The sequence below is a fragment of the Euprymna scolopes genome, chromosome 3 (genome assembly GCF_053919585.1).
Source record: "Euprymna scolopes isolate OS-2025 chromosome 3, ASM5391958v1, whole genome shotgun sequence".
In the NCBI taxonomy this organism is placed as follows: domain Eukaryota; kingdom Metazoa; phylum Mollusca; class Cephalopoda; order Sepiida; family Sepiolidae; genus Euprymna; species Euprymna scolopes.
Window position 1 is genome coordinate 45193532 of NC_136484.1, and position 72089 is coordinate 45265620.

The window sequence follows — 72089 nt, forward strand, 5'->3', positions numbered from 1 at the left end:
ATATATATATATATATATATATATATATATATATATATATATATATATATATATATATATATATATATATATATATATATATATATATATATATATATATATATATATATATATATATATATATATATATATATATATATATATATATATATATATATATATATATAAGTTTTGCGTTTTAACGTAGTCAGGGGGTAGGACTGCCGACTGTCATCACGACGGTTCTACGTTCGATCCTCGGCTTGGGAGAGGTGTTAGTCTAGCGGCACTGATGAGTTGTGAAACAACGAAACAGGTCTGTATGTCGATGACTAAAATATATTTTATATATATATAAGTTTTGCGTTTTATTTATATATATATATATGGAGTGAAAAAAGTGTAACGAGCACGTTGAAGCAGTTTATGTTTAAAAAAAAAATAAACTAAAAATAAATAAAAAATAAAATTCAGTTATTTATAAAGCTAAATTTGTCCGTCCATAGCGCCTTCGTAAGGATAGAAATCGTTTTTTACGACGGCGCTGTGAACACCGGAAAGTAAATTTATAAACAACTAAATGCTCATTAAAAAATAAAACTGCGTTTAATTAACGTATTAAGCCTACTTTTTGTATTTAAATATAAACACGGTTTTATCACTTTATCATGGAGAAAAAGACTTTTCATGTGTGTGTGTGTGTGTGTGTGTGTGTGTGTGTGTGTGTGTGTGTGATCTATATACGCATTTGTTTTATGCAAGTATGTTGGCTCCTGTATGGATATTAATACCACTTTCATTTGTTAAGAAATCAAATATTATTTACGTAATGTTATTTCTAGGTCTGATGTGTTTGTATATATAAATGTGTTCTTGTATATATATATATATATATATATATATATATATATATATATATATATGTGTGTGTGTGTGTGTGTGTGTGTGTATATATATATGCACATATATATATGTGTGTGTGTGTGTGCGTGTGTGTGTGTGCGTGTGTACATATTAAATATGTATATATAGCGACGTTGTTCTGAAAAGCTTATAACTCACCCAATATTTTGTTCCTCAACAATCTATCAGAACATGTCATAATTCAATACATTTCCATGCGCAAACCCATTTACAAATGAATTACACCAAAGCCTCTTGTGGGCCATTACACCTTGATGTATTTATAGGTCTTGCGGGTCTTTTTACTTGATATTTCCTTTCATGAATCTTAACTAAATCAATAAATATGGAAGAACTGTCGCTGTCGTAGCGATGGGGACGGAAGTTGGTAACATACGACTTTGCAGTCGCGTGTGCGCATGCTCGCGTTAGCGCCTGCTTCCGCTCAAGAAGGAGAAAAGTAGAAAAATCACAAAAATCCCTATTCATATCCTCGCCTCGCAGCGTGATAAGATGCCCGGCTGATAATTGCTGTTCGGTGGTGAGGTCGGGAGAGAAAGGCAAGTGCGTGGTTTAACATCTACACTATAGATCCTCTAGTAAAAGATTCCTTTCTTTGTTGCCCGAGTCGAAAAATCTATACACATCGTTTATGCATGGAAAAAGAAAAAAGGTCCAACACGCGTCATGTCAACCTCTCTCAATTACTCACGTAGTAATTATGTAATGTACATGTTCAACAATATAAAAGGATTCTGTATTTAAAGTACGTAGAGATATATTGAGAAAACTTTTTTCTCGTATCAGGTAAAGAACAAAATATATTTTAGCTTTCTGAAAAGGAAGGCATACGAGCAAAAATGTTCATTTATGCATATCATTCCATTTGCAAGATGCTGCGTAAGATAATTGAAAACTAAACACATAGACATAGTTGATATATAGGGAAAACATATATAGGTATACATTTCATTGCCCTTAACCTGTATCCGCCTGTTGAGCTAGGGTTAAAGTGTACTATTTGGTCTGAGATGGTTAGAGTACATAGCAAAAATATATATATATAGTGTACCTATTTACAATGCCTCCCCACAGGACAGAGTTAGACACCAGGGTCGTTTGTTTAACCTGGAAAACGTGGTACAAAAATAAAAATTGTCTCAGTCGTGAAGGATTTATCCTCCACTGAAAGAGAACGAAAAATGGAAGTGCCGCATCTGAAGAACAGATGGTATTTATTTGCTCCTCCAGCGAGCAAATTAGGCACAAGGCCGATTTTTAATGTGAGGAGTGAAGGGGAAATGGGGACCAACTCCCCGGGGAGTACGGGAGCTGGATAGTGACAATTGGTATGAAGGATTGCCCCTACATTGACCAAGGTCTTATATGTGGGGTCGCCCCCACATATGGTATTTGCTTGCAGCATCTGCCGGAACAGATGGTATTTATCTGCTCCCCCACCGAGCAAATTAGGCACAAGGCCAATTTTTAATGTGAGGAGTGAAAGGAGGGGGAAGGGAAAAAGGGGACCAGCTCCCGAGAGGTGGGAAATAGGAGCTGGTTAAAGGTCAGGTATGTGGGGTTGCCCCCACATCTGGTCTTTGCTTGCAGTATCTGCCGGAACAGATGGTATTTATTTGCTCCCCCACCGAGCAAATTAGGCACAAGGCCGATTTTTAAAGTGAGGAGTGAAGGGGAAATGGGGACCAACTCCCCAGGGAGTAGGGGAGCTGGATAGTGACAATTGGTATGAAGGGTTTCCCCTACATTGACCAAGGTCTTATATGTGGAGTTGCCCCCACATATGGTCTTTGCTTGCAGTATCTGCCGGAACAGATGGTATTTATTTGCTCCCCCACCGAGCAAATTAGGCACAAGGCCGATTTTTAATGTGAGGAGTAAAGGGAGGGGGGAGGGAAAAAGGGGACCAGCTCCCGAGAGGTGGGAAATGGGAGCTGGTTAATGGTCAGGCATGTGGGGTTGCCCCCACATCTGGTCTTTGCTAGTCATCGCTAGTCATAGCTTGCAGTATCTGCCGGAACAGATGGTATTTATTTGCTCCCCCACCAAGCAAATTAGGCACAAGGCCGATTTTTAATGTGAGGAGTGAAGGGAAGGGGAAGGGAAAAAGGGGGACCAGCTCCCGAGAGGTGGGAAATGGGAGCTGGTTAAAGGTCAGGCATGTGGGGTTGCCCCCACATCTGGTCTTTGCTTGCAGTATCTGCCGGAACAGATGGTATTTATTTGCTCCCCCACCGAGCAAATTAGGCACAAGGCCGATTTTTAAAGTGAGGAGTGAAGGGGAAATGGGGACCAACTCCCCAGGGAGTAGGGGAGCTGGATAGTGACAATTGGTATGAAGGGTTGCCCCTACATTGACCAAGGTCTTATATGTGGAGTTGCCCCCACATATGGTCTTTGCTTGCAGTATCTGCCGGAACAGATGGTATTTATTTGCTCCCCCACCGAGCAAATTAGGCACAAGGCCGATTTTTAATGTGAGGAGTAAAGGGAGGGGGGAGGGAAAAAGGGGACCAGCTCCCGAGAGGTGGGAAATGGGAGCTGGTTAATGGTCAGGCATGTGGGGTTGCCCCCACATCTGGTCTTTGCTAGTCATCGCTAGTCATAGCTTGCAGTATCTGCCGGAACAGATGGTATTTATTTGCTCCCCCACCAAGCAAATTAGGCACAAGGCCGATTTTTAATGTGAGGAGTGAAGGGAAGGGGAAGGGAAAAAGGGGGACCAGCTCCCGAGAGGTGGGAAATGGGAGCTGGTTAAAGGTCAGGCATGTGGGGTTGCCCCCACATCTGGTCTTTGCTAGTCATAGCTTGCAGTATCTGCCGGAACAGATACTACACTTTGATCTTGGCCAAAATATATAGTGTAGCCGCTAAACGAAAGTTAGGAAGTACAGTGATACGTTTCAAGTAGAGAAAGAAGCTTATTTTCAGTCGTATCTGGGAAACAAAACGGATATATTTCAAACAGTTCGCTTGTCTACGGGTTTATATTGTTATATCACATAAATATACTACGAAATTACCATTAAGTTTAGAAACAGCAATGACAAGAAAAAGAGAGAAAGACGACCTCTTAACTCACTGTTATTGCAAACGTCACATTAGTTAGACATAGATTACAGTCTATAGCTAAACAACATGCGAAGATTCATCTGCAATGATTGAGTTAACTGAAAGTATTTCTTCAGTTTTTTATTTAAGAAAAGCATTTTTTACTCGAATTATTTACTAAAATTTTAAGCTTTAAATTATTTATCACTTTTTTTTTTAGTTAAATATCATACATTAATTATCATAAGATTTTATCTTATATAAATATTTTTTTTCCGTTCGTCAGTCACAATATTTTAAACTTAATATATATACATCGCAGAATTTGTCTCATTTCCAAATATCAGAGTTCTTTACTAATTTGTGAACTGGAAAATATAACGTCAATAGTAAATAATTAATTTATAACAAACAAACCATATGACATGACTGGAAATCAAGATCGAAATCTTGACATCTGGACGGGGAAATCATACCAACCGAACTATTAGAACATTTTTATAAATACTCCCTAAAGCAAATACTTAATGAAATAAGTAAAGCTTTCGTGTGACATGATAGATGTATGATTTACGACGTGCTTCAAGGCATGAATCCAAACATAAGTAATAATCAAATTAATAAGAAAACATTATTAAAAGCGTTGAATTTTTTTTAATAGTTCAAAATAGTTTATTTTGCTTCAACTACGTTTTTCGCGCTAAAAATAATACAATATGTAATACATAATAGAATCTAGTACAAAAACGAAAGGTGCATAATTATAGTTATTTAAAATTTTATAGATAATGCTTATGCGTATATGCACGTATGTGGTTTCTCAGAAACTTATAGGTAAAAAGCGAGGTTGAATAAATATATATCCATACGTAAGATAAGCCGTTTGTGAATAATGTCAATTTTCGCTTTGAAATTTATATTTTAATAATTATTTCATAATAAATCTACAATAAATCTATAGCAATTTAATGTTTAATGTTTATACTGAGTCTCACCCTCCACCATCGTTTTAATCGAACAGCATGATCGCTGAACAGACAATGTATAAGCCAAGATATATACCTTCCATATAATAATTTGATTGCAGAAATTCCCCTCTGGACAAAATTACGATAGGTTTGCAATGACAGAGGCCATATAGCAATTAATTTCGTCTAAACGTTTACCCAACATCTTATGTAACGTGTGAACGCTGTTACAGAACCATTTATTAGTTATAATAAAAACTTATCTTATTTCCTAGAAGCGACATCACGACCTAATGACAAATAGCTCATATTTCCCTCTCTACCTGAAAAGTCCTCCCACTCTCCTAAATAGGACGGGGTACTTCTTAAACTAATAACTAGATTGCATACTCATACACTTACAACTACCAGTACACTTCGTTATTAAAAAATACTAAGTTCTCCCCCATAACAGTCCGCCTACTGTCATTGGCTGCAACGATGGCATTCTATTATTCTGGATTATACACAAACATACTAAAAACGAACACCGCAGCCCTAATTTACTATGGCAGTTCAATCGCCATACATTGTTATACATCATTTATTCTATTTAAACTTACACATAATATCACGCATTGCTATGAATCATTTAATCACTTTAAAGTTACACAGGCGTTTTCCCATTACTTGCATTACCGTTATTTATATAGTGGTGCATTTAATACAATTACATAGCAGCTTTGTATACATCATATCCGGTTTTAGCGTCCTATATTTACCTCAATTTCATTTTTGCCAACTAAAAGACATTTAAAAAATAATTAGCAACACATAAAATATACTTTACATTTCTTGTATTTTTCGTTTCGCCTTCTTCTTTCATGTGAGAGGTAAACTTCAATATTTATAAATGTACGCTCACGTGTTTATCCTTTTTTTTTTAGTTTATAAAACTTTCCAGTTCTGATTAAAATATTTACATTTGTTTTTTGTTTTTTTGTTATTTTTTTTTGAGGGGTGCTATTTACTTTTTATTATTATTTTTTTGTATTAAATAAAAACGAAAAACCTTCATTGGGTTTTCGTTTTTTAATTTTTCATTTGGGTGGGTTATTTTATAGATTGTTAGATTTAAACAATTACGTCGCAGAATTTTGTTTTACATCATATCCGGTTTTACCGTCCTATATTTAGCTCAATTACATTTAAACTAACGGGAAAACTTTTAAAAATACTTAACAAGACAAAATATATAATCCCTATTTCTTTTTTTGAGGAGGGGAAGATGGGGTTAAATATTTATAAGTATACGCTAACGTGTTTTCCTTTTTCTCGCTTTCAAAAACACAGCGAAGTCAACAAGGGTCGCAAAAAGTTTTTCTTGATTTGATTTAAATAGTAAAATTACACGAAATTATATCAAGTTCGTCACTGCGAAAAAAGAGCAGAATCGGACTATAAGGGGTTTCAGTTTCATTTGGTTTTGGGGTGATTTTTGTGTGTTTATAGGGTGTTTTAATTTTTAATTTTTTTTTGTTGGTTTTACTTTTTATGCAGATTCGCGCCAATATAACGTACTTTTTTCTTTTCTTTTTGTGTGAAAAAAGTTTTAACACTGAAAAAAGTGTATTTATGTGATTTTTTACGTCCTACATTTTACTATTTCTTATCAAAATGGAACGAACAACCTTCATTTGGTTTTGGGATGTTTTCTTTGTATATATGTGTGTGTGTGTGTGTTTTTTTTTTACATTTTTGTGATTACGGTGATAAATGAAATTATTGCAGTAATAAAAAAAAAAAATCAAAGATAAATATAAGTCAGAAGTTTGGTTTCATTCCATTAGGATAGGATTATATATTTTACATTTAAATAAAATTTCTGCTTTTTTAATAAAACTTTGAGACCAACTCTTTTTAAGCGCAGAGGCCTGTAATTAACCAGTCAACATTACATCATTGTGTCAACCACTAAATGGATTTTCCCCTCTCTCCACCCGGCATGCCTACTGCGTCAATTTTTTTCATTTTCCCCTCGCTGCTATATTTTTTTATTTTTTTACGGCTGGGGTTGATCAACACTCTATCCATCCGTTCTTGACATTCAGATAGCATTTCTTACCGTATGTTGAGAGTGTTTATTCCGACAGCCGTTCGCAACATGAGGAGTTTAAAGGTCGGGCAGGAGCAACAACAACAACAGTAATTTAGCTTGGGGGGGTACTGCTAGTATATATATATATATACATATATATATATATATATACTGCTAGTATATATATATATATATATATATGTATATATATATATATATATATATATATATATATATATATATATATATATATACCCGTTCACATACACATTTCCCGATAAAGCTAGAACCCAGAATTAGATAGATGGCGTTGTCCGTTGTCGATGCAATTTCTCGATTCTATCTAATTCTGGGTTCTAGCTTTATCGTGAAAGGTGTATGTGAACGGATGTTTATATATCTATCTATAATCTCCTCTTACTGTCTAATATGTGTAGAAAAGCGGGTCATCCTTCGTAGGGACGTGATGTCTCCCAACAAATAGGTTGTTCCGAAATCGTGTTTGGGGAGTCGGCTAATTTCAGTTAATGTTTGTAGATGTAATATCTACCGCCTGCATACCAACAGTAACTATCTTAGTTGTATAGGACGCGTTGCTTGCGTTGGTTCGCGCCTATGTCGGAGCACGTCACTGACGAGATGCAGCACATCGAAACCCACTTTGGGTCTGGCATTGTCCGTTGTCGATGCAATTGCTCGATTCTATCTAATTCTGGGTTCTAGCTTTATCGTGAAAGGTGTATGTGAACGGGTATTTATATATCTATCTATAATCTCCTCTTAATATCTAATATACACACACACACACACACACACACACACACACATATATATATATATATATATATATATATATATATATATATATATATACCAACACGCTATCCGAAGTTTCCCGGTCAGAAAATACGCTTAAATATGATATTTTAACGCATGCAGATTTCGTATATATTATTACAGAGCCAATTTTTTTATTGATTATTATACAGTACCCAGTATATAGTAGTAATTTCAAAAGTTAAAAATATGGCGGCTACAATCAGCTAGAATCAAAATCAAAGCATACAGCTCTCCAATGCTATTCATTACAATCTTAACACAGTGTATATCCATAGAATTTTTTTTTAAATAACGTAGTTAAACGTATAACTATATATGTCCGCATGAGTCTTCGATACAAGTCCTATGTGATGAAGAGAGGTCAGTTTATGTCTGAGACCTCGAAAGTAAATCGTTTAGATTCAAGAGATATTTAAACAAACTGATACATCCTACTGAACAAGAAATATTTTGTTTTTGTTTTGTTTTTTGTTTTCTCAGATAAAAAAAAAACTCTGACCAGGACCAAGAGGTAAACAGAAGGAATGACGGATGGCTATGTGCTAGCCCCTCCGAAGACGTAAGAGTCATACACTAAAATTTTCTAACAACTGTTATGGTTTGGGGGTTGTTAGCGATGAAGGATATGTGATGCCGCCACATTTCTTTCATAAGGACTAAGAGTCAATTTTGCTGATTACATTGATGTCCTGGGTTACGTTATTAAGCAATGAATCGATAGAGTAAGAAATGGAAGACCCTACATTTTTAACTTAATTCTGAACTATCATATAAGACTCAAACCACTCAAGAATAGTTAGCGAAACATTTTTATGATCACATAACCCCTAAATATTGGCCACTTATTTCTCCAAACCTTGGATTATTACGTGTGGGGCGTTGTCGAGAAAGATCTTAATAGACGGCCTTACAACATCAAAGATTCTGTTAAAGCATCCATAATCAGAGTAATTGACAAGATAGACCAGAACCATCTTATACGCGCTTACTAAAGTTTTAGGTCTCGAAAAGAAGCTGCCATTGAAGGTAAGGACATTACAAATGCTATCAGGAGAATCACCAGAGAATATTTACAGGCAGTTAACGTCTCCAGAAATGTATAGATCTCAACGAGGAGCAGTTTCGGTATCTTTTATAACACCAGAGGTAACTTAAACAATGCTACAGGTAATTTAAACAATAAAAGAATGCCCTTCCTTTCTACTATATTTCCTGGATGTTTTTTTTTTTAAGTGGGCAAACCCTATATATATATATATATATATATATATATATATATATATATATATATATATAAAGAGAGAGAGAGATAGATAGATAGATAGATAGATAGATGTATATATATATATATATATATATATATATATATCTATATAATACTAAAAGTCTATGGATCTTGTATGTTTGCAATCAGATTTCCGGTTTTCAACATCCGGTTGCGCATGCGTAAATAGCAACGTCTTCAACCCGTTATTCCAATTCCGGAATTTTTATATCGCTTTTAATACAAACAATTTCATTTAATTTGATCAAATAGTTATTTATATATACAAATAATACATAGATTCATAGATAATTATAATATATATTATAAAATCTATTTATCTATGAATCTATTAATAATATGAAATATTACCCTATACAATTTATGGAAAGAAAACACCTCTCACTTTCCCTCTAATAGATTTCAACACTCCTACTCCCTCTGTTTTCGTTACGTACGCGAGAAATAGTTACGTGTATGTGTAAGAGAGAGAAAAAGGGAACGATGTAAAACTGGATAGAGTTATCCCCCTTAACTAATGCAGACCTTTTTACTAGAGGGCGTTATTACAAAAAAATTTCTTTTTCTTCTTCCCATGTTTTTTAAAGTCGTCTGCTTACATTTCCAAACGGAAAGCTGAATCGGTAAATGCACACATTTCTATTACATTAAATAGTGTTTTCCTTTACACAATGGGTACTGAATGTTTGCTTAAATTAAATGAAAAAAGTTACATTTTATTTTCATTTTCTATTTAAAAAGCCATTATTAACATGTGGAGAGTGTTTTTTTTATTATTCTGTACTTTCAACTAACAATTTCATTTAAAAGATGATATATCAAAATTTGAATTTAACTATAATAAGGATTATGATACCTGTTCAGTGCATAAGTATGACCAACCACTTATAATTCAGTAACTGTAATTTAAAAAAAAAATAACAATTATAATAAACAGAACGACTCATAGAAATCTATCTATATTCTTTTTTCATTTTAATATACTTTCATAGAAATGCTTCTGTTATGTAAAAAAAAAACTATTTTCTTTATGCCACAAGTGTCACGCTCATACATGAATTCCATAGCTAATATAACGTACTGACCCAACGGGTCACGGGTGGTCTAGTATATATATATATATATATATATATATATATATGGTGGGTCAGAAAAAAACAGGTGGTTTTTAAAGTGCTATTACAGGGGTTGGATAAAATAATGGAAACACCTTGTAAATTTTGCATCAGTTAATAGTTGTTCTAAACCTATGAATATTACCCAAATTTTGGGTGTGTGTTTTCTGCAATGTACGAGTCTTTGTAGTCTCAGGAATGTCTACAGGGTTCTTGAGATTAAAATATGTACTGGTGCCCGATTTTTCTGTGTCCTTTCCCCCATTTCCAATACTATTTTTTCATTATTTGTACAATATATATATATTTTTGTATTTCATTATTTGTACAATATATATATATATATATATATATATATATATATATATATATATATATATAATTTGGCTGTTCTCTTAAGCGTGAAACTTGAACTAAAATTAATTTTAGGCTTTTTATGAAAATGTACTTTCTGTTCTGTGCAGTAACACATAGTAATAGCTATTCATTATCTCTTAATAGCAACAAAACATACCTTTTGCGGTTTCTTTAATTTTTAACGTGCTAAGTAAAATCTAGTTGAATAAGATTAGCTATTTTTATGTAATTACTATTTGTTTTATCTATTACTACATTTTTTTATCTTCACATGCAACATTTCACGTATACAACAACCTAATACTTTAATTATATATCAGTTATATCTAACGAGTAATGGTGTAGTCTTATTATCGCCTCAGTGGTCGTGCTATATTAAAGTTAATACAAGTTGTAGGGATAACATATGTTCGAGAGGGATGATACTGACTTGACTAGGGACCAGAAAGCTGTCGGTGGATCGTTGTGTAATCGTGTAACCTAGTAATAGCCTTTTTTGTCCCATTCTCACTTGGCGTCCTTCGAGTATATTTTATTTTTGACTTTTTTTTTATCAGCCTACGCCTGGAAACTGACAGCTTCCGGTTTTCTTGATTTCCACTGTTTTCTTGGCATTCAAAATGTTAACACGTACTTGGCTTCAATTGATCAGCCTGTCGTTTTATTGTTTTTAACTATCCCAGCTCATCTCTGCCAGTGGTTCTAGCTGTGGAAGAGTTGAAGGTCATTTCATAGTATCACAGCAGCTTGTGGGCATTGTTTCCTGTAAATAAAAAGCTAGGTTATCAATTTACATATCTGGAATGTATATAGTTTTAATCTTTGATTTCCGCATTTGTTGTGTGAGTTTTTCCTTTAAAAATCACATTTTTGCATGACGTACAGCAATAAACGATGTATAGCGAAAAAAAAATTGTGGGGTATATGGTTAGAAAAGAAGAAGAAAAAAAGAGAAAGGAGTCGTGAACATCTTCTCTTGAAAAGAATTTCGGATTGCTGACGTTCAGATTATGCGGTGTGACATTGGTGGCGAGAGGCCAGGTGTGGTCGATTGGAGAAGAAGAGGGCAGAAACGTGCTGTTATCGAGAGAGTGACTCACTCCTTCCCGAACCCCAGAACCGAATCCTGATTATAACCCTAGAAAAACAACAGTCAATAAATAAAAAAAGTCAACCCCTTCATACACCCGATCTGTTCTTAACTTTTTCTCAACATACCACACGATATTTTTTAGTAACTTATTTCTCATAGCGGTAAGAAGGTCTCTGAAACACGTCTGTTTCGTTCATCAGACAAAAGCTGAGATTTGCTATTATTTTGGCCACGCACCTAATTTCGACAATGTTTCTCTTCTCATTTTTGACGCGTTAATTCAATTGTGTAAACCTGATTGTCTTTATAATTTAATGTCTATTTACAATCTAGAACACAAGAATAGTTTTGCCTTCTCCCACTTTTCGCCACACTATTTTAGTCCATAATTAACCAAGTTCTAGTCTAAGCTTCTGGCCGACCAACAGTATGGATTTAGGCAAGCCCGTTCTACGGCAGATATCCTAACTGTAATATCTGAACGAATATACCATACACTAGATAAAGCAAGGGAGAGTAAAGTGATAGCTCTAGATATATCTAAGCCTTTTGACAGGATTTGACACGATCGTCTACTCAGGAAAATCAGACCATACGGTACGAATACTTAACATAATTAAATCCTTCTTAAATAAGAGAAGAATCCAGGTTGTCCTTGACGGTCGTACATCTAAACGATAAATGCGGGTGTACCTCAGGGCATATCCTTGGACCTTTATTATTTCCAATATTCATAAATTACCTTCCTGAAAAATTGTCTTTGAGATGGGTATATTTGCTGATGACACCACGCTCCATAACAAGCACAAGGGAAAAGCAAATGAACACATATCTAAGAAAATAGAAGAATCACAAGAGGAAGACCTAAAATCTGTAGTGAAATGGAAACAAAATGGATGGTCATTTTCAATGCTGCCAAGATTAAGCTTGTTTTCATCAATAGTTACAAGAAACTTTCTCAACCATCAATAGCTATGGCTAAAGATATATTATCTGAAAGGACTTCGTTCAACTCCTCGGCTTAACATTCACAGGGAACATGGGTTGGAACAGATACATTGAGAGCATTGCCATGGCCGCTGCAAAGAAGGTAGGCTCTCTCTACCGTGCTAGAAAGTTACTTACGCCTAAAAGTATCCTGTACTTCTACATTCCCCCATATATGGAGCATTGTTTTCGCATTTATGCTAGTGCATCTGCAACTAGTCTCTCGCTCTTGTACTGGGTTTACAAAAGGATTGCCAACCTGATAGGTCGTGAACTGTCATCTAGGTTTCAGCCTCTGTCCCATTGACAAAATGTTGCATCCTTCTGCCTGTGCTACAAGTATTTTAATGGCAAATGCTCCGACGAACTACAAGCCCTTGTATCCCCTCGACATTAATACCTTCGACAAACACGACAAACAGCAAAATCACACCTCTACACAGTAAAGATCCTTAGATTTATAAAAGCCTTCTACTATAATAGCATCTTCCCCAAAACTGCTAGACTCTGTAACACCCTCCGGGTTCCTGCTTTCCCCAACTGTTCTGACATGCAGACGTTCAAGTGTAATATGAACAGACATCTTGCTGCTCAACTCCCTGCATACCAGCAACTTATAGCCCAGATAGTAGCCCTATACACCAAAGTGCCACTGTGCGTTCTTTGGCATGAAAATTGAATAATAAAAAAGAAAATATCATTAGGTAGTCCTGTTTTGAGGACCACCAAGAAGACAGTCACGATGTCACAGATGTGTATTTCAGAAAAAGATCCTTCCAGATGTACATCGAAGCGTTGTAGAGAAGTGAAAGTCGACGTGTATGCGATTAATTTCAAGGGAACTATTTAGATGTTAGGAATTGAAACACAATTTTTGTGACACCAGTCCTGTTACTTTTCAGACAATAGTATGATAAAATAATTCTGTTATTTATTTCCATCCATCTTCACATTTTATAAACAAAAATCGATATTTTATGTGTAACAACCCAATATTACTAAATTATATAATTCCGCATTTTATTTAATCATACTTTTTTTTTTCATTCCGAAAGCAACCAAATACATTCGATATAACTACTTCCGTCTCGTTACGCAAGAACGCATACAAACCAAAACACGCATGCGCACGTAAAACCGGAACAAATAAATTGACACTTGTTTCTCGCGTTAGACGGCAGACATGTTTTAATCACCGGATCTGAAAGAAATACGATATGACGAATAATGGCCCACTAAATGAGATGCAGGACATCATACTAACACCATTAATAATAATTTACAACTAACACTATCATAAATCACGGTGGTGCTTTTAATGTCGGCTACGGCAACTTAATATTCGGAAATTAAATGAATACATAATGCCTTCATTGACAAAAACGATGCGCATTTTGGTGCGCAAACCTAGGGGTGCATATTGATTTTGTTTTGTAATCATTTAACGTCCCTTGTGTATGGCATTATTTATTCAATTTCATTTTAATCTGTTTCGGATAAAATTATACTGTTTAGCCATTACGTTTGGGGTATGTGTCTCTTAGCTATGTTAATAAATATTAGGAATATTAAATGTTATCTTATTATGTCGTCCTTAATATTGCACTACATAATATCATATTATTTAATTGGAATGCATTATTGAGATGAGTATTATAATTTTTTTTATTTTTATTTATTGTGGACTATCATCCTACATTTTTTTCTTAGTAGTTTCACGACGTTTCGGCCAACTATTCCTCTAGCCTTTGCCAGGTGGTAACCGGAGTGGCCTGTGCCGCAGTTGATAGAGACGTTGAATCTCTAGGGTTCCAGGTGAGAAGTGTCTGAAGATAGCGGTTTCAATCCTACCCAAAGCCGGCCAGAGTCTTACTTGGCAAAAACGTGGTGAGACGACAACAACTATGGATGGCAGTAATTGCTGAGAATTGCTGAGGAGATTTGGAGTTCCAATCCTATCGCGGTTAACCACCTGAAGAATGCCAGAGGAATAGTTGGCCGAAACGTCGTGAAAGAACTAAGAAAATATGAGGATAATAGTCCGCAATAAATAAAAAAACATGTACAATATAACGTTTAAAATTGGTTCTAATTTATGTTAAAAAAAACTTGGTTTTAAATTGGTTCTAAAATCATGCAATAGTTTCATTAAAACAGTCATGTGTGTAAAAGTAGCGGGTTTAAAATAGTTAAGTTGTTTTTGTTTAAATTACCGTAAAAAAGACATGTGATATAAGGTATATATTTAAGCGAACCTAAAAATACACTTGGGTGGGTGATCTATATCTTTTAATTTTGTTAGTAGCTCATAATACACAACTATTCGTCATTTTATCTTTAGTAGCAGTAATGGAAAAATAAGTTTAAAACAAAAACAAACCAAATAATAATTAACTCGCGGGACCTGTTTAAATTCCACAGAGAACGCTTTAATATGTAATATATTGATGTTGGCATTCTGTAGATGTTCAGTGTAAATGGAGACGCTCTGATATTTTTTTTTTTTACATGGGGGTCACCACTTATCAAGGCCCGAAGGCCATTCAGGGATAAACGTTATTGCGTGTACAGTAATCAATGAGATAGTATTGTAGTAATCATTACTATTGGGGGTTTCGATAGAGTGTCTTACTTAAGGGGGCGGTTTGTCAGGAGTTTGTTTATGTTGGACTTGAAGACGTCCAAGTTGTAGTCAGGTGAGAAACAGGCAAGCAGCAGAGAGTTCCACTGGCATGCAGTTCTAAGAAAGAAGATTTGCTCATGGAATCTACGTTTGGATTTAGGCACAGATAAAGAGTGGGGAAAATTATTATTGACAGTAGTTTCAGCAACACGGGTGTTTCTCGTGAAAGATTGGCGAGGGGAGACGAGGGATTGGAGCTCAGACGAGCACCTGCCATGTAAATAACGATTAAACAAAGACAGGCAAATTAGGGTCTTCTCTGGAGATATCCCTACCACATGGAAAGCCATCTTTGATGTATGCACATATTCCATGCCCATGGCGATCTTGGGGGTCAGATTTAGATGTTAGGTTGGAGTATCCTTTAATTATGAATTCGTCTAGAGAAGTAGTTGGCCCTATGCCAGTTTCCCTTAGAAAGAATATGTCCGGTTTCGTCTCCTGTAATTGTGTTTCAACCTCTGGAAGGTTGGAACGTAGAACCATGATTTTGGAGAAGGAGACCTGGTAGTAGGGGTCTACGTTGGGGGATGGGGTTCTAGGTTTATTCATGTTTCTGTTTTTGGAGATTTGTCATGATTGTTGAGGTTTGGGGGTTTGTGGAGCAGGTCGATAGACTTGGTTGGAGCAGGGCAGAGAGGGAAAATAAGAGAGAAAAAAGACAAGACTTTTTTGTTGTTGTTAAAACTGCAAACGTATTTACCTAAGCTAGCACAAACGCCTGGAAAGCCTGGTCGTAAAGCAAACTTAAATATGATATTTTAATTCTTGCAGATTTCGTATATATTATTATAGAGTTAATGTTCTATCGATTTTTATGTGTTATAAAGTTGGGATTGCAAAAAATAAAAAATATATATTCATATGACTTGGGCGCATTAACTTGAATCGAAACCGAAATAAAAATTTATGAAAAAAATATGTGCAAATATATAACTTGAGTTCCTTCAGCCATCCGAAACCAAAACTTATGAAGAATTCTTGATAAAATTATTTATAGAAAAAATAGATTACTGGAGTGATATTAGTTATAGTCGAAACCGAAAACAAAACTTATGAAGACTTTGATAAATTTTTTTTTTTTTAAATGATGACTTAAGTGCCATCAGCTATAATCGAAACCGAAACCAAAACTTATGAAGAATATTTGGTAAAATTATTTATGACAAGTAATGAAAGTACATAACAATTAAACGACCCGTATGTAAATGTGACACGGAAAATAACACACATGCTATCGTATTAACATATACAGGGTGGTCAAAAAGTCAGGTAACATCGCAATCTCCTCTTCAATAAATAACTTTAAAGACGCTATTGTATCAGGCTTCTTGCCATAAACGCTATCCTTTACATAGCCCCAAAGCCAGAAATCAGGAGGGGTAAGATCCCTATATAAGATTATAATGGATCATATTGTTTTTTCTACCTTTAACATGTTACCTGACTTTTTGACCACCCTGTAGATTACAAGAATCGTTTTTGGCATCGGAAAGTATACACAATTTTCTCCGATTCCAATACCTTAAAAATTTCCGATTTTCTCGATTCCCGATTCCGATTCAAATTAATCGTCCCAACACTAATGTTATTTGCTTGTCGATCCTGAGAGTTATTCTAATGGCGGATTTCAGCAAGTTACTTCCGTCATCCAAACGATATATTCTCGCTAATAGAGTAAAACGAATTAAAACGGGTTTCTAGATCAGAGGAAAGGGAACAATTGCATAGAACATATAAAGAAGAGACTGGATGCATTTTTAAAATAGGAATAGCGCATATTTGTGAACTACCAGATGTGATATTTGACATAATTTGATTTGCATAGGGATGTTGTTTTAATCCGCACAATGTTTATTCACCTGGTTAAATTTTATTAGGTAAATTTTAAATAATATTTCTAAAGAGACATAATAAAATATTTTCACATAATTATAAAACTATGTGGATCGTGCGCCCTTGTAAGAATCTTGTCTTCTAAAAATACATAACAAGTTAATCGAATGGGAAGTGAATGTTAGGATCGGACGTTGATTTTTTAAATCCAACGGGGAATAACTGTAATTTTCTGAAAAATGAAATAACATTTTTTTAAAACTTTTAATGATCTAAGGGAGATAACTTAAATTAGAAGCTAGTATATTTGTAATTATTTTAGGGATAAATTATTTAGTGATTGGGATGATAATAGTTATGATAATAAAAAATATAATACTATTAATGATATATAAAAATAAATGATCATTATAATAATAATAATAATAATAATAATAATAATAACAATAATAATAATAATAATAATAATAATAAAAGTAACTATAGCATTAATATTAGTAAATTAGTAAAATAATAATAATTATATTAATAATAATTATATGATTGATAATTATAAACAATAATGATGTTCAGATTAATAATATAAAAGAAATTTGGTTTAGGTTTTATGGCGATTATAAATCTAAAAACTTCATCCATTATTTATGAATGACCCCTGATAATATTTCATCTTTTCGGTTTAAACATGTTGACTTATTGTGATTTAATTTTAATATCGCACACTCAAGTTGATTTTTTTTTGTTTTTTTTTTCCTGTTAAAAATTATTCATAATTTATCATTATTAATCTTTATTATCAATATTAATATATATATATATATATATATATATATATACATATACATATATATAGTCTGTTTATTATACAAATAACATAATATTTATAATATTTTACAATACATGGCATATTATACAATGTGGATACATATGTCCATACATATTTCAGTGGAATCCCAGTTTATCAGACCAAGTAAGGGACAATATTGAAGCGATAGTCTAGATTCCATTCGTTTATTATAAAATATATTCGGGTGTAGTTTATGCACCGACAGAAAATGGGGTGTATAATTAGTGAATATAAGCAGTAGAGGTTTGGGAGGAAGATGTGGTGAAGAACGGTGGGGGGGTGAAGAAAGAGAGAAAGTATGATCCCGTGTGGTCAAGCAGCCGCAGCAGGGAATTATTGGTATTATTTTAACTTAGCGGTTGTTTATTGACCTAAGTTTTCGCTTTGATCTGAAGTAATATTATACCGTCATCGCTGTTACTTCCTTATCTTAGGACATTATGGTTGTTTTTTTTTCTTTTCTCGTGGTGAATTTATTAATCATCTATTTTATTGATAAGTTTTATTTATTTATTTATTTTATTCCTCGCTTTTTATATCTGTGCATTTGTTTTTCCTTTTAAAATTATATATTTATTTGTGTATTTAAAAAATAGATGTTCATATGGTAAATTAAACAATCAGTGAACAGATATACAAGCTTATTTATATGATTTAAATAAAGGTGGTATATTGGAGTTATATTTTCCACTCTACCGCGGTGTCTGAAGTAATTAAGCAGGCAAAGGTTTTCATATCTATATACAAACCTAATTTCGATGGTTGTCATTCTTCCATTTGGGTTGTTCATCTTTTCCCCAATATTAGAGTATGTATATATTTTAAAAGTTTTATAAGTTTATATGCTTCGTTATAGATATAGGTTTTCCAGACCATATACATGCAAACAGGTACATAATAGCATATCTCTGTCTATATTGGTGGAGCATTCCGTTCCTAAATCACTGTAGTTAGAGTACTTAGTTATCGTTTGGGATCAATTATGAGATTGATTTGCTTAGTAACTGCTACTTTACGATAATACTTCTCGTAGCTGCCGATTAGCGTAATGGTTTGAAGCCTTGACTGTCGTACGGGCGGTCGGGTTTCAATCCTGGCTTGAGGTAGTTGCCTGTCTAGCCGCACTGATGAGCTGTAATACAGCGAGACAGTACTGTATGTGGATGACTACATATATATATATATATATATATATATATATATATATGTTATAAGTTTATATGCTTCAGATTAAAGCGACAACTTGGGCCAATAAACAACCGCCAAGTTAAAATATTACTAACACCTCCTCGCTGCGACCACATAGGATCTTACTTCCCCCTCTTCCGTCATCTGCTCCTTTTCTTCACCACACCTCCCTCCATAAACCTTTATTGCTCACATTCACACAGTATACAACCCACTTTCTTTCTGAGTGTAAACCACACCCGAATATATTTTATGAAATTGAATATAAGCTTGACTTTGGTTTCAATGTCCCCCTTTTTGGGTGGGCTGATGAACTGCTCTCTTTGAATTGGAATTCCACTGAAACATGTATGCACATATGTAATCAATAATGTTTGTATAATATACGGACTATATACCACCTCTGTCCTCCATTGAACACTCTTTTATAATATCGCGAGTTCCATTGAATTTACACCTAGGTAACCAATCTATACAACCACTATACGCACACATACACACACATATATATACACATAGACACACACATAAATATATAGATATGTATGTGTGTGCGCGCGCACGCGCGTACTGACTTAGCATAGAGGCTAAGAATTGGGGGTGGCGAGTTGTACGTTTCGATTTTGATGCTAGTTGATGGCATATATATATATATATATATATATATATATATATATTTGTTTTTGATCTCAGTATTATATAGTAGGTTCAATATAATAGATTGAGAATTGTCTCTATAATAATAAATTCATTATCAATACGAATTTAAAGATATCATGTTTAAGCGTATTTTGCAACTGGGTAACGCCGGGCGGCCTGCTATTATCAGAATAAAAATAGTAGAAGAAAAGTGCAATAATCTGAGATTTCTCTCTCCTACCAGTAAATAATTAAATATTGTAGGCATTGATATAGATTGGTACCATCGAAAAGAGTTGGTTGGTATTTGGTTGTGCACAAAATAATGTAAAAAAAACGACATTATTTTTACACCAACCTAATATCATTATTACTTGTCTATAATGTTTATATTACGTGTCTAAACCAACGTGGAAGAGCAGCATCCAAAATTCCACTAGAGGAGCACAGAGAGTACGGGGATTTTATGGGCACTCCAATAAAGGTGAAAGTCATCGGGTGTCTCGGCGATAAACGTGTCTTACAATATTTATTATAAAAAAAAAAGGATATTATTTTAAGCCTGAGGAGACTTGTCATTCAGGTTTCAGGGAATTCCACCTGATTTTGCTAGTTTATGGTTTCTGATAAAAACAAAAAAGGTCGTATGAGAACTTCTCGTTAGTAAATAATAATTCTTTATATAAAGTTGCAATAGAGTCAGAAATTGAATTGGATTCAATTCGAAATTGACCAGTTCCATCGAAGAGAAATGACCATTTACCGACATTTCAAGCACGATCCGAGCGGCACTCAGTTTCTGGCTTTTCAAACGAAACTGGCATTCTGAAGCCGACCACATAAAAGCCCTTTTCAAATCTCATTAGCGTTCTTTTTCCGGTACCTGTCAAGATTTCGAGATCGCGCGTAGTTTTCGAGTGATTCCCGCCAAAGTAGACATGCTGTGCTTAAATTGCAAGCCATTATCGCCGTGGGCCATTTTGAAATCGCGGCAATTGCAGTGGCATGTGCAACTATGTTCAAATATTAACCTCGGTTGCTAACTGATAGATTTTTTTTAAATAGCCTTCTCTATCTTAAGAGCTTTCCTATCACGTACCATTTACATTAGTGTCAGAACGCCGACATGAAATTAACATCCTTTTTTTTACATCATTGATTAAACAGAAAGATTCCGTACATGGTAATTAATTCGAATCGCTTGAGGTTAAACAGATTTGAAAAACAAGTACGTATCGAGGAAATAACAACTAATTTATTCATGTGTGAGAAGGAAGCACACCTTACAAGCAAACACAACAAATGCTATCTCTAATATCAGTTGTTTACATATTTTTGCAAATAAATCGATGCCTCCGTCCAGGCTCAAAAGACAAAGGATACCCCCTGTAGGGGCAGCTGCGCGTGTAACTGTGAGGCATGGGCCGCGCAATCACAACCACACCTTTCCTGAATCGGCACTGTTTGAGTTCAGTAGCAAGGAGAAATCCAAGACGTCTGGAAACAATACCGAGATAAGTGGAGAGCACATCTAACACCTGGAAGTCCCAAATAGTCACACATTCAGCACTGACCAGGTTCAACGTTGCTAAACTTCGGTGATCCAGCCGGAATTGGTGAGTCAACGTAATTATGTCGTACACATAAATATTTACAATACATTTAAAAAAAAAATAGGATGTTGATTTTAATGTCGGCATTCTGACACTAATGTATAAAGATATGTGATAGGAAAGCTCTCAATATTAAGAGGCTATATACGTCAAATAAATATTAATTAATTTTATCAACTAGAGAGACTAGTGTTTCTTGTTTGCGCAGTCATCGGTGTAGGAAGGTCAGGAGATTCGAACACAATCACAAAGTCATCTTTGACTCCTTAGACTAGTATCTTTATTCCGGGCAACCGGCAATTAACACGAGGAATGAGGGAAATTTAATTCGCTATATCGGCGAGCATGCATATTAAACAGTTAGAAAGCATTCGTTTATTTTTCTAGATGTAAATCCGCTGAAACTCCTGTGTTTATTAAAGAGTGCCCGATAAATAAACAGAGCATGCGTATAGTACTTTTTTTATTTATGCAAAGATTATTGACTACATATGTGCATATATGTTTCAGCAGTGCCTTTTTCAGAGAGACCACATGATCTAGCCAAAAATCATTATCGAGTTTTGATGATGATTTTGACCATATATATATATATATACGCCCCGTTTGATTGCTCATTGCATTCAGGTTAAAATATCTGAATCCGGAAAATGTGCGTTGTAAAGCTAGGTCAATATGAAAATATGAAAATACAAAAGTCAAATGTAGTTTTGCTTTCTCTCTTTCTTTTTATCTCTAATTTAAAATAATAAGTTAAATCTAAGTTAAATAATATCACTGCCTGTGGTGATATACGTTGGATCTATAAAGGACGGTTCCAATCATTTACTTTTTCCTTTCTTTATTATCGGCGACTGTTAATAAACAAAGATGAAGTTATACAATAATGGCGTATTTTTGTGAATGTATTGCGATCTTGAAGGGCTGATACTAATTAAGAAAATATGGCGGTATATTTACAAGACTGTGTTTACAGAAATACTGAAATGATGTGTCATATAAGGTTTACGTCCGATATTGTGACTGTGGATGCTACCAATGATTTCTACGGTGCTAATCCAGAGAGTGTCCGCGCTATTTTTTAAATCGTATTTCCACGTTTAATTAAAGTTTTATGGTATGTTTTTTTTTTATTCAATTGTAAGGTTAACGTACAGAATAGGTACAAAACACCCTCCCCTCTCCATGTTAAGAATGGCTTTTTAAATAATTACGTTAATATTTTAGCACGGATCACTCTCTGTCTGAGTACCTTTCTACTAATGATGGTCACGCTACTTAATCATAAATCTATCCATTTTTCCTGGAAGAGTCCATTTACATTCGATATAAAGTAGATCATTATGACATAATAACGCTTTCTTTTTTTAGCTTTGCTGCGTATGAAGTACCTTTTTCTCTTCGCATTTATTTAAACGTAGTCGGTAATTTGCGGTTTCTTCTTGCTATGATTTGTTTTTATTATATATCTAACGACACCTCGCATTCTCTTGTCCATTGTCGCTTTTTGTGTGTATGTTATATCATAGAGCGGTATATCAACAAGGTCTATATAACAGATGTCTCTGTAATGTTGTGATGTGTACAGTACGTGACGTTTAGTGGTTAAAATGTTCTTCCATTGTTGTATGTATGTGTGTGTGTTTAAGATAATAAAACAATTTATTAACAGCAGTCTGTGTAGACAAAGAACATACCTCTCTATGTTTTGTCTTTATCTTTTCTGATTATTCAAGCTCATCTGCCTCTGAAGTACAATAATAGGTTATATATTTGTTGTAATTTTCTAAATTACGCTAACGTAGCGTTTCTCCGAGCTTACAAAACGCGGAGATGATATCTTTTATGTTAACTTCTCCGACTTTCCTCGTCTGACTCTAAACTCTAAACTAAACTGATCACGTGTATTACTAATCTATCTCATTATGTCATTAACATTAATATCACCTGATTACACCACTAAAATAATCTCCTTTGTTTATGGTTTAGGCTCCATATTTTGACAAGCTTCTGGGTTTAACCTTTACTCCTGATCTGAAATGGAACACGTACATCAAATCTGTTGGATGGAGTACTGCTGCCACATCTGGGCGGGAGCTGCTAAAAACAGCCTATCCTGCCTTGACAGAGTACAAAATAGACTTCGTGGTTTAGTGGGGGATGTCCTTTTCTCTTCCTTGCAAGCTCTCTCCCACAGAAGAGACGTTGCGAGCCTGTCTTTGTTTTATTGTTATTTCCATGGCAGGTGCTCGTCTGAGCTCCAATCTCTCGTCCCCCCGTCGCCAATCTTTCACGAGAAACACCCGTGTTGCTGAAACTACTGTCAATAATAATTTTCCCCACTCTTTATCTGTGCCTAAATCCAAACGTAGATTCCATGAGCAAATCTTCTTTCTTAGAACTGCACGCCAGTGGAACTCTCTGCTGCTTGCCTGTTTCCCACCTGACTACAACTTGGACGTCTTCAAGTCCAACATAAACAAACTCCTGACAAACCGCCCCCTTGAGTAAGACACTATCAAAACCCCTAATACTAATGATTACTACAATACCATTTCATTGATTACTGTACACGCAATAACGTTTATCCCTGAATGGCCTTCGGGCCTTGATAAGTGGTGACCCCGATGTAAAAAAAAAATCATTCCAACGTTAACATTCCTGATACATTTCTATCATATTATTTTTATCCTAAAAATATCTTTTGTCTTGGTATATATTTTTCTAGTCATCAAAAAAGATCATACTAATAATAGCTCAGATTACTAGCCTCGCCCGACAGCGCTCTATATAGCATATATGTAATAAGAAATATTCACAAATCTTGTATATTTTAACAAAACAATTTGTAACCATTAACAAAATACTGTTGAGCCGATACATTTTAAGATATTAACTCATAATTCCTCCAGCCTTTTTATATTATTATGCATGATTGGACAAATATATTTTAATTTATTTTTCCTAGACTGTAGGCTTATTATATCTTACATCCCCTATTTAATTATTCATTTTCTCGTCAATCTTATTTATCAATAAAAGTGGAATATTTTTATGTAATGGCGGAATACATATTAATATTCATCTTTTATCTTTTTCTACCCACCAGAAAAAAAAAACATCTAAACAATTTTCTCTTTATTCTTCCGAATAGCTTTCCATTAATTCTTCCATTAACTTGGCTGCCGCAATATATAAGGTTTTAATACGTTTATAGAAAGAATTTATATGCACAAAATTGTATTCCATATTAAGAACTAGCGTATACAATTTTGCTTAAAATATCATTTGAATTGTTCATTACAAACATGTACAAATTTAAAGTTTTCATCCTGTTGTAATTTTATGTATTATACATCCGAATGTAATTTTTTGTATGAAAGCGTGTATTTTTATTTGTTCTTCGCCGACGCCTTTTGATACTTTTCTAGTCCATATTGTAATCGAATTTGTAATTTTATTTAATGTATTGAAATTTATTATTGACAAATCGGAGCCTTTCTATTATTTTCCACTTCGTTTTTTTTTTTTTTAGAAATTTTAATAAAACGTTTTCTATTAATATTTTCTACTCTGAAGATTGCCGAATTTCTCGTTTTAAATAATATTTGCACCAATGCATGTATCTGCAATCGAAGAATAGTGTAGAAGGACAGCTTACTTTCTTTAGTTTTCAATTTTAAATGAAGCGTTTTTTTTTTTCTTGTGGATTTTTCTTATATTTGACAATTTACTTTCCTCAATATTTTCTTAATCTTGAAACAAGCTAATAAATCCCTTACAATTATCTACGATATGCCGTAGTGTTAAATCTGGTTACTTCTATACGGTATTAAAGGTCCTCCATCTGATTTCCGCATTTGAATTCCATACTAATCGTAGTGCTAATATAAAGCATTTAAAATCGTTAAACTTCAACAGATTGAAATCAACTCAGTGCTTGTTAACTACATTGGAAAAAGTTGTGTACTTTTCCTAGTCTTTTCTGGTTTAGTTCATGAATTTCCAAATTTTGTGCAAAGGAGACGTTTTAGAACTGAACGCTAAAAATCGCTGTCTATTTGTGGAGGGATTTAATTCATGAATTTGGTAGTGTCAACGGTAACTGATTTCGTTAAAAGCAAAAGATAAACCTCTTTAAAATCGACCCAATTCGCACAGTCAGTATTCTAAATCAGTTCATATTGAGTAAAATACGAAGCAAACGTAATCTCATTATCAGGATCGTAATTAAAAAAATAAAACTATGGTGTTCCAAATAGCATTTTGTATATTTATAAACTCACAGACACCCCCCCGCACAATCACACACACACACCTGCACAATTACACACACACCCGCACGCGCGCACACACACACACACACACACACACACACACATGGACAACAACACACATATGTGTGTGTATGTGTGTTAGTATTTATTTATATGAAGTACAGTTAAAAATCCATTAAATGGTCACTGTGTTTCGTGTATCCAATTCGTGAGCAGTTTAAAATACCAAGCACCTTAATAATTAGAGCGGTCGCAGCTATACAACGAAACGAGTAATCCGACGAACAGCTGACGACTGATTTAATTATTAAGTTGACATTTTACATTGCCACCGAATTGGATGCGCAAAACCCGAGTAAATTTCATTAGATTTTTAACTGTAATAAAAATAAATACTATTGATTTAATTGGAATTCATTATTGAGATGGGCATTATTTATTAATTTTTATTTATTGCGGACTATTATCCTCATCTTTTTTTTTTCAGTTCTTACCACCTAATGAAGGTAAGAATGATAGTTAGCCAAAACGTCGTGAAACAACAACTAAAAATAAAAGATGGGGATAATAGTCCGCAATGAATAAATCAAAAAATAAATACGTTCTTACGGCCATGCTCTCCCCCCACTCTCTCTCTCTCTCTCTCTCTCTCTCTCTCTCTCAGACACACACACACACACACTCCTTCTCTATTTATATGCACATACATGAAAGAAAAGAATAGTCACAAAGATAAATATTTTTCCTAAGATTAATATATGCTTATTTATATTTACACATAAGAATAGTGATGAAATAACTTACAGTATCTCATTAAAGTTGCATGTAAAAATATGGAATCATGTCATCAAAGGAGTATCAGACCTATGAGAATTTCTGCCAGGACGACAGGATCAACATGAAAGTGGTTTTAGTCAACGCAAAATAGCAATAAATCTTTCGATCCCCCTTTCTATTATTAATAGAGTGATTTCACAATACACACGAGAGGACAAAGATGCAGAAACCTCATCCGGGCCGATCCGGGCCCTCTGAAAGAACATTGGGTCTTGTAAAGAGAAATATTGAAAAGTATCCTCTGTGCAAAGCCTTTGACATTGCAACACAAGCTGGTCTCAGTTCCATAACAGCTGTCAGATATCTTCACAACGAGCCCCTATAGTACCTATTTACTATGTCTCCCCACGGGACAGAGTTAGACACCAGGGTCGTTTTTTAACGTGGAGAAAAGGTACAAAAATAAAAATTGTCTCAGTCGTGAAGGATCTCTCCTCCACCGAAAGAGAACAAGAAAACATCTCTTTTTTTTTGTCGTGCGATTATCAAGCGCAGAAAAGATTGAGCTCGTGAGATGACCTTCTGGACCAATGTCAATTTCTCTGATAAGTCACGATTTGTATTATTTCCTGACATAGGAAGGCTATGAATACGGAGGTTCCCTGAAAAAGAGCTATTTAAAAATACTGCAGCCAACGCTAAAACATAGGGGTTTCTCGGTTATGGTAAAGGTTGCAATTTGGAGTAATAGTCGCTCAGACCTAGTGGAGTGCGAAAGAAAAATTAATTCTGGTAAATATATTTCAATATTACATGAAGGACTCCTACCATTATTCTCAAGTTGTAAAATGAACCAAGTTAACTCTTTATCTGTGGAAGACTGAGCTCCTTTTCACTCTGATAAGACGACACACATTGGTTGAGCCCAAATGGGATTAATAAACGTACATAGCCAAGTGAGATTCCGAGTATGAATCCAATCGAAAAACTTTGAGACATATTAGACCGGAACCTTTGCAGAAAAATGAATCAATCTTCTAAACTTGAACTCCGTTAATTGATCAATGCCATGCCTAGAAGGGTCCTAGCATCAAAAACAGCACAGGAAATGTCAAGCAAGTACTACTTATTACATTTGTGACAATGTAATTTTAATTTTGTTTTATAAATTATGTTTTGTTCACATAGGTGCCCATTCTTTTCTGTCATATATATATATATATATATATATATATATATATATATATATATATATATTGTTTGTGATTAAAAATATTTTAGAATGAACTAGGAATGTATCATATAATATATATACACACATATTACACACGCACACACACAGACACACACATATATATGCTGAATGCATATTTTTTAAAAGTCTTCTCTCACATTTTTTATTTACTTTTAATATATTTATGTACACATATATATATGTATATCAATATATATGTATGTATATATATATATAAACAAGTAGTTAATAAAACATGTTAAAACACTTTGAAAAAGAGTTAAAACATATTTAATTTAAAAAGGGAGCACAAAATAAGTGGATAGTCCTTAATCCGCGGAGTTTCGAAGAAATAGTTTCCTTCATCAGAGGGTAGGATTTATCAAAATGTGGTATCGGATTTTGCTTGCAAAAGTATTTAATGAAACTACAAGTAAGTCATAGATCTTACTTTGTAACAAATAGTGAAGTAGAAGGAATAGGTGAAGAAAAAGGTGATTTCACCTGAATGGATAGTTTGGTGAAGGGTAAAATATCCAATAACGATAAAATCCGAAAATCCAAAATCCAAAAAAGTTGGTTAAATTTCCATTTCCACAAGTAAAATCCAAGGGAATCGCGTAATTTTAAGATGGTCCAAAGTAATCCAAAAGACAGAAATCAATGGAATAATTCACAAATGGGTACAAGAAAAAGGGAATGAGTTTAAATAATGTTATTAAAGGAAAGATAAGATGTGCATAGAAAAAAGAATTTTCAAGGCTGGGCTGATTTTAGAAGAACGAGTGAAGAAGAAGAAAAAGAAGAAAAAGAGAAAAATTGAATGGTGATTGAGTTAATTTTAGAAGAGAAAAGGCAATGTTAAAATGACCTAGACAAATGATGTTGAAATGCCGCGGATTAAGGACTATACACATATATTGTGCTTTCATTTTGGAATTAAATGTTTTTAACTCTTTTTCAAAGTGTTTTTAACATGTTTTATTAACTACTTGTTCTTATTATAAGCTCTATTCCCTATTTGGTTTTATCGAGCTTCTACATCCGGTTGGGATTACTTTATGAATATTAACTCTTCAATATTTATAATATACTTCAGTTTTGCCATCTTGGAGTATTTTAGTAAACTTAACTGTAATTCTTATTTCATTCATTCATATATATATATATATATATATATATATATATATAATATAAAGATGAATGTCTGTGTGTGTATGTGTGTGTGTGTCTGGTCACGAATAGGCTCCTATATGGTTGACTAATTTTAAAAACTGATTACATATAATGATAGAAGATGTATCGAGACACAGGAGTGGGTATGTTTGATCTGGCAGAACAATGGTTCATTATAATTGTGGGGTTTGCGTTCGCGCCTGGTCCAAAAAGTATGAGAATAAAAAATTTAAAAATTAAAAAAAAACGTTTACAAGGGTTTTGATATAGATGTACATAAGAATTCTTTGATAAGTATGCTTTAACTTAAATAGGGATGGTATAATAAAATTGTGGTGTCTGCGTTTACGCCTGGCCTCCATAGAATGAAAACAGGCACAAACTTTAATGAAGACTTTTCATATCTATCTGTGTAAGTACACTTTGATGATTATGTTTCAGTTTGTAAGAATATGGTATGATGAAATTATGGGGTGTTCGTTCGCACCTGTCGTCTATAGAATGGAAATATGTCACAAAGTTTAAAAAAGTTTTTTTTTTAATATAGATCCATAGAATATTGTGATAAGTGTTTCAGTGTAAACAGGTATGGTATAATAAATTATGGCATTAATCTTTTTTATTTTTACTTTCATCATATTTTGCTTTGGTTTTGATATCCCCAAATTCGAAGCTATCTCTTTACAACCCTTCCTATCATCTATATATATAAAAGCGAAAATGTATGTATGTAAGTGTGTGTGTATGTTTGTGTCTCTGCTAAAAAAATTTTGACAGACAGAACAAAAATTCACAACTTTGGTCCTATATAAAAGCTCCATCCTTTGCCCGACAAATATCGAAAAATTGGCCAAGAACGTTAATTTTTTCACCCTGAAATCGGCACTTTTCTACAGGGGGGGGTCAGCAAAAACCGTCATCTCATGACGAGATCGGCTCTACCAAAGCGTCAGACGACGTCATAACCTGATTTAGTTTAAATATTTGAAGAACTGACGCAATTTCATGTTAGGTCAGTTGCTTAAAGCGTTGGGTCATTATCTGAACGTTTTGGGTTCGAATCGTGGTGTGAGATGCCTTTTGTTTTCGATTTTTTTAAATTTTAATATTGAAGCAGGGTGTGACGGGACACCGGACGATGCCAGGTGTCCCGTTCAGCTAGGTGAAGATAAGAATGCTTATGGCCGGGAGGGGGGATCGGGGCGTGCTGATATTGTGTCAAAGATTAAGACAGGCGTTTATGAGATTTTCGGGAGACATGATATCTGTTTTAATGGCGGAAAAAAGAGATTATTTTTCTAGTTGGATCTGGTGAGAATGAGTTTTAACTAACGTAATTAATTCGGACAGTCTCGAGAATTTGGGTTCCTAAATGTCTGCTCGGAGTCGGGGACCCGTGGTGTTTTAACTCAGAGACCACCAAGCTAGTTTGACAGATATGTTCACAAAACAATAGAGAAAAGGAAAAGAATAAGAAAATAGGGGGATAGAGAAAGAAATTCACAAGAGAAGAAAGAGGGGGGAATAGAAGATAATGGAGAAAAGGAAGGAAGATACTTGATATAAACAACGATTGTCTACTCGGAAAGAGATAGAAGGGTTTTGGCAGTCTTTGGCTAGCGAGCGAAGCGTACACATCGGCTCTCGCCCCCGGCCTGGGGTGAGAGGGGCAGAAATCTCAATAAGAACTAACTTGAAAAGATCTTGTTCTTAGCTAGAGAATTAACCTGATATCTCAAGTATACAACCTACATCACGAAGCGCGGATAACGAAAACACGACTTTAAACAAATGTAGAATGATTGCAAATAATTATTTTATTTGGTTTAAACGAAAATGACCTCAGAGTTTTTTCTTTGTTTTTCGATTGCCGGCATAAGTGAAGATGCAGTTTATTTCAGGTATGCCCTGACGCCAGACGACGAAGACACATACACAAAACCAGAGTGGCGGCCGAAGAGGACAATGTTGCCACACGGACTTGGGGTCATGCACGTTTAACGTGCCTTGAGCAGCGGAGGTATGTTTTCCAGGGACCAGTGCGAGTCTGGTCACGCTGGAGGGGTCCACCACTGGACGACGCATGCCCGGGACACGAAAGTGTCACATTCACGTGCCAGTGACATATATCTGTTATAATCTGGTGCCGATGGCTATCACGATCTGATGCACGGGACATCGTTCCCGTTACAACGTGATGCGCGTGACGCGTCCCGTTACAGGGTTATTTAAGCAATTTTTCACGTAAAGTTAATTTTTCTGTTTTTTTTTTTACTTCGCTTATTCTTAGGTTTTCATTAACACCCCCCACCCCGACCGACCACACACACCAAAAAACACCCGGGTACCCACCGATTTTTTAAATTTTAATATCGAAACACGCTTATTTAAGCCATTTTTCACGTGTTTTTTTTTTTTTTGGATGGGGGGTTATTTTTCAGATTTTTTAAAGCAGTTTTAACGTTCATTTTTCTGTTTTGTTTTTTGTTTTTGTTTTTTCGATTTTTACATTTAACATCGTTCGTTTGCCTTACGTTAGTTTTTTTTTTCGATGTTTTGATTACTCCCTCCCCACACACACCGCCGCCCGGGGACCCCCGCTTTATTTTTCAGATAAGTTTTAACGTTCGTTTTTCTGTTTTCATTTTTTTTTTTACTTCGGTTATTCTTATATTTTTATTAACACCCCCTACCCCCCGCACAACCACACACACCTCCAAAAACTCGGGCAACGCCGGGTACCCCCCCCGCTAGTACTTTCATAAATCAGAGTCCATTTTCTGTAGGCTGTTTTTGAACCCAGTCAAGGACGGGTACTTTTGCTAGTATATATATATATATATATATATATATATATATATATATATATATAAATATATAATTATTCTAAGTTTATATTGTTCAAAAGTGAAAACATCTAATATGGTTAACAAGGTTCATACAGAAGTGTACAATACCAAAGTGGAGCAAGATACACGTTTTATTTACTTTTACATAAGCCTCTCTCTAAACATGAATATGTTTCAATCAACTGGTTATGAATATCATCAGGTAGTGTTGCTGCTTCAAAAGCCAAATATTGAATCCCTATGTCCCTAGTTATTTATAACTAATTGACTGAAACATATTCATGACTACGTAGCTATACCAAAATGTTTATGTAAAAATAAATAAAAAGTATATATGTATATATACGTTTGTGTATAAATATGTATATATGTATCACGATATATACATGCACATATTAAACACACACAATATATATATATATATATATATATATATATATATATATATATATTGAAATCTACCTGAATCTTTAAAACATGTGTAAACACTTGAATCATTAAGTGATGTTTCTTTTACAAAAGCCAACTCTTTACTTTCTATGTGTCTAGTTATTTATAACTAGTGGACTGAACCATGTTCCTGATTGTATACTGATACATAAATGTTGATGTAAAAATAAGTAAAATGTATATATATATATATATATATATATATATATATATATATATATATACACATCTGTGTGTGTGTGTGTGTGTGGTTATGTATGTACGTATCTGTGTGTGAATGTATGGATATGTATAATTGTGTGTATATGCATAATAATATATATGTACTCACATTAAACGAACACGCACATATATATATATATGTGCGTGTTATATATATATATATATATATATATATATATATATATATATATATATATATATATATATTAAAATCAAACTAAATTTAAACACTTGGATATAAAAAACACACACACAACGTCAAGAAAATAATTGAAATAGATGTTGTCATTTTATGAGTAGGATAACACGGTTTTCTAATCGATGTTTTCAAATCCAAGTAAGTCAACTACAAAGGTAAAAGCAAATAGCAACAAAGCATATACGTTTTGTAATAAATTATTTTGTCATTGCAGAAGGTAAAACTATGACCGAGTATTCCCCCCCACACACGTATATATATATATTTAATGACCATAAAACCAACATTTATTAGAAAGACAAGTGTCATACATCAAAATGCTGTGAACACATATTAACACCAGTTAATTATCGAAAGTGTTCAAATTGTTGGCTAGTGTGGTCCAAATTTTTGAATTCCGCTTTTGCAAATAAGCGTTTGTTACCTGAAGAGCTCTCTAGTTACTAAAAACTAGAAGATCCAAACATGCTCATGACTGTGTAGCAACAAATCACTGCTTATGTAAAGACAAATTGAAAATGTAACTTGCTCTGCTTTCGTATTGAGCACTCTTGTATTAACCTCGTTATATTTCATTGGTTACCCTACTTTTGAAAAATAGCAACTTCAAACTATTTATATATATATGTGTGTGTGTGTGTGTGTGTGTCTGCGTGCGTGTGTGTGCGTGCGTGTGTGTGCGCGCACGTTTGCATATATATTGGCATGAGTAATATTATAATCCAATAACTATACGTACGAAATCCAATTGCAATGTTACTAGGCAGTTTCACTTATACATAGATCTGTATACCTGTGATGCACGGATGTTGACTCATCTTGGTACATTAATATGACAATTAGCCACATTGCAGTCATTAGCACAAATTCCTCAGAAGATATCACCATATTTTTTTGTTTGTTTTCTATAAACAAAATGTGATACAAGGTCGGAAAATGTGGAAAACCAGATTTGGCATTTGGAGTACGAAAACAGGTATGAATAAACACGACAACATTTCTTGGTATGGGCGATTCAGGCGATTATGTGTAAATCAACGCACACTCATGGAGAAAGGGGTTAATATTTGGGAAGGAGTATTTCATAATATCGAATCGTAGTATGCATCAATCTGACGAAAGAAAAATACAGTAGTTTAGCGTAGTTTTTTGATTGGCCGAAGGATTTCCACGGAGAAACTTTGCTTGATATGAAAAATTTATTGTGCATATACTTGGCATCAAATGATGGGATTTCACATTTGACACTGAAGTACTGCAGAGGGCAGGATGTTGAACAATCGACCAGCATAGAATTGTTTGCCAAATGGGAAGGATATGTTGTCCGGATTAAGGAAGTAAGACAAACAAAACAGATTCTATACGAAAAATTTAGGTTTGGTAAGCTTCCATAGCACTAACGTAAAAGACGATTCAAAGATTTTGTTAAAGAAAATCTTAAGAATCTTAAGGTGAACTTCGAGAGTAAGGAAACGGAAGAACAAATCGGAATATTTGGAATCAATCCACGAAGAGAGATTGTGAGCTGTTCCAAGAAAGAAGTGCAATGCTAGATGAAAAGAACAGAATTTGGGCAGCTGAACTTTTGCCAATTAATCTGCTGATAAAACTGGTTGGAAGTGTGATGCGTATGATCACGGCCCACGTAAGTAGAAGGACAGTGCAGCAAAAGTCACGTGATCTATTGACGTCACAGTATAAAGGAACACTGATCACAGTACTGACTATTGCAAAGAATGGTCTATTTTATTTAATTGTTTTCTTGCTCCAAACATACGTAATTAACATACATAATTCTTGTTTATCTATCTATCTATCTATCTCTATATATATATATATATATATATATAGATAGATAGAGAGAGAGAGAGAGATTATATATATATATATATATATCTACTTCATTTACTCATATAAATTAATCTACGAAAGTATAAATTTATGCGTAAACTTTAAGTATTTACTTCAACAGTGCTCAATACGTAGGTAGAGCTAGTTAGTAAGTTATAAAATATACATGCCGATTAAGCTGCACTAAATATTCCGCGTTTCATCCACTCTAGGATATATATATATACATATATTAAATGAGATTAGAACAATAGTCTAAAGAGCAGAGTGTATTTTAATGTAATAGTAAAATTGCTATTTTAATTAAAATACAGGGAAAGAAAAGTGCTCGTTGGAATTTAGATATATAAAGCTACAAAATACAATTATACAAAATATAGCAGACTGTAACTGTAGAAGAAAAAATAGATTAGACATATAAAGCTACAAAATACAATTATACAAAATATAGCAGACTGTAACTGTAGAAGAAAAAATAAATGTCCCCTACAAGGCTCATGTAAAATTAAAAATGTAATCTATATCTGCACAGTATCAAAAACCCCAAATCTACATGAATCTATTCATAGCCATAACTCAACCACCAGATTAAATAATGACACCAACTTTAACCAATCTACCGATCAATTACAAACCAACCCACCATATAATAATCCAGCACCAGACCTAACGGAAAATAATCACAATAAACAAGAGGCAATATATTTTGGTTCCACATCTGGCCTAATAAAACACAGAATTTCAACGCACAAATATTCTTTTAAAAATAACTCTCTGTCAAACCAAACTACTCTATCCAAGTATATTTGTCAACTCAAGAATAACAATATTTCTTTCAAGTTAAAATGGCAGGTAATGTAATCTTGCAAACCATATAAACCCGGAGATAAATTCTGTGTACTATGTACAAAAGAGACCCCAAAAATTTTGAAATATGAAAATATGAAGATATAAAAAATATAACCACCCTATTAAATTCAAAAGAGGAAATAATATTCACATGCAGTCATAAACGTTGGTTTAAATTTAATAAATATAAACTACCTTAAATCATTAAAAATTAATTATTAGTAAAAATAGATTACAATATTTTCTTATTATTCTGTAATAAATTAAGTTAGACTAATTATCTCCCTTGCATTCTTTAATTAAAGAAATATGACTAATTATCCCCCTTGCATTATTTAATTATACAAATCACATTATCCTCCAATTTCTTTCGAATTCTAAACGTTGGCGTCCTTTAATCAAAAGTACGCTAACGGAAATAAATTATTACACAAGCGTTCCTTTTGAAAATTTATCATTTCATCAGCTGAAAAGCTATAGCAAGCATCTATATGAGTACTTTAACCATAGTTCCTGATTTCAAAAGGCGAAAAATTAAAAGGTAAATATTTGTACGTATGTTTTTATGTATATGTATGTATAGCTATGTATATGTATATATGTGTGTACTTCTCCATATATATGCATGTATGTATTTGTGTATATATGTATGTATAATATTGTACTTAAACCAAATTTATATTTATACTCTTACTCTATTTTATTTCTATCTCTAACCCATATTAATTTTCTTATTAAGTTTAAATCCATACCTTTATTTTAATTTTTTCCAGATACATCTGCCTTACTTTTAATGCTAGGTTTATTTTTGGTGTCTTTTACATTTAATAAGAACCCTTCCTAATATTTGCTGATGAGGAAACCTTGTTTGATAAAAAACTATATGCAATAATTATTGTCCGTAACTTGATGTCTACCACAATAAAAACACTGTTTTCCGAAACGATCGTACAAATAATTGATTTTGTTGTTGTTCCTTCTTATGAAACGGATTTTTAATTTAATTATAATTTGATTTTTAAATTATCAATCACATTACTAAATATATATATATATATATATATATATATATAAACCAAACGGGAATTACGTCTGTTTGATTACGTAATAATTGTTATTTGTTTGTGTATATATATGTATATATATATATATATTTAGTCATCCACATACAGTACTGTTTGCTTGTATCATAACTCATCAGTGCAGCTAGACTTGCACCTTTCCCTAGCCGTGGACCGAACCTACAACCATCATGTCGACAGTCGGCAGCTTCAACCACTGAACTAACAATCGGTACTCGTAAATAAAGAGGCGGGTGATATAGTCATCCACATGCAATACTGTTTAGCTGTATCACAACTCATTAGTGCGGCTAGACTCGCACATTGTCTTTGCCGTGGATTGAATCTACGATCATCGCGCTAGACTAAGAATCAGTAGTCGTAAATGATTCATCAACTATCTAGAGAGAGAGAGAGAGAGAGAGAGAGAGAGGGGGGAGAGAGAGAGAGGGAGAGAGAGAGAGAAAGAAAGTGTATCACGAAAATGAGAAAATGACAATATAAAAATATGCACTAATTCATATATTGTCGTTTCTTATTTTATTGAGACTCTATATAAACTCCAAAGCAATTAGTTGAGCTTTGCATGATCCCAATAAGTCTCCTCTTAAAAAATCGATCTTATTCTGTTAACTCTCTCACACACTAACAAATATATATATATATATATATATATATATATATATATATATATATATAATTATAAAACTCAAATGACCTTGTAACAGGTGTTGTAACCCAACTTCCGGTTGCCCATGCGTACATAAACAAATAATCAACGCGACAATAAAACGTATTGTTTTACTGTGTACGTTTTCAACGTCCCAATTATTTATTTCTTTTTTTTCTTGTTTAAATTATCCAAATAAACAATTGTTAATATTTTCTGCATTTTTTTCATCGTTCATTTCCATATTACGTTTAAGTTATTTTAACGCAATTTTCTTACAAATATATCTACTTTAATTCGTTGACAACCATAAGAGCATTTTACAACGGTGATTTAACTATCGCTTTCCCTTTTTTATTTATTCTCCATATTTAAATATATTTTTCTCAAAAAACATTTATTCATTTTCTTCTACACTACCAACATAAATAAATAACCCTGAAAATATGTTTTTTTTATTTTGCGTTACAAATAAATAATCAACGCGACAATAAAGCGCATTCTCATACCGTGTACGTTTTCAGCTTCCCAATCATTTTTTTTTTTTGCGTTTAAATTAAAATATATATCAAAATTTGAATTTAACTTTAAGTATTATGGTATCTGTTCAGTGCACATTTACCTATAAGTATGGCAAATCACTTATAATTCAATGGCTGTAAGTTTTTTTTCACAAATAAACAATTATAAACAGAACGACACATAGAAATCTATCTATATTCTTTTTTCATTTTAATATACTTTCATAGAAATGTTTCTGTTATGCCACAAAAAACTATTTTCTTTACGTCACAAGTGTCAGGCTCATGCATTAATTCCATAGCTAATATAACATACTGACCCAGCGGGTCACGCCGAGTCTACTATATATATGTTTTTAATTGTTTTTCTCCACTTTCTTTAATTTATTTATTTCTACTAGCAGAATCAGTGGAAATTCCAAGGTAGTTGAATTTTTAATACACATTATAAATAAAAAGAATAAAAAATAAAATAAAATGAATAACGACGAATTTAAAACAATGTTTAACAAATTCTTTTTTGAACATTTTAAAGCTAGAAAGAATGGATTTAAAAAGAATTTTTTTTTCAATAACAATTCAACACACAACACATTGCTTTGGTATAATTTTTTAAATAATTTTTATATAAATTATAAAGGAACAGAAGTTAATTTTTTAATTAAAAAATATTGTGAAAAAATTTTACAGTTTCCTCTCAACATATCTTTTTTTATTACAAAATAAGATAGCCTATTTGAAACCGTAAACAAAAAGCTATGTGCTTTTTATGTTTGGAGAGGAAACGGTTTTAATGATTTTTAACTGAAAGAGTGTTATTATAAAGGGAGGTAATTCGTTTCTTCTTGACCTGTTGCTTTGTAATTTTTACCTTAGATTATCTCATGTTAGATTCATCCTCGAATATGGTTCTGCTTTCAAATTTGGGTGATTTATGGCGCCTTTTTCAAACTTTACACTAACTGACTCATTCGCTATTTACAAATATGCAACATTGAAACTTCACGTAATTGTTGGCTCTCAGTAGTAAAGAAGTCGGTCTGAGGATTGTATCATTATGTAATCAACTCTAAACCGACCACACCGTAGTAAAAATAAATTTTTTTAAAGTGGTGAGAGCCCTAAATTTTGATTTTATAGAAGCTAATCTAAGTGAATCCTTAAGAGTGTCGTGATTGGATTACTGAATGGTTAATATACACTATAAGGGGCAGATGACCACATTCACACCGACTAATCTATGAATGTCATATAACCTACGATATGAGAGAAAAGAGACCACATTCACACCGACCTTAGTGTAAAGGTCATATAAATGCAATAGGATTAAATAAACTTATGTTTATACCTTGACAAATGCAACTAGAGTCTCAATAATTAGTAATTTATAGGTATATTCGTACTTTATATTTTGTCTGAATGGTATTCAGTATTTCAGACTGAATACCATTTTGACCACACAATTCATGGTGTACAGTAATGGTTACTTCAACAGCGAATCGTTATTGCAATATATTAAATCGTCATTTCATTCCAAAAAAATATGCACTGCCTTTTACTGTACGTAGCATGATAACTTTCGACATGCAACAAACATGCTTACAAATTTATAAAAACATCTTGTGTATTTCGAACTATACACTGCCATATCATAACGTATTCGTTCTGATAAACATCGCACCTTCTTCCTGTATCAAAACAAGGCATTTTTTTAGAACAGGGTCCTCTGTGCCAATTACATCGGTGAGTGTTTAAATCTTTGCCAAAAACAATCCCCGTTTTACGGTGGAAATTATATCCTAGGATCCAGAACAACAACTTTGGGAAGATATTTTTAACATGTTTTCCCCTACAGATCTGTTTTTTTATTGATTTCTGCATTTCAAAGATGTTTTCTCAGTTTGTAATTCGTCCGGTAATCGCTCTTTTTCTTTGTTATCTTCATCAACAAAATAAAAACAACATAATCAATAAATATGCAACTCTTGACCAGTAATCGAAGAACAGAATCTGAATATTAAAAATAAAATGTAGCTTCGTTACTGCATGTCGTAGAGGAAAAAATCATTATGAATGCTCGTGATCTGTACTGAAATACGACATATATGCGCATGCGCATTAAGTAGTAAAAATGGCAACGCAGCTGATTGGTCAAGCAATACAACGCGCAAAAAAAGCTTTTTTATATATAAACGAAGCGTATGGATAGTATATATAAACGAAGTATATATATATATATATATATATATATATATATATATATATATATATATATATAAGGGGACGGTTTTCCTTAAATCAACTTTACAATAAAGAAAATAAACAACAGAATCAATAACACTAAGATTAATAACCAATAATCGAAAATAACATTGATATTAAAAGATAAAAAAAGATTCGAATCACTTTGTGTCCAACTGTTATAATACATTTTCAGATGGGGATTTACATAAACTGGACTACTGTTCTCATCTTTGTTATTATTTTCGTAACGTTCCGATCGATGTAACGTCCTTTCTAAAAATAAAAAGTCTACGTTTATGTTTAACTTGGAAACTGCATTTTATTTGTAACGGGTCCATTCATCTACTTCATTGAGATAAAGCGTTCTTGTTCCATGTTAAATAATTATAAAAAATAATTCTTAGTTATTATCGCCTTTAGTAAAGACAAAAAAAAAGTCAAACATCCATAAAATTGCCAATTCATACTAGAATTATCTACAACGGAAAAAGGTGTTTATTAACACCTTTCTCCGTTGTAGATAAATCTAGTATAAATTTGTGTACCTTTAAATCTATTATTGTTTTAAATGCCCAATACTAGTGTTATATATATATATATATATATATATATATATATATATATATATATATATATATATATATATATATATACTAGCATGAGTGCCCGGCGTTACCCGGGTGTGTGGAGGTATATGTTGAGCAAAAAAAAAAAAACGTCAATTTTTTAAACTTTGACCTCTATTATGCCCCCCCTAATATTTATTGTTTTGGGCTCAAATCAAGTTATTAAGTTAGATCCATGTCCAGGAACCTATATCTTAAATTTAAATTGTTTAGACCCAAAATTGTCGGAGGAGTTTGGTAGAGTTCTAAAAGGTCAACTTGGAAGGTTGAACTTTGACCCCTTAACAGCTAGATTTCTGGCCGAAAACGGATCACATCGATTTTCCCAAATCTCTGTACCCTCGATATCAAATTTCGAGTCTGTAGACTTAAAATTGACAAAGTTATTGCGTAGGGAAATGTGCACACACAGACACACAGACACGTTCACTTTTATAGATATACAAGCAATGGGTTCCCGGCGTTGCCCAGGTCTTTGGAGGTTTGTGCTGAGCAAAAAAAAAAAAAAAAAAACGGTAATTTTTTTTAAACTTTGACCCCTATTATGACCCCTTAATATTTATTTTTTTGTGGTTCAAATCAAGTTATTAATTTAGATCCATGTCCAAGGAGACAATAGCTAAAATCTTAAGTGTTTAGACCCAAAATTTTTAGAGGAGTTTGGTAGAGTTCTCAAAGGTCAAATCGTTGAACTTTGACGCCTTAGCAGCCAAATTTCTGGCCGAAATCCGATCACACCGATTTTCCCAAATCTCAATACCCTCGATATCAAATTTCGAGTCTGCAGACTTAAAATTGACAAAGTTATTGCGTAGGGAAATGTACATAGACATAGACAGACACACACACAGACACACACACAGACACGTTCACTTTTATAGATACATAGATAGATATACTAGCATGAGTTCCCGGCGTTGCCCGGGTGTTTGTAGGTGTATGCTGAGCAAAAACAAAAAAAGGTTGTTTTTTTAACTTTGACCCCTATTATAACCCCTTAAAATTTATAGCTTTGGGCTCAAATTTAGTTATTAAGTTAGATCCATGTCCAAGAAAACTATATTTAAACTTTCAAGTGTTTAGACCAAAAATTGTCGGAGGAGTTTGGTAGAGTTCTTAAAGGTCAAATCATTGAACTTTGACCCTTCACAACCAAATTTCTGGCTGAAAACCGATCAAATAGATTTTTCCAAATCTCAGTACCATGTATATCAAATTTCGAGTCTGTAGACTAAAAATTGACAGAGTTATTGCGTAGAGAAATGTACACACACAAACACACAGATACACACAGACACCTGCACTTATATATATATATATATATATATATATATATTATTATTATTATTATTATTATTATTATATCTATTTATTTGTATATTATTAATTGTTATTCACTAACAGGGGGATCTGAACTTGCCCGGGATTAAAAGATGATCAACGGATGTTTCACAATCCTATATTTCTTGTCACCAAAATCGATGAAATCGACCAACTTTTAATCAAATCGATCGATTGCTTCCTCGAGTTGGGGGCCATCGCGATGCACCTGGAAGAAGTTTCATCTGTCTTTACTCAGTGACTTAGTTCACAATATATTGTAGTCTACGTTGCACTGAGGAGAACTTACTCTGTATTTCATAAAGGTGTTTTTATATATAATGTATGAAATTAAAGTTTAAAAGGCAAAAGTCAAATATCATCATTAAATCTCTAAAAAAAAAAAAACATTCATTTCTAACGCGTTCCTGTCATGTCAAGAACCTATAGTTGATTTGATATGCTGAATTTTTCTGCTATTGATGCAATAAAACTTCTCAAATGTACTTGTGATGTTAGGCTGTATAAAGTTTTGACCTTGGTCAAAATTGCCTGTTCCTTATTCAATCGGATTTTATTCGATTATCGATAATCGATACCTATGGATAACGTTCCGATACAAAACTTATCTACGAACAGTGGCAGATACATAAGGTACATTTGTGTGAAATTTAATAAAAATCGGTCCAACTGTTTCGGAGTCAACAGGAAACGAACTCTCTCACACACACACAAATACACACACGGACAAACTGCCTTTTATATGATAGTATACATATTACATTAATCAAAACACACACACACACACACACACACACACACACACATATATATATATATATATATATATATATATATATATATATATATATATATATATATATATGGCATTTGATGATATATGAAAAATGATAGATATACGGCATAATCCCGTTGACACACCGGTTCTCGTAAGATCACCAAAGTTAAGCAACGTTGAGTCTGGATAGTACCAGATGGGTTACTATTTGAGAATTCCGCTTATCTCAGCATTGCTTCGATTCGTTTTGTACCTCCACTTTCCATTGGTATTTAACAATGTCGACTCAGGAGAGATGTGCTTGGAAATTGCGCAACTATTGCCACAAAAATTTCACGTGCAGGCACCTTTACAATGGGTATCCATAGTCTGTCAAAACTGACGGAATTATATATATATATATATATATATATATATATATATATATATATATATATATATACATATGAACAAATGATTAATAAAACATGTTAAAAGACATCTTGAAAAAGAGTTAAAAACATTTAATTTTAAAAACTATCCACTTATCTTGTGCTTCCTTTTTTAAAATTAAATATGTTTTTAACTCTTTTTCAAGATGTCTTTAGCATGTTTTATTAATCATTTGTTCATATTATAAGCTCTATTTCCTTTTCGGTTTTATTGAGCTTTTACATCTGGCTGAGTTTATTTTACTTGTAAATATTAACTCTTTAATATTTATAATATATTTTAAGTTTACCATTTTGATTACCTTGGTAAACTTATTGTAATTTTTATTTTATATATATATATATATATATATATATATATATATATATATATATATATATATATATTATCGTACAATGTGCAAAAGCAGGTGCGATACCATGCCCTCATCAGCTGCCAACCAGGTTGGTAACTAGGGCCATGACAACAGATTATACTTTCCATTGTTTTGACCCTCTAGTATATATCCGACATAGTTAGACACAGTTAATCAACCGATAACCACATCACTCTATATAAAAGAATATAAGATATCAACGGATACACACTCGAGAGTCAAAACAACGAAAAGAAAATGCTGTTGTGCTAGCCCTAGCGATAACATGGTTTTGGTAGCTCAAAACGATACAGCCACTCCTGATGCTACCAAGTAGCTTTTGCGACTGGGAAGAGTATTAAGGAAAAGAACAGATCAAGGGGAAATTATGTTCATGCTTAAATCTTTTCACTCTCAACCAAATCCAGCGTGATGCATATTAAGTTGTGTTTTTAAGATGATCAAAGACAACTTTCAGATTGCGGCTCATGATTCCTATTTTTGTAAGAAGCGAAATGACAGAGTGTCCTAGAAATCCATAACAACCAACTTTAATAGGAATCATATATTATCTCCAACCTTTTTCCTGGACGTCAGCACGCAATGTCTCATATCGGTTTTCCCCCCGTTCGTGTGTCTTCTCTAGGTTTTCCTGCTAGGGGATTGTCAATTCTATGAGTAGGACACTTTTCTTTGAATCGGATTATACTACAATTCCTGAGCCGTTTTCTCTTTGGATTATATATATATATATATATATATATATATATATATATATATATATATATATATAGTACTGATTACAAAAGTTATGAAAAAAATGACTGGTGTGACATCAGATAAAATCGAAACTAAAACATTTTTGTGCTCCAGCAGTTTTTCCTATCGTTTGAACCATCGTCAGATAGCTAACAAACATTTAAATTAAACTGCTTCAAGTTGTGAATGAATTTGTGCATGCACAAAAGTAATAGAAACATGTCATATAATCATTTTGCATGTCTGTACGCGTTGATCACCCACTTAAACAACGATTTTACTCGTTATAAACCATCCTTGGTGGATGATTACTATTTCCTGTTCATTTCAGCGTTATGTGACCAGTAGTTTAAGAGTTTATTGGTTAAATATTTTCACACAGACACACTACGCATACATGTATCTACTATTTTATTTATATAGATTAATTTTTAATTAGAGAAAATAAAGTAAACAGATAAATATTGTGGTAACTTGAACTTGTCGAGGGTGGGTCTCGAAGGGTAGGTAAAGGAAATCTACTACGGACGACGTTATGTCAATTTTCTATTACTCAGTAGCGGTTGTCCGGATTTGACACGATATATAAACACTTCAGTGTTGTCAAATCTTGCTGAACGTGAAGTTGTGTGTAAAAGCCGCGCTGCATTCGGTATCTCGGCTGAATGTCTTCTTCGATTTTCAGACAGAAGACACGTGTGTTAAATTTGTCTACGTTACCTTTACAAGAAAAGATTGATTGTACGCAGGGAAGCCATTTCGTTGCAAGCCTTTTTCCCCCATCCCCCTCATCTGTCGATAAGATAACTCAGTCGATAGATAAACCGAGTAAATATTTTTGTCTTAAATTCCGATAAACTAATAAATAAGTCGATAGTAAAATGAAAATGTTATCATTCCAATCACTGAAAAACGTACGTAAGTTCATTTAAATAAACCGCATGAAATACTGTCTTTACGAGATAAGGTTGCAGTATGATTTTCTTGATGAAACTGTAGAGTGTGCGATAAGTTGGTTTCGGAGAAAAGAACACTCTAAGGGAAGTTGCATTTAGCCTGTATACGAAGTGACGCATGGCGTTTCAGATTTACTTAGTTTTAATTTTTACCAGAATCTTTACCTGAAGATTTACCTTTTTACGTTAAAGCGAGTTAGAAAAGATTTCTAGTGTTAGATACATCTTCCGCCAAACATCAGTTCATTATAAATAAACAAATTATCGATGAATCGTAGCTGTTTTTACGGTCTCTGCTGAAGTTTTATTCAAATGTTATCTTATTGCTGACTGAAACGCCTGGTTAAAAGTTGAAGCCAAAAGAGAAAAGAAAGGGTTTGTATAATACTTAATATAGGTTTTGCCAAAATCACTGGAAAAATGATTGGATCATTATACCGCTCCAGTGGGTCAATCGCTGCCGATGCAATCCTCTATAAGAGTCAAGTACGTCTTAAAATGGAATACTGTTGCTACATCTGAGCCGGAGCTGCTCGGTGCGCCCTATCTGCCTTGATATAGTTCAAAACCGGCGTCGAAATTTAGTAAGCGATACCCTTTTCTCTTCTCTCCAACCTCTTTCCCACAGAAGAGACGTCACGAGCATGTCTCTACTCTATTGCTATTTTCATTGCAAGTGCTCGACTTAACTTCAATCTATGGTCCACCTTTGGGAAACTTTCACAAAAACACCCGACTAGCTACAACCACTATATATAATTTCCCCCATTCTCTACTTGTGCCTAAAACTATACGTATATTTCATGAACAAAGCTTCTTTCTCAGTACTGTCGGCCTTTGGAACACTGTTTCGCGTGCTTCCTTTCCGGCTGACTACAACATAGTAGACTTTAAATCCAACGTAAACACATTTTTGATTAGGCGTCATCATAAATAATGCAATTCTATCCAATTTACAATTTATGGCCTGCTTCTCGACCGACTACAATATAGTCGCTTTCAAGTCCAATGTAAACAAGTACTTATTGAACTGTCTCCTGAAATAATTAACTTTACACCATTAACGATTACTACACTACCACCTTATATTCGTTAACTTTTATCCTCGAGTGGCCTTTGGTGGTGATTCCTAAGTAAAAAAAAAGTAACACTTCATGGATTGTTATTTTGGAGATTATTTAACAATTGAGATTTGAAGAAACCCGAAGACTGAAGAAGATCGTTTTAACATAGTCATAAGTTAAGTTAGTCGACGGAGGGTAACGCTTATGAATGTGCTAACTGTGAAAAAATGACTGAACAATACAAAAATTAATGATGTTAGCCACAAAATCTAGGCTGGAGATAATTTTCTTTTGTCATTTAGATAAGGGCTCGCAATCTTATCTGATCGCATCTCCTTCAGTCTACCGCGATTTTTTTTATCTGACGGACATCTCCAACTATGTGTCCGTCTGAGTAAGGCTTTTAACACCGTAACAGATTTGTCCCTTGCGTATTTTTTTAGTTAAGTTAATTGACTTTTAAAACTTCGTACAAAAAGCAAACGACTTATTTCTATGATGGAATGTCGGTGCCGAATAGAGTCCAATGTATATTGCGAAAGCACGTGTAATTTCCCCGAAACAAACTCCTTGGATATTCTCTACTACTCTCTAGAATCCATTCTAATCACTATAACATGCTTGGTAAAGACTCATACAGGTATGCACAGAATTGGAGTCTATAGCCGAACACACTCCTCTCACTAGAGAATCCAAACTAAAATAAGACGACCAGGCCTACATGTGCTTTAGACTAGACATGCAATATAGTGTTAACTACTTATATTTTCCCTCAACTGTGCCCTAATCAACCAAGTTTATTGCATCATGATACACTAACCCTAGTATTCAAGTGCATGTATTTGGTTACTTTAATGTCCACCGCTGAAATTGTCTTGGTTTTTTACAGGTATCATCACACATGACTTTTCCCTATCGCATTCTTTGTCACAGGCAGTTACGTTTCCGACCCGTCACCCAGATCGACAGAATCAGCAAGATCTCTTTCTGACTATAGTTGCCAAATATTGTGTAATAAAATGCCCTTAGCCCACCCGGAAATGTCGATCACGTTGTGATATGATAGAAATTACCCGATGCTTGACCCCAAATTGAATAGCCATTACTCAAAACGAAAAGGTACAATAAAGAAGGCTGACTTGGGAAGCCATAAGGTATCACATCAGAGGTGCTACATTGGGTAGTACCATTTCTCTTCCTGCTGAACAGTGTTCAAATGAAACTACTGAATGGTTCAAAGCACAATTGAAACACGTTCCCACACGGAAGTTTTTAGCCAAACCACACTCTTCACAATCGTTCACCTTTGACTGTGCGGCTATTATCGCTTAAAGGCAGCATGCATTCTGCAGACTCATCAGACACAAGTCTAATACAAATAGGAAAGAGTTTGTAGAAGCAAAAAATAATTATAAAAGATAAATAGCCGCAGCAAAGAAAAAAGGACATTCCGAAGTTACTAGAAAACGCATCGACTCGCAGAAATTAGGAACTCGCAATTTTTGGAAACTGCATAACAGTGTCGTAAATAATGGTCAATCAACAATTCCTCCACTTTTCAACAATCTTGAGATTTTGTACAGCAATCGAAAAAGCAAATTAAATCATATGATATTTTTGTACGTATACTTAAGTTTATAACGAAGTAAGAGAGGAAGCTAATGGGGTTATAATTTATTGAGTCAGTTCTTAAACAAAAATTGGGCTAAATTTTATTTTAGTCGTCTTTTGTTCTGTCCTAAAGATTCATGACTTACCCTTTTATGTTAAGGTATTAAAATCATAGACGTTTTAATACGTGCGATCTTGGAGCTTTTTTCTTATTTATTTTAGTCGATTAGTTATATTTTCCTATTATAAGTCTTATTTTTCATTCTGCTTATTTTTAATATTACATATTATTATTATTATTATTATTATTATTATTATTATTATTATTATTATTATTATTATTGGCTCACACGGAGCTTTCACACGGATCGTCAAAGATCTCTCCTTGAAAACAGCCTGTGGTGTTCCCTGGAATCTGAGTGACAACGTCTCCCTAGATTTCCCGTACTCTCCACCTCTTTCGATAGTATTTGAAAATAAATTTTCATTGTCGCAACAGCTGCTTGCCATTGATTTCTTGTTGGCAGCGGCCATTTGTCTTCACTGGAATTTGAGTGGCAATAAGCCTCCCTAAGGTCTCAGTTCTCTTCGCACTAATACAGTGGAGGTGTAGTCAGTGTTCACTCCTCGGTCTTTCCTTTCTCCTTCACTATTCGGTCTCACTTTGGGGGGGGCAGCGATGTGGTAATAGGGGATGGGGGTAGAGTTAGAGAACTTATAGGTGTGTAGCTTAAATATTCTTCGTTCCATGAAGGGCTTCATGTTTTGTCTCTGCAGCAGTTTTCTGGTCTACGCTTGTGGTTACTGTGCATTAGTCTCCACATTCAACGGCTTTCCTAAATATTTCAGCTGTTTTCATTATTGTTGTTCGTTGTATTTTTCCAGTCATTTCTCTTATTCCAATTTCCCCCATTCTTTTTTCAAAGTGTTTCGGCATTGTTCCTAGTGCTCTTGCTCTTATGCTGCAGTTATTAAAGATTCAGTTTCTCGGCAAAAAGTTGTCCGACATGTCGGTGCGAACGACGCTGTCACTATTAACACTACTCTACGATCGCTTGAGCTGGCTCCCCGGATTATTATTATTATTATTATTATTATTATTATTATTATTATTATTATTATTATTGTTATTATTATTGTTATTACTACTACTACTACTACTATTATTATTATTTACTCACTAGGCAATCATCAAATATTTCTCTTTGAGAACAACTTGTGATCTTCTCTGGAGTCTGAGTGACAACGTGTCCCTAGATTTCCAGTAATCTTCAACTCTTTCGATAACCTTTCCAATTAGATTTGTGTTATCGCAACAGTCGCTTACCATTGATCTCTTGTTAACAATGGCCATTACTCTTTCCTGGAATTTGGGCGAGAATAAGCCTCCTCACGTTTCCAGTACTCTTACATAACATAAGATAATCAATTCTTTTTCAGATAAGAGGAAAATCGAAGTTGTCATTGATGGTCGTACATTTGAACAACACGATATAAATGCAAGTGTATAACAGGAGTCAATCCATGGACTTTTATTATTCCTCATATTCATAAATGCCCTCTCTGATGAAATTGTCTTTGAGATGGGTAGATTTGATGATGATACCGCACTCTATAACAGATCTGGGGAAAACGAATTAGTATATATCTAAGAAAATGACAAAATTTCTAGAGGAAAACCTCCAATATGCAGTTGAATGGAGCCAAAACTGGGTAGCAACGTTAAATGCAGCCAATACGAAGCTTATTTCCTTTTATAATTACAACAAATCCTCTCAACCACTGATTGGCATGGCTAATTATACACTATCTAAAAAGTACTTCCCTTAAACTCCTAGACTTTACATTCACACAAAAACAAAAATTGGAACAAATACACTGATAAAATTGTCAAGGCTGCTGTAAGGAAGATGGGCTCTCTCTACAGTGCTAAAAGGTTACTCACACCTGAGAGTATCATGTAACTCTACAAAGCCACTATTTGCCTATGCACGGAGTATTGTTGTCACCTCTGGCTGGTGAATTTGCCAGTAGGCTTTCGCTTCTAGATAGGTTTCAAAAAAAGAGTCGCCAACCTAAAGATCACACACCGTCGTCCAAACACCAACCTCTGTCCCATCGCCAAAATGTGGAATACCTGTTTTACAAGTAATTTAATTAAAAATGCTCAGACGAACTCAAAGCACAAACCCGAACAGCAGCAAAATTCCACCCCTACACTGTAGAGATCTCTAGATGTTGTCAAGCCTTCTACTCAAATAGTTTTCTTCCCTCGAACTGCTAGGCTTTGGAATTCCCTCTCGGGTCCCTGCTTCTCTGACTGTACTGACATGCAGAAGTTCAAGCGGAATGTAAACAGCCATCTCGCTGCCCAACTCCCTACATAATATTCTTGCACATTTGGTCCCAAATAGTAACCCCTTTCGACTTGGTGGCACTGTGCTATGTTTGGTGTGACAAAGAAACAGATAAAAAATTTAAAAGAAAAAAATGTATCCGTGTTCTGGCAACACTTATGTTTTTCTTATTGTAATGGAAACAATTGTAATATTATTTCGTGATCGTTTACTTATGTTTAATCCGTGTATTAAGCATCTCTCAAAATTTAGAATTAAATGTTATTGTATCCAACTGTTTTCCGTTCGATATTCTTTTTTTATTTTCTGGCACCTAGCTGTACTATTGAAAAACAATGGCTACCACCTGCCAGGAGTATTAATATTTCAAACACGTTTTGAACTAGAAGTTAAAAGGTTCATTTTGATAGTCAAATAAAACAAGGTGCAGAATTATCTTTATTTAGACGGTGTTCACCTTTATTTATACGGTGTTCACCTGGTAGTAAGACATTGCAAGGTAGGGGGGAGGGTTTACAGAAAAATAATTTTAAAAATATATTAAAAGTCACATATTTCTGGATACACAGCACTTCAACTTCTTAATTTCCACCATCAAGAATATGAAGCAGAGATTGTATTTGGGGCAAGGGATAATATTTTGACCGTTTATTTTTGTAAGCAGATAAAACTCTGTTCATAGGGGGATGCAGTTCAAACCAGCAATCTTCACTTTTAATTTTGAACTCACATTTTACGTACATTCTGTATTGCAGGAAAGATTTGCGACGTTTGTTTTTAGTCCTTTTAACGTAGACGGATTCTTAATAGACGAAATATAAAAATGTAAATCACAAGAAGTAAAACTTAGACATGTCGAATGAAAACCTGTTCGTAGTGTTGTGGGAAAATTGGAATTAAGCATAATAAGTAGAGATGGGACTATCCAATATTTTTCCAAATTCCGATAAAATTACAGATTCCGATTACGATTCTTTATAAATCTCTAAATATATAACTATAGAAGTTGTTATTTTCCTGATTTCCGTCAAACCACATGTCAAATGTACAGATATTTTCCTAAACGTTAAAATACACTTGTGGAGGATGATTTATAGATTTATTATTTTATCTTTATTATTTTTATATTTATTATTTTATACCTATAACAAACAATGGAAGATTTTGCTTGAAAGACAATAAAATATAAAAAAAATACAATTAAAAGAAACGTTTTGGCATCGAAAATAGGCAAAAAATTTTCCGACACCGATTCCAATACCACTAAATCTTGCGATTTTTCCGATTCCCGATTCTTATTAATCGTCCCAACACTAATTTTAAGTAAATTTCATGTTCGGTTGGTTAGTTTGAAATCATATAGATTTTATAAAAAACCAAACGCCAGCAGCTCATTATAACCCTTTCGGAGATAAGTTAAGCTCTTAAACTATATTTAATTGTCCAGATAAGTCGCACTTACTATTGTTCTATCTCAAAAGTAGATAATCAGTTAGTGTTTTGTACAAAGTTGGCTGTTTATATCAAGTTCCGGTTTTCGGTAGCTTATACATTGCATGATTTTAAAGCATATGATCGTCATGTGATGGATCGCACTTTTTTCCACGCAGCCTCTTGCATTATTGTTGCGTTCTGCTAGATCTTTTAAGCTGCTCCGATTAAGAGGCAGTAAACTGACAAAGACATGTAAGTTGTATGGTCATCTTCCACACGTTCGCAGATGGTGATGATACTTTGTAGCTTCATTTATATTAACTTTTGATCGTACCATTCCTGATCTCGGACAGATTGAGTGTTTTCATTGGAGTAAGAGCGCTTCTGAATCGGGAAGGATCGGTTCCAGAAGGAGAGATTCGCATTTCAGCTGAAGGAAGCCATTTTGTAACCGTTTAGTCAACAGCTGTAGTGTAGTTTGACCTCTTCCTGAGCTTAGACGTGATTTAGGAAACTTCTTCTTAACTTCAGCCGTTGGGCTATTTGTAGCGATCATCACTAATAGCGTTTGCGATTTCTACTCATGCTTGTGTAATTATCAGTGTAGGAAGCAATAAATACTGCTGGTCGGAATATTCGAATGCAGACAGCTTCTCGTCTAACACATGAAACTGATTTTCATTGACAGCGGCCGAAACGTAGAATATGCATATCACACATTTATTACAAAAATATTCTGGTAAAAGAAATAATATATATATATATATATATATATATATATATATATATATATGACCCTTATAATACCATCATCGTATATCAATGTGATGCCATATAAAGCGAATAAAAGCCAAACAATGGTAATTACATATCAATTGAACAGCAATGTGTGTGTGTATTTGTGTATGTGTGTGTTGTATATGAATTAATGTAAATTATCGTTAGAGTTATTGTCGTGTATTTCTGAATGTCATTTCATGAAAACACAAATCATAAATTACGAAGATAAAAAAAAACAAAAATGGCGATGGAATTTGATAAAATAATGTCATGTGTTTGTCTTCGTGTTATTGATTTAAACGCAAGAATCGTATTGTTCTTCTCGTTTTTAGCCTTTTTCTATAAAAAAGTAAGAAATGTATCTTTAAAACGTTACATTGTAATCATTTCTGGGTTTTTATTTTAAAATCTCCGACGGTGAAAGCATTGTCAATTGTGAACAAAGGCTTTTGTATAAAACAATGCTTAACAATTCAACGCTACTTTCTGACGAGTTGCTGTTACTTTCAGTCATCTTTTCTCGTGTTATCTTTTTTTTTTACCTTTAATGCAGGAAAACGTGTAGTCCATTTGATCAAGACAATTCATTATCTTACTAATTCGAAGACGAGTTTATAACGATTTCATAAAATGATTGAAATGTTGTAAAAGTCAAATAAACCTTTCAGGTGTTTTGTATTGCTTGGAGATAAGATATAATACTAGTAGACGAAAATTCTCTGTGAGGACATTCGTATATTCTTGTAATGCAAAACATTACTAACTTACAAAACAAGGTGGGAGTTTCCAACGACGATATACTATGGCAATTGCAAAAAAAGTACTAAATTGCAAATAGATGGGATTTTCCAACGAAAATGTACTATGGCAATTGCAAATAATTATTAACTTACAAAAAAGTGGGATTTTCCACGAACAGGTATTATGACATTTGCAAAAAAATACTAACTTAGAAAATAGGTGGTATTTTCCAACGATGAGGTACTATGGCAATTGCAAATAATTATTTACTTACAAAAAAGTGGGATTTTCCACGAACAGGTATTATAACATTTGCAAAAAAAAATACTAACTTAGAAAATAGGTGGTATTTTCCAACGATGAGGTACTATGGCAATTGCAAATAATTATTAACTTACAAAAAAGTGGGATTTTCCACGAACAGGTATTATAACACATGCAAAAAGAAAAATACTAACTTAGAAAATAGGTGGTATTTTCCAACGATGAGGTGCTATGGCAATTGCAAAAAATTACTAAATTACAAAAAAAAATGGAATTTTCCAATCAACAATATGCCAATTGCAAAAAAATATACTAACTTATTAAAAGGCGGGAATTTCGAACGAAAAGGTACTATAGTAATTGCAAAAAAATTACTATCTTACAAAAATAGTGGGATTTCCAACAGAAATTTCGGATTAAATATTTAAAAATAACCTCTTAAATAGTTTTAAGGTTTTCAGACTTTAAAAGCTCTTTCTTCCCTCTCTTTACACACACATAACTATGAGGTTTGTAAATGAATATAAACTATTTTTATGCCTTCACACACTAGTATGTTATGCTTGTGGAATCATCAAAGTTATCAAAGCTACCCTTGTCTTTGCGGATAGTGTCTTTCCTCCAGACCACTGGCAATTAAAACGTAAATGAAATGAAATTAAGGACTAATGTATGTCATGTCAGTGGGTATTCATAATAATTAGCCACAAAAGTATTAAACGTGAATGAATCGGAATTATGTGTTTTCGCTAAAGTTAGCCGCTTTTTTCTCAATTCTCTAAATAGGGCTCAACTTTAATTTCTTAAAGGAGCGTTATAACTTTAATATTTTTTAAATAAAGAATATTTTTATGCCTGCAGGCACTAGTGCTTTATGCTTATGTAGTCATAAGTGTCAGAAGTGATAATTACTGTTGGCCAAGAGATTCGAATTCGGCCAACAATGTAACGCGGAACAAAAGAGGAGAAAATAAGAGTTAGCCGAATTTTTATTAAGTATATATTTTAATAACTTTGTTAACCAAAAGATTGGACTGAATTTTATTTTAGCCCTCTTTTGTTCTGTTTTAAAGAGGCATGACTTACCCTTTCATGTTAATTTTTCAAAATTATTGAAGTTTTAATACGAGCGTTCTTGAAGATTTTTTCTAGTTTATTTTAATTGGTTAGTTATATTTTTAAAACAATTCCTATTTTTTTAATTCCTAATTTTTTTGTTCTTATTATTTTTATTATTGCGCATTAATATTATTAGCTCTCAAGGAACTTTCACAAAGGTCTTCAGAGATCTTTCCCTAAAAACAGCCTGTGGTGTTCCCTGGAACCTGAGTGACAACAATTCTCCCCAGGTTTCCAGTACTCTCCACCTCTTTCGATAACATTTGCAAATAAATTTGCATTATCGCAACAGCTGCTTGCCATTGATTTCTCGTTGGCAGCAGCTATTGGTCTTTGCTGCACTTATTCGGATGAGGGCTGGTCAGTTCATCGGTATTTCCTTCCTCCTTGACTCTACTTGGTTATTTGGTCTCCTCTTTCTGTGTGGGGGGGGGTCAGTGGATCAGGTTAGAGAACTTATAGATATGCGGTTTCATTGTTCTTGGTTTCATGTAGTGTTTCATGTTTTGCCTTTGCAGCAGTTTGTCTGGTCAACGCTTATTGCTCCTATGTATTAGTTTCCACATTCAAGGGTTGTTATTATTATTATTATTATTATTATTATTATTATTATTATTATTATTATTATTATTATTATTTACTCACTAGTCGTAGTCACAGAGACCATCATCAAATATTTCTCTTTGAGAACAACGTGTAACGTTCTCTGGAGTCTGAGTAAAAACAAGTCCCCCAACATTTCGAGTACTCACCCTCTGTCGATAACTTTTGCAGTTAAATTTCTGTTATCGCAACAGCCACTTATCATTGATCTCTCCTTGGTAGTGACCATTGGTCTCCATCGGAATTTGGGTGGCAATAAGCCTCCGCAAGGTCTCAGTCCTCTTTGCTCCGGTCCAGCAGAGGTTTGACTCGTGCTTTTCCTCCTCGGCCCTTCCATTCTTCTTGACCCTCCTCACTTATTTCATGTGGCTTCAGTTTATGGTATGGTGATACACACAGAAGAAAAAGACAGGAACTCAGGGATGTTAACTTACACTTATGCAGTTTCAGTTTTCATGGTTCCATGTAATGTCCGTTTGTGTTTCAGCTCTGTAGCAGTTTTTGTATGTCCAGCTTGTGCCTATAGATCACGTGTTTTAGTCTCCACATTCAAGGGTGTGCCTTAATATTTCATTATTGTTATTCGTAGTATCTTCTCAATCATCCCTTTGATTCTAATCTCTCCTATTCTTTGTTCAAAGATTTTTTATATTGTTCCTAGCGCTATTACTGTTAATGGTGTTATTTTTACTTTCTTTAATTTCCAATTCCTTTTATTACGCTTTTCTGTCTCCTTGATCTTCACTCTGTGGTTTGCTGAAATAGCAAAATCTATACTCTGGCAAGACTGTACCTTCTTGTTAACAAGTATGACATCGGTGTTCTTGCTTGGGTGGAGTTATCTGTTTGTATATCCATGTCTCATAGGATTTTGTGACTTTCATTTCTTTATATTGTTTGTCTGTGTGTTCAAGATGCAGTTGTCTGCAGTGATTGCATAATTCCCAATGTACTGTCTGCCCCACTTGGTCGTGTCTATCTTTGTATTCTTTTGGGCTAGTTTGCCGCATTCGCTTTTTATATAGTTTATTGTTTTGTCTCTGTCCGCAGAGCCTTATTTCATTTTTTGTGTCTTGTCGATTCTTGCTTTGATATGGTTGGTTCTAATTGTGTCATCTTGTGCAGTTGTTATTAGGGATTCAGTTTCTTTGTTTACGTTACCCTTTTATTGCCATGTCCAAGTTTTTCCGTTTGTCTCATCTTATGAATCTTCCGTCTAGCTGTTTCTCTTCCTATTTGTCTTATCGTGTTTTATCCTTTTTCTCTTCTTTTTCTGTCTTTTTTTTTTTGGTGTCCCTTACTGCAGTAATTATTCTTTCCGTGTTCTGCATTATGTATTTTTCTTATGTTTTTTTGTGTTATTTACACAATATCAATATGAACCCGCCGTCTTTTCTCGTCTTTCCTTTTCACGTGGAGTAGAACAGTATCATCTCTTATGTGTAGTTCATTGTAAATAGCAATGAGTATTTGTTGGTATTTCTGGTTAGGCAGTTATTTTGTAGATGACGAAGTGCACGAGTTCTACATTACAAGATTTTGTTTCATTATTAACTTTATTATTTTTATTAGTTTAAAGGTTTTGATTAATACTAATTTCATTGGTTATATTTATATCCTTCGCGCTATATTTATTGCTGCTCTATTTTTGCGCATTTTCTCATTTTTATCAACTGCTCTATTTAGTATTTTGCTTTGTGTTTTAATTTTAATTTCATTTTTTAAAGCAACTAGAACAATTTTTGGATTATTTTTTATTGAAAGTTTTGCGCAAGGGATTGGTGACAGAGAAGTTTGTGGATGACATTTAGAAATTTCTTGTCAAATTTAATTTTCAACATCTTATTATAGGGTGGTGTATACCAGATTATATTTCTTTTTCTCCTATTTTTATCTTACAACGATTGGTTCTCTATTGCTCATGTTTTATTTTGATATTATAGTCCACACTATTTTGGGAACTGTAGTGCAGCATCGTTTCTGATATGAAACGTTATCTTTTATAGTCTTGGTTATTGCAGAAGTAATCTTTTATCCTCGTGGTAATTATTATTTCCACATCCCGCATGAATCTTTTTAGATTTTATTCACAATATAAATCGAGCTCTTGTCTAAATCCGCCCTTGTTGAGTGTCATGTATATAGGGAACGACGAAAATCGTGCTTTATAATGGATCGTGACGTCATAACAGACAAACAGAGTTCCTTAAAATGATTCTTTGACAAAATCTAAAGATCTGCTTTACAAAATCAGATGCTCGTAAAGACTTTATAAATGTCACGTCTCAAGAGGAGAGCACCCTGACATTCTTTATTATTCAGTTCCTAATTTTTAAATAAAGTAATAACTTCAGCTTTCCAGCATCCATTCGTGTCTCGGTATATAATTGATTCCGTTTGGCTGAAAGGGTGTATGTTTCATTCAGCAATTATTTGATATTTATTTATATCGATCAAGTCAAGCTGGCGATTTTACGGTTTTAAATTCTTCTAATTGAATTGTTGCTACCGGCCTTTATTCAGCAACGTGAAATAGCGTAAGAGATTTAAATATTTTTACAATTATATTTACACTTAACCTAGATTCCAAATATGTGGGACTGTCTTTTAAATAAATAGCACATAGAAAATAAATACGCATAGATAAACACGCGCAGGCACACGCGCACGCACACGCGCACACACACGCGCACACACGCGCGCACACACATTTATATACATATATATTAATTGTAGTGATTCAATGAATTTAAAAAAAACTTTTTGGAAGTGAAATGTTTGAGTTTCATATCAAATATTTGTATTATTCTAAGCAAGACAAAGAATACTTTAGAAAATTTTACCTCCTTAACCTTATAGGGTTTCGATACATCATTAATTGTATTCTCTGAGTTGTCCGTGAAACCCTCCCAGTTAGCCCTCCGATAGTTGAATCTGGCCATAGGTTTAGTAGGCACAGGTCCAACTACTGGTTGCATCTCAACAATGATGGGTCGGTGTTGGGATTTTGGGATCGGTTGGCCAGTGGACTTGCTTATGTGATTAAATGAAACAGTAATATATATATATATATATATATATATATATATATATATATATATATATATACAAATATATATATAAGAGCAAATAGTTAATAAAACATGTTAAAAACACTTTTAAAAAGAGTTAAAAACATATTTAATCTGAAAAGGAAACACTTAATATTAATACTTTCCTTCTCATCAGAGGGTAGTATTTAGCAAAATGCGGGATCGGATTTTGCATATAAACGTATTTGATGAAACTGCAAGTAAGTCAAAGTTTTTACTTGATAACAAAAAATGAAGGAGAGGGAATATGGTGAAGAAAAAGGTGATTTCACGTGAATGGATAGTCTGGAGAAAGGTAAAGTATCCAATGACGGTAAAATCAAAAAATTAAATTCCATTCACACAAGTGAAATCCAAGGAAATCGCGTAATTGGAAGATGGTCCGAAATCATCTAAAAGGCCGAAATCCAGGGAATAATTCACAAATATGTACAAGAAAAAGGGGAAAAAATTCCAATAATTTTAATAAAAGAAAAATAAGATATGCGCTTAACACGGCTGCCGAGACAAATTTTATAATTTTGTAATCCCAGGGCAGCTTCTTCTGTTCGCTATATAGTTTTCGCTTTCTCTCGCCTTGAGACGTTCAGAAAATATGTCAACATGCGAAAAATACCAACTGTCTTCCATGTTATCTATCAATGGAGCTCATTCCTTCAAGTGTTCCTACTGATCATTACGTCTTTTACATTTGTTTGACGCCATTTTCCATGTTTTATTATATATGTATATATATATATATATATATATATATATAAAAGATTAGACCTATATATATAAATATATATATATATAATGTACTAGCATGGGTGCCCGGCGTTGCCCGGGTGTTTGGAGGTGTATGCTGAGCAAAAAAAAGGGGGTAATTTTTTTAACTTTGACCCCTATTATGACCCCTGAAAATTTATTGTTTTGGGCTCAAATCAAGTTATTAAGTTAGATTCATGTCCACGGAAGCTATATCTAAAATTTAAAGTGTGTAGACCCAAAATTGTCGGAGAAGTTTGGTAGAGTTCTCAAAGCTCAAATCGTTGAACTTTGACCCCTTAATCGCCAAATTTCTGGCTAAAAACCGATCACATAGATTTTTCCAAATCTCAGTACCCTGTATATCAAATTTCGAGTCTGTAGACTAAAAATTGACAGAGTTATTTCGTAGGGAAATGTACACAGACACACACACACACACACACACACACTTTAACTTTTATAGATATATAGATTTAAAATTTGAGTCTGACAGAATGACAAAATTATATTGCAAACCGATATATTAAACAAACGAACTTCAAAGAGACAAATGAACACATAAGTAAAAACAATTTGTATTAGAAAACATTAGGTTCGCTCTTAATAAAAATTGTTTTTATAGTCTTAATTTTGACTTCCTTTTTCATAAAAAACTAAAAAAAAAATCAAGAAAGAAAAGAAATTTAATTTTATTTTTTCATTAATTTCTTTCTGTGCAAAGCAATTCTTTCAAACTTACTCTGTTTCCAAAATGTTTTTATTTTATTCCCCTCCCCCTTCATTCATTTTCCTCCGCATCCTGGCAAGATTACTGTACACATAGATTCGAAAAAATAGTCAAAAACAAATATATAAATAAATGTTATCAAAGGCAAGATAAGTTACTTTTCTACCTAACTGGATATCTTTTTTGTGTTTTTATTCAATGTAATATATTTATTCAGCGCGAAAAACATACAGTGTTTACCGATGTGTTGGAAAATTCAAGATGGCGTCTCACACCCTCTTTAACACCGTAAGTTTGGGAAAAGGTGTTATAAATAAAAAACTATACAAAATACTATTAAAAACCCGCCGAATATATGTCAACCTATGTCACGGTAACATATATTGAGCGAGTTTTTAACAGTATTTTAACAGGGCACATCGTAAAAACTGACCCATTAATTTTCCTGAAGTAAAAACTATATAGTTTTTAAACTTTTAAAACTGTACATTATAAAAAGAAAACTGTTCGAGTGATTTTTTTTTTTTTTTTTTACATGGGTGTCACCACTTATCAAGGCCCAGAGGCCACTCAAGGATAAGGGTTAATAGGTATACATTAGTCATTGTGATTTTAGCATAGTAAACAGTGGGAATTTTGTAACTTGGATTACTTGAAAAAGAAAACTGTTCGAATGATTGAAAATGAAAACAAAATAACAATGTAAATATATTGATAAGAAAAAAACAAAAACAAACGAAGTTTCCGTTTCAGGAACCCGAGTTTAATTTTATGTCGTAATCATTCAACTCGTTAGCGGTTTTATTCAGCGATTAGGGATAACCATACGACATATCTAATTACCAAAGCGATTTTTTTTTTATTTTTTTTTTTATTAAAACTAAACCTGTTTAGTTTTAATGAACCAATTTTTTTAAAGCCAACACTTTAGTTATTTTGAGAGCGTGCAACTGCACCCGAAAGGTTGATTAGGAAACTCCAAATCCTTTTATGACTCGAAAAAAAAAAGGGCTTTTTATCGGCTTAAATGATAAACTAATGTTAAATATTAGTATTTGCCATCGATTCTGAAATAAAATGAAATCCTGACATTGTGATCATTTTTGCAGGTGTTATGTGCCAAATATTGAAATAAGAATGTTTAAATTCAATTATTGTAATTTAAGTCTTTAATTTTAAAGTCGATTTTATTTATAAAATATCTTTTTAGAAATCAATCTCAAAAACAATCTGAACAATAAATCTCTTTTGTTATGGCTAAGTTTTTGTCAAGGGTAGAAATTATAATAGACAAGTATTCATCCCTGATGACATTTTACCGATTTCCTGGTTTACAGGTATTCTTGCTAAATTTCTTCGAAAGAATTGACATAAACAATACTTCAACTAAATACGTATATTTCATGCAATAATGACTTTTATTTCTTCTGACTTTTCCTAAACTAAACATAAAACATCGGTTAGGGTTAGTTTAACATTCTGTAAAAGTACCTTCCGTTTTTTTTTTTTTTTGTTTTTTTTTTTGTACTTCTGCAGAGAAGGTAAAAAACCGATAAAAACTGGATATATTTTTCGTGTTTTTATTCAATTTAACATGTTTATTCAGCTCGAAAAGAATACAGTGTTTACCGATGTGTTGGAAAATTCAAGATGGCGTCTCACACATTCTTTAACACCGTAAGTTTGGGAAAAGGTGTTATAAATAAAAAACTATACAAAATACTATTAAAAACCCGCCGAATATATGTCAACCTATGTCACGGTAACATATATTGAGCGAGTTTTTAACAGTATTTTAACCGGTTTTTTATTTATTACACCTTTTTCCAAACTTACCGTGTTAAAGAGAGAATCGGCCGCCATCTTGAATTTTCCAATACATCGGTAAACACTGTATGCTTTTCGAGCTGATTAAACATGTTAAATTGAATAAAAACACGAAAAATTTGCCTTTGATAACATTTATTTGTTATATATTTGTTTTTTGGCAACTTATTCGAATCTAATTTAAGACCACGAGTGAAATGAGAAAAAGAAGTCAGCGGGTTTGGTTGCCATAACAACGTGACGGTAGTGAACGTGTGTGTGTGCGTGTGTGCGCGTATTTCGTGTAGTTTAGTTTCGCATAATAGTTTCGTATTTTTTTAATTTGTAAATAACAAGTTATTAAAAAATTAAACTATATATCTATCTATATCTATCTATATATCTATAAAAACAGAGATGTGTGTGCCACAGACGATTTCTGATTGGTTAATCCAATAATCACATCTCCTAAAAAACAATCGTTTCTACGCTCTTACCTTTACCATAAAATATTATGGCTTTATTTATTGTCCATCTTGGAAGGGTTTAATTTTTTAATAACTTGCCTTTGATAACATTTATTTGTTATATATTTGTTTTTTGGCAACTTATTCGAATCTAATTTAAGACCACGAGTGAAATGAGAAAAAGAAGTCAGCGGGTTTGGTTGCCATAACAACGTGACGGTAGTGAACGTGTGTGTGTGCGTGTGTGCGCGTATTTCGTGTAGTTTAGTTTCGCATAATAGTTTCGTATTTTTTTAATTTGTAAATAACAAGTTATTAAAAAATTAAACCCTTCCAAGATGGACAATAAATAAAGCCATAATATTTTATGGTAAAGGTAAGAGCGTAGAAACGATTGTTTTTTAGGAGATGTGATTATTGGATTAACCAATCAGAAATCGTCTGTGGCACACACATCTCTGTTTTTATAGATATATAGATAGATAGATATAGATAGAAGATAGATATAGATAGATAGATAGATAGATAGAAGATAGATAGAAGATGTGTGTACACGAGGGTGTGTGCATTTAATAAAGTATCACGTTACAAGTAAAAGACACTGATTCAGTTACTTATTTTCGAATTGTCTTTTATAAACTTGCGTACCATTGTTTTGACACAGTACATATATATATATACTAGCAGGCCACCTGGCATTGCCCGATCGTAAAATACGCTTAAATATAATATTTTGATTAATGCAGATTTCATATTCATTATTATACTAGCAGGGCCCATCAACCGGCGTTTCCCGGTCGAAGCCCCCCTCCTCCTCGCAAAAAGTAAACTTTTTTTCAGAATTTAGGGATTCTCACTGAATATGAACTGCTTAGATCAATAGAAACTCCCCATGTTAAAAACGGCTTTCGGAATAGACATCACGGATTGTGAATCTTTGCCACCTCGCTATTTTCTTATAATTCATTCCGGTTAAATTCAAGCTTCACGATATATTTTTTATAATTTAATTGTTAGGTGGAAACAAAGAATAGTTACTTAACACCCTCCCCTCTCCATGTTAAGAATGACTTTCAAAATAATAAGGTTATTATTTCAGCACGGAGGCAAAAGAATACAAGTAACCATGTATTTGTTTCATGGCAAATTTTTATGTGAGGGGGTAGGAGCGATAATGACAAATGTCGACATCGAATTACCCTGATTAAATCCCTGGGAAGAAAATCGTACGCGTCCATCAAAATTAAACATCGAATTGGAAACTTGAAAACACAATGAAACGAACTTTATTTTTATTAGTATCAGAGAAGATGTATTTTCCTTGTTAGTATTTTAGGAAGAACGAGTTACTAATTTGTTATCTTTCTTACTAAAATGAAATCAAATTATTAATTCTTTTATTTTTTCCATGCGTACTTGAATAAAATTCACCGAAAATGTCAGAAATAAATCACACGACGCTATTGGTCAAATAACACGCCGAATACGTAATAAGCGAGAACTATGAGATCTTGGCCCTGAAAGCGAAGGAATAAAAAGCTCCCAAAACTTTCAATATTTTAATTAATTGAGAATTTGCTAAGAATTTTAAAACCGTGAATTGTTATTCGACAGTTAAAAGGCTTTACCCATTTCGTTTATTCTTTTGTAAACAAAGCAATTTTAATCGTTTGTTAATAGTTACTTCCTAACTCCTCAGAAGCCTTTAATCTATCGAATAGAAAGTCCTGGCTGTAAAATTGTTAGCAAATTGTCATACTAAAAATAAAGATCGTTTCATTTTGTTTTCGAATTTCCGATTCTATGTTTAAGTTTTATGGACGCGGACGATTATTTTTAGCGGTTATTTGGCCAGGGTAATCCGATATTAAATGAGAATTCGCAAAGAATATTAAAACAATGACTTTTTATTCGACAGCTTAAACGCTTTACCTATTTTGTTTCTTTTGTGTAAATAAAGCAATTTTATTTGTTCTTAATAGTTACAAGCTTATACGGAGAAGACTCTCTGTGTAAATGAATTATTTTACTTGCGCACGTCAGTTCCATGATAGAAGGTTATCAGTAGTTAACTGTCTGTTTATGAGCGATTAATATTTTTTTTATTTTTTGTGCTCGCTAGTGTGTCCTGTGGATAGCGACAGAAGTGTAGATAATCGATGTCGGAAAATCCGATCGTATTTATGCTAGTTTTTACCTGTGAATGTCTGTAGCGTTATGAAGTAAGCAATATGTAAATATCTGTTTTTTGAATGATTAATAATCGTTAAATGTTGGTTGTTTGAGTGTTAGTGTCTCCTGTGGAGGGCGACGCCATGTTTGTCAAATTTTAGAAGTGTTCGTTAATGTAAGAAATCATTTTATTCTGGAATCTGAGAATGTCTAGTTTCAGTCAATCGTAAAAGTCGAAACATTGTCGGGAAGAAGTTAATGATTTTGAAGCGGAAATCGGAAGGAATATGTTATGTCTTTGTATGTAATTTTGCAGTTAGGAGGGTGTACTCGCACTGTAGTAGAAAAATGCAGAATCGTATCTACTGACAACTGGTAGCAGTGGTAGGATTAAATATATAGAAAGAAAAGTACGGACTCCTTCCTCTTATAATGTAGCGATTGTAATGGTTCTCCACGGATGGAATCTAGCATTTTAATATCACGACTGAATGTGTATGTAACGGTGTGCAAAAAGTTCATAAGATGGTGGGTAATAGTTTATACATAATAAATTAGTATGTGGCAGATGTTGATGCAAGCCTACAGTGATTTTGTCCAGAGGGTAATTTCTTTAATCAAAATTGTATATACACGATTATATTGGACCCAATATATAGTAATGATTAAAAAAGTTTTAAAAAATGACCCGTGTTCTACCATCAAGAATCGAAACCAAAACGTTTAACTTATGATTTACTTTTTCCTACGACGTTAATGCCTTAGTTATAAAGACATGCTTTCTGCAAGGCTAAAAACTCAAACATGAACCAATAGCTATTACGTTACGCACGCATATTCGTAATGCCGCATTCAATGTTCACCTGGCAAATTCTATTTTGTTTTAATTTTCACACATTTGCACCGATTTTCCCCGGTTAAAACCCAAATATAAAGTTCTGCATGGGTTCGAATACCCTATATATTAAGTTCATGTCCGTAGACCAAAAACTGACAAAGGCGTTTGGTAGCCAATTTTTTTTTTAAACAAAAATATATACGCATACATTAATATATATGGAAAGAGGTTTGTGTTTACTATAACCTTTTTACACAAATATTACGCAAGTATAAATCATGTAGAATATCTGCATGAATATAATTACACGTATAATAGTTAACTAAAGGTGATCGTCCCATAGTAAAACTGAAAAAATAATAGGGAATTAATTAAAATGAATGTTTAAAAATATGCAACTTAATTAAATATTTTGCAGATGAATGCAATTCCACGACCCATATATATGAAAGTGATATTTTCTTTTCCACATTTACATGGGATTTTCTATACACATTTCTTAGTTACGATTTTTTTTCTGTGGGGGCCTTGACTCTTACAAGCTGTTTCCGGGGAGTAAAATCACTCCTAAATACTATCCTGATGCCATATGGATTACATACTCGTTGAAGTTTTTCGGACAAGCCCTTCATATATGGTATACAAACTGTGGTGAGTTTCTGAGTGGTGTCTTTTTGTTCCTGGTCCAGATTTCTTGGAGCTGATGTCATGCTCTCTGGATAGTTGTTTCGGTGAAGGGTTAAACTGTCCATCCCCTCTTGATGTACATTACTGTTACTAAATATTGCTTTTGCTCAGTGTTGTAGGCAACGGACGATTCCTTTCTTTACATTATATGGATGGTGGTAGTTGAAGTTTAAGTACTATCCAGTGAAAGTTGGCTTACGGTATATAGTTGACATAAAACTCTGACCAGTGCGGGTTTTCACCGATACCGACCGATAATTTGTTGTTATGTTATTTCTTCTTTTATCGAGTTCACCTGGTCTAGTAATGTTTGAGCATCTTCCTGACTGGGCCAGAGTATGAATGTGTCATCTACATATCGCAACCACATTGTTGGCTTTAGTGGTCTTGATCCTAACGCCATTTCCTCAAATTATTCCATGAATGCATAGGCCAGTACCTGGGAAATAGTGATCCCATCGCCAGAACTTCTTCCTACCGATATATATCGGATCCCATCACGAAGTGTGTAGTTTCAACACAGAAGGTCAACATCTACATTATATTGTCAGTTGGGATGCAAGTGCGTTCTTTCAATGAGAAATCAGAAGTTTGACATATTCGTAATTAGGCTTCGTTTCACAGGAGCCGACATTTTGTACATTTACGGAAGCAAGATCCAGCGAAGTAAAAACAGGAGATGGAAGAAGAAGCAGTAGGTGCTGCGCGTAGTAGATCGGTCAGGTAGAAAGTTGGAGGATTAAAACAAAAGGAGGGGGCGGGTTGTAGGGAGGATGCGAGAAGGAATGAAAGGAGTTGTAAGGATGGAAAACGGTGAAAGGTGAATGCGGGCGGGAAAATAAAATAAATAGAAACACGGTGATAAAAATAAATTAAAACCGTGATAGACTAAATGAAATGAATAACATGTTATAGAAACGAAATTGAAATAAAAGAAAGAATATAAAAATATAATTAACATCAATATACATATATGAAAAAAAAGATAGAAAACGAAAAAAAATTGGGAAAATCTTATGTTGTAGAAATAAAATAAAAAGAAAGAAAATAAGCACGCAGAGAGTATATAGATGTTCTGAAAGTTTTTCCTGGAATTTTTCTTTCGTTCAATCTATAAAATCTAAAGATGTGTTAAATGAACCAAATTTATAAACGAATGTCATCGAATCTATCGACTGAAATATCTAGTCTCGGTTTGAATGATGCGTTTGAGTCCTTACTTCAACAGGAATTACGTTTTCAGTATCCATACTTCAACAACATATATATATGTGTGTGTGCGTGCGTGAGAGAGAGAGAGAGAGAGAGAGAGTATGTGTGTATGAGAGATAGAATGATACGCGGTATTTGACGTGTAGATACATGTGTGATATTGATAAATAAATGGATTGAAAGATGTAAGATATAAATATTGTTTTTAAAGTTTAATTATCCATTGACACGTGTTTCGTCGACTACGACTCATCAGAGTGGCTGATTCTAGCGAGATTCGAAATCGTGACCCCATTTTAAGAAGCGTAAACCTCTACCACAAGGCTATCTCGCACGACTGCTGAATGTATCGCTTTTTATGTAGATGTTATTTGTTTTTGTTTTTGCGATACTTTGTGAACGAATTCAATTATTTATACGAAAATGCGCATATATATATATATATATATATATATATATATATATATGCAGTCCTGGTCAAAATCATAAGATCACTTAAGAAAGTAAGCGTTTACGCATATTATCGAATTTTTAATCAAACAAATGGTTGAAACCATTGCCAAAAGGGAAAATATGATGGAAAAAAAAATGAAATCTGCTTTATTCAAAACCTTAACCCTGATCTAATAATTATTTTTTTAAAAAACAAACATTTTCACCTGGTCAAAATGATAAGACCACTGATAATTTATCTAACAAAAGGCAATTATAAATTACTAAAAAAAGGTCTCAGTATTTAGTATTGCCTCCATTATTACGAATTACTTCAAAAATTCTCTTCGGCATGCTTGCGACTAAGTTTTTTATCAGTTGCGAAGGAATTTTATCCCATGTACTGAAAACTGAATCAGAAAGTTCCTTTATCGAATCATACTGGGTTCCATCCTTGAACACTTCTTTTGCCATCCTCCCCAAAGATTTTCAATGGGATTGAGGTCCGGAGAACATGCTGGATGATCTAACAATTCTATATTATTTGAAGAAAAGTATTCTCGTGCTTGTCGAGAAGTGTGTATCGCAGTGTTGTCTTGTTGGAAAATTCAATTTCTTCCACACAGAAGTGGACCTTCAGTCCTGATAGAAGCATTTTCAAGCATTGAAATGTACTTCAATGATGTTTGCCGGCCTTTCACTACTTGCAACTTTAGGATCCCAGCTGACGAGAAAGCCCCCCAGATCATTAAAGACACTCCTCCACTATTGAAAAGTTGAGTTGAAAAAGTCTCTTTGGGGAAATTTTTATCATGCCAATAGTGTTGAAATCCATCTGGACCATCTAGATTAAACTTTTTCTCATCGGAGAAAATTAAATTTTCCCACTTCTCTTCATCCCAAGTCTGGTATTTGGCGGCATATTTAAGTCGGTTAGTTTTGTGCTGTTCAAGAAGGCGTGCTTTCTGCAGTCGCTTTAAATGATTGAAACTTTCATTTTCAGATGCCTTTTGATGGTTTTAGGACTACATTCTGCTGCTGTTTGGCTTTTCAATCGACTTGAGCTCATACTGGAGTTTTTTAAAACTTCTTCTGATACGGCGATCCAGTGATGGGGATATTTTTTTGTTGACCTGGACTCTTTTTGTGCCCATATTGATCTGGATTTCTTAAAAAATTTGTGATGACCGTTTTGCTATGATTCACTTCGTTTACAATGGATCTATGGGAGAGTCCACTCCTATTAAGCTCGAAGATCCTTCCTCTCTCAAACTGTGATAATGGTTTCCCTTTTGCCATTTATAATTTAGTAAGATGATTTTTATCCACTAACAAGTTGCTTTTAGTAAAATAGACAGCTTTTCGTATTCATTTTTTTCAAAACTAGCCGATTTTATTAAAGTGGTCTTATCATTTTGACCAGGTGAAAATGTTTGGGTTTTTTTAAATAATTATTAGATCAGGGTTAAGGTTTCGAATGAAGCAGATTTCATTTTTTTCCCATCATATTTTCCCTTTAGGCAATGGTTTCAACCATTTATTTGATTAAAAATTCGATAATAGGCGTAAACGCTTACTTTCTTATGATTTTGACCAGGACTGTATATAACTTTTTCGATGCCTCCATTTAGTCTCGAAAGACAAAGGATACCCTGTAGGGTCAGCTGCGCGTGTAATTGTGAGGCAAGAGTTGCGCAATCTCCCAACAATACGACTCCTGAATCGGCACTGCTTGAGTTCAGTGGCAAGGAGAAGTTCAGAACGACTAGAAACAATGCCGAGATAAGCCGAGAGCACATACAGCACTTGGAAGACCCAAATAGTCACCCATTTAGTAGTGACCAGGTTCAACGTTGCTTAACTTCGGTGATCCAACGGGAACAGTTGTGGCAACGTGATTATGCCGTACTTATAATAGTTTAACGTTACAAAAACTATGCAGCGCTTTGAAAATAGTATACGAACAACCCCTAGGGGCCCCTTTCACCAACCAACTCATCAGGAGTTAATGATTGGTGTATCAAAAGAAAGAAAAAACGAATTATATTGTTACGCAAAAGCAAATACTCGGAGATATACGAGTAAAAAAAGGGGGGAAAAAGGCGAATGAGAATTCGTGTTTATCATATATACAATTATATATAGTTCCTGCTCTATGCACTAAATATTGAATTACCGATTCGTTCAGGTTCGTTGCATATTTACATAAGTTGCAATATAGTTCTGCGAACAACTGCATGTGTTTATTTGACGTTTCCGGTCTATTTACGAATGCCTCGATACAGGAAACCATTGGTATTTGTGCCGACTCACTTTATAAAGGCAATCCAACTTCCCCACCTTTCTCTAAGAATAAATTTGTTGAACTCATATTGATATGTACCAAGTCAGTTAGATTCAACTTTGATAACGTAATATGCAGTCAGATCGACGAGGCTCAGATGTGAAGCCCCCTGGGTCCTGCATTAGTAATTATTTTTGTAGGATTCTATGATTCAACACTATTTAATAATATATTAAAGCCCTCAAAATAGTATAGATACGCCGATGATACTTTTGCAGCCTTCACGTCTGAAATTGGAGCAAAATTTTCTTTGACCATCTCAATTCTCTCCACAGGCATTATTATTTACTATGGAGAAAGAAAATGATGGTTGCTTGGCTTTCCTAGATGTCTTCATTTAACTTAGTAAGAATTATATTCTTACTACAGTTTATTGCAAACCGGCCTTCACCGGTCTTTATATGGTTGGCACTAATTTATGCATGCCTCTAGAAAAATAAGTCTTATTAAGACATTAGTATATAGAGCCCTTGGAACTTGTTCTTCCAATAAACTGAACACGAATTGAAGACCGTCAAAGACATTTTCATTCGTAATTGTTATCCGGAGAATTTAATTAATTATATTATTAGAAATGAAGTAGAAAATACAATCCTCCTATAGGCTATGATCCGTACAAGTGTCCTGTTTATTTCAAACTACCTTGGATGTAAGTTGTCCGTCAGTGTTATGGCAGACGTATTATAAAGTCTGTAACAAATTGTGTCTTATCTGTTGTATTACGGTTGGTTTTCGGTGTGAAATCTGCATTCCCCCTGGTCACGAAGGACGGTTTTCCCTACATTACGCAAAGTAATGTTATTTGTGAATTCAATTGCCAATGGGCTGCAGGCTATCTGGGTCGAACCTCCTTAAACTTACAGACACGCATCAACCAACATATACCGACAGAAATTAGGCTAGCCAAGCCACGTCTGTTTTGCCCCCCTTTTTGCGTTGGAATCTGCCATTCACCAACATCTAATTGAAAATTAAGCTTGTGACAATGCCTATAAAATGGACTGTTTCAGAATATTGCACCGGGCTGACCCCCAAAATTATTTAAAGATTTTGGAGTCAGTCTCAAGTTTTTAACGCAAGCGTGTCTTTGTCGGCAGAAAGAATTTGTTAAATCATTAGATTTGCTCGGAGATATATTTTAATTGTCCTCATACTCCCTCCATCTCAATTGTAGATATATTTTATATTATTGTATATATATATTTTATATTATTGTATATATATTTCACACGAATTCCCATTTGTATGTTCTTTATATTTTACTCGTATATTTCCGAGTATTTGTTCTTGCTTGACCTGTTTTACTTTACATACGATTAACTCCTGATGAGTTTGTTGGTGAAAGGGGCCGCTAGGGATGTTGTATACTATAGTCAAATTGATATATATATATATATATATATATATGTGTGTGTGTGTGTATGTGTGTTTGTGTATGTGTGTATATATATGTGTATGTGTGTATATATATATATGTGTGTGTATATATACATATGTGTATGTGGGTGTATATATATATATATATATATATATATATATATATATATATATATATATATATATATATATATATAATATAAAGCTGAACGTATGTGTGTGTCTGGTAACGAATAGGCTCCTATATGGTTGGCTATTATAGAAAACTGATCAAATATAATGATAGAAGATATATCGAGACACAGGAATAGGTATGTTTGATCTTGCATAATGATGATTCATTAAAATTGTGGGGTCTGCTTACGCGCCGGATCCACAAAGTATGAAAATAAAAAATTTAAAAATTAAAAAAAAACGTTTACAAGTGTTTTTGATATAGATGTACATAATAACGTATGTTTTAACTTTAATAGGGATGGTATAATAAAATTGTGGGGTGTTCGTTCTCGCCTGACCTCCATAGAATGGAAATATGTCACAAAGTTTAACAAGGGTTTTTAATATAGATCCACAGAATATTATGATAAGTGTTTCAGTGTGAACAGGTATGGTATAATAAATTATGGGGTTTATCCATTTTATTTTTATTTCATCATATTTTGCTTTGGTTTTGATACCCCCAAATTCGAAGCTATCTCTTTACAACCCTTCCTTTTCATGACCTATCATACTTTCATAAATCAGAGTCCATTTTCTGTAGGCTGTTTTTTAACCCAGTCAACGACGGCTACTTTTGCTAGTATATATATATATATATATATATATATATATATATATATATGTATATATATATATGTATATATATATATATATATATATATATATATATACTGGCTATGAAATGACGATCAACGAATATTCCACACTCCCATATTTTTATTATCATCGCAATTGATGAAATCGACCATTTTTAATAATATTAACTGATTGTCTATATATATAATATGTGTGTGTATATATATAATATGTGTGTGTCTATATATATAATATGTGTGTGGATGGGTGGGTGGTTGTGTGTACATGAGAGAAAGAATGGGTGCATG